General features: G+C 36.9%; 1 protein-coding gene across 2 annotated transcripts; it reads left to right on the top strand.

Annotated features, from left to right (window-relative positions):
- The first annotated feature begins 23,231 nt into the window (after nucleotides 1-23,231).
- ubl (Ubiquitin-like protein 5) lies at nucleotides 23,232-65,078 on the top strand. 2 transcript variants are annotated; one of them, XM_090371412.1, is made up of 5 exons: nucleotides 23,232-23,346; nucleotides 36,755-36,841; nucleotides 44,699-44,782; nucleotides 55,304-55,341; nucleotides 64,839-65,077. In XM_090371412.1, the coding sequence occupies exons 2-5, from the start codon at nucleotides 36,786-36,788 to the stop codon at nucleotides 64,880-64,882; spliced, it is 222 nt and encodes a 73-aa protein (XP_090227538.1). In that variant the 5' UTR covers nucleotides 23,232-23,346; nucleotides 36,755-36,785; the 3' UTR covers nucleotides 64,883-65,077. The 2 variants fall into 2 exon arrangements, with proteins under 2 accessions (XP_090227538.1, XP_090227539.1); XM_090371413.1 differs by having other exon boundaries at nucleotides 23,243-23,281; nucleotides 64,839-65,078.
- Nucleotides 65,079-72,089: the final 7,011 nt, after the last annotated feature.

Below are 72,089 nucleotides of genomic sequence, written 5' to 3'. Positions count from 1 at the left end.
AAGTGAAAATATGCATAATCACCCATTAAAATAAAGTTTCAACTAATTTCTCCAGCGAAATGACGAAATTTTAAAGATCTGGATTCCTCTTACTATGTGTGGCCGTCCCTTGACAGTCGTCACCATTCCAGGTCTGACATGCTCGTTTCAAAGAACCTTTTATTGATACTATATTTAATAATTTGTCTGCCCACCATTGACTTTAATTACGCACTGTATCCTAGTTAGTAGACTCCGAACCAATTTTTGATAACAGAGCAATATTTTGTTCATTCCCTCTTCAACACAATACTAAATTCAGCTGCTGAGTGCGAGAGTTGTCTTGGCTCGAACCCAACGTTCTAGTTCGTTCTAAAGGTGTTCAGTAGGGTTAAGATCGATTATCTGGCATGCTGTGCGTGTACAAGGCTTTTTCAGGCGCATATCTTCAAACCAAGTCGCTACGGGCTGTGCAGTATGACATGGTGCATTGTCATGTTGAAATAGAAATGGGCTTTACAGAATTGGGCAGAATTTTCCGGAATGTAAGTGTACAAAAGTGTCATATTAGGGTCACCCAATAACTAACTTATTCGCTCATGTGTATTATGTTCATAAATTTGCGTATGTTTTTTTTAGTCGATTTGCCTGTTTTTTTGTGTTTTTTTTCTGGAAGAAAAACCCGAATTTCCGGGGGAAAATGTTAAAGTACAGTATGGCGTTCGTTGTTCCAGAAATGACCAATGGGCTAAGCTCAACTATGCGAAACAACTCCAGATGATGACAGCACCTCTGACAAACTTTACACTTGGAACTACACACTCAATTTCTCAACTCATCTGCCATACCCAAACACTACCCAAACACGCTAATCAGATCGGAAAAGTGTACCGTGATCTGTTACTCCATAGCTTTCCAGTTACCAATTACGATGGGTTGTGTAAAATGGGATGCACTGCAGCTTCCCACTTATCCTCCTTGTTTACTAATATCAGTTCCTGCGGCAGTATTCGATAAGGATTAAACGGGATTCATTCTTTTGTGGCTCTTTCCGTCAATTTCTGAAGTCTAGACGAACGGGTTCTCAACTGTAATAGGACCGTGACGTTTCCATTTGGTGATTATGTAACCACTTGATCTAGGGTGTTGCAGTTTTGCTGCAATAGCACGAACCGATTGAATGCTAATATGGCATCCTATGAGGGACTAGCCCCTCCCTATTGAAAGTTGCTAAGTTCAACGTGTCATCCAATCTATTGTATTTCGTTGATCTGCTTACTTCTGGCTTGAATTTAGTTTCTTTTATACGTATTCTTGACACGTGGGTTGCAGGCTTCATTTTGTGCAAATCCTCGGGGCGTCCGTATACTTTTGGCAATATAGTTTATCTCTTTCTGTGATGCTAGCGATGAAAGTGCGTCAAGAATCTAATTAGAAAAAAGGTATCATGGCCCGTGGTCAATTAACATCCTAACGGCACCAGTTCAAACAGGCTGTTTTGTGCATAGGATTCTATGTTCAAAGGAACATAGAATCTGGTCATTGCACATAAATATCCCCCTCCCGCCTGTCATGATGAAAGTATGAAAGCTTGCTGGGTATATGAGGGCTTATATCCAGCAAGCTTTGAAGCAAGTTCCTCTACTGTGAAAGTATTTATAATGCTTGCCTTTAGGGCCAGATAATAATCATCTTGGATGGGTATGCAAGGATAGAATTTTTTTTGGTCGCATAGTCTGTTTACAACTCTGAGTCGCATTTGGCCACCTGTCCACTTCGACTATGTCCTTCCACCATTCACCCAATTACTCTCCACTCAAAGAATCATAAAAATGGTCAATAATGCTGTTAATATACACGGGTAATCCAATTATTTTGCCAAAATATCAAAGAATAGTTAAGAGGAAAGGGGGGGGAAACTATATGGATTTGATAGCTCATATAGTAGCCCAAAAGACTTCAAATTTCCTTTTTCTGACGAAGAAATATTGATAATACTTAGGTGAGTTAATATAACGAATAATTCTGTGACTAGTTATGAAATTTTCATTAAACTTAATGAAAAAAAGTTTATTTATAATGTATTTTGAAATGCTTTTCTGTTAAAATATACTATTATGATTATGCACAGTCTATATAGCAATACTGTATAAGATTATTTAATTAAGTACGAAAATTTCAGTTTAATCTTACACTAAGTTTAATAAATTGGAGCTTTGCTTTGAATGATTAACGAATTTCAGACATTCTTTAGTAATATTATGCTGTACCAAGCAAATTAGTAATATGTTTGAAGAGGCGAATGAATTTCTTAGTTTCACAAGTAAATATTAGCAATTTACCATCACGCAAGACTAATTACTGGTAGAGGGCGCTTGAAACATTCATTTCGATACAACCAACAAGCCCCGAAACTTATTTGGTTTAGTTAAGACGGCAAGCTTCTGTTGTAATTAATTATTTGGTGAAAGAAAGAAAAAATAATAAAAATATGATGTGTAGTCTCTTAAAGAGCATAAATGGCCCGCCTCAAATGAAAATATTTAACTTCCTACAGATGTCGCTGACCACGCCAACTCTTTATTGTTATGGCTTGCTCATTGGAGTCTTGTACGTTGCCATGAACTAAGTACTCGACTATAAATACGTAATTTCTCCGGTCCATTTAAAATGCCTTTTGTCCACATTTAAAGCATAACAACGTCCAGAATATTTCTCCTCGGAGAAATGTCTTACTGCAGAAACATCAACAGATATTCATAATAATTGCTGGAAAATTCTGAATCTCAAGATGAGAATGTTAATCATGAAATTATTCCGCGAACATTAATACCTGCCCTTTCGTTTTGCTCCATTTAACCGAGATTGCATCTGCCGTAAACACATAATGTCTTTAGCACTTGTGTAAGGCGCATTCTAATTACTAAGGGGATGATGCAGCCATTCTGTTCCCCCCTCCAACCCTCCCCACATCTTCGCTCTCTGACGATAATAGTTAGGGGCTAATGTAAACCCGCTTTTATGGAAGTTAAGGGGGCTACAATAAGCTAGTCGATAAACTTTTCTGAAGAACTTCAGCAAAATGATTACTGTGGATTTGCTTTGCTGCTACTTTTCAACTAATTCCGCTGTAAGCCTGTGTGCGTGCACGCGCTCTCGCTTTGTAGCTTGTCTTAAGTTCGCTTATTGAAAGCCTAAAACATAAATAAATAAATAATAATTATGATAATTTCATAGGCTATTTGCTAAATAAATTCATCCATAATTGTTTGTATACGGCACCATTAGAAATTTAATTCGTTTTTTTTTTTTTTTTCATGTTAATTGCATTGCCATTCGTCTGCTATGAAGCTCGTTTGTTAAGACGTAGATATCAGACGAAAATATTTCGTCTGCTATGAAGCTGTGGTATTTCGTCTGCTATGTTAACTTCATGTAGATATTAGTGCAAATCAGACGAAAACAAACAGAGCTTAAATCTCTCTCTCGGTCTATTCTATCTTCTTCTAAAAGCTAAGCTGATCACCTGTTGGTATGATGTGCTACTTGCAGCCTCCCTAGGGATGAGCAATCGTGGATAGAGGAGAGCGACACACACAAACGCCGCCGTAAATGATTCATTTACTGTCGTGCCGCGTCCCTCCTGCACCGTGATCTCGGAATGCACACGGCAGCAGCCCTTTGATGAGATGTCTTGTAAGGGGCGGATTTCCCCTCCAAGTAGGCAATGATTACGCTTTCTCAACGAACTGTCGTCCGCTCTGTGTGCTGTTTGCAATTGATCGATCTCGGTGCGTTAGTGAAACGGATGCGTTGACCACCGCACAGCGTGTACCGGTGATTAGCTAGCTCGTAAAAGAAGGGGAAAGAAAGAAAAAGTTGAGTGTTACCAAAGTCACAAAAATAATACCACCGACTCCTCCCAAACGTCGTACTTTACCGGTAAATAGTAAGAAGAATCAACGCCAGGCGGAGCCACAAGACTCGACTGTAAGTTATTTCGTCCGTTACAAATTATGCATTAATAGCATTAATGAATCATGTTTCTTTAATGATCCATAAAATAAATCAAACGCTGAAAATATTTCAGTAGCACGCTGTAGATGATTTTCCAAAATGGAGGAATAAAGTAGTAAATTATGAAATATTAATTACTTAATCCTTTATAGACTTTTTCAAATTAACACTACTTTTATCAGAAAGTATGATAAAGAAATATCTAACGTATAAAACAGGTGAATTTGTTAATTAAATAAAATTAAAAAACTAATTCAAATAAATAAATAAAGAATCGACCCTAGGTGGAGCTGCTAAACCGAAAATTTTTCGTCTGATACAAATTAGCATTTAATGGTGTTAATTAAATCAATCTTTCGTGACTTGTAAAATTAACTTGGAAATATTTCAGTGTAGCTGTAATTTCTTTTGAAGTTAATACTAAAAAAAAAATTTTTAATATAAATGTTCTTGTTTTAGGCATATTCTAATGACGTCATATTCGAACTATTACCATAGCAACACAGTTGCCAATTACAAAAAGTTTCTTGATGCCAATAGACAGGAGAGGAGCAGGAGAGGGGGTTATGCTTTTATTTAAGAAGCACATAAAATCTAAGGCAATGCATCCAGTTGACGTTGGTGGGCTCAGTGTTGAGTCAGTTTCGTGTGACAAAAGCACTGGAAAAACAAAAATGAGAGTAGGAGTATGTTTTAGGTGTAATGATTGTGATGAGTACAACGAACAACTATGCAGAGAAATAAAGAGAGCCAGTAAATCAGAATGTCATAATGGAGGATTTTAACTTCAGAGACTTCTAGATGAGCAGAAAACTTATTGCATCATCATTATGGGGGGACTTCAATGTTAAGTTTGGAAAGAGACAAAACAGCACAGAAATGGAAACTATAGGAAATTTTGTAATTGGTGAAAGAAATAAAAGGGTGAAAGACTTGTGGAATTTACAGAATCTCGAAAAAACTGACTCGAGTAAATAATATGAAGGTCTTTGAGATAACAGAAGAGGAGAAAACCAGTACGTACTGGAACTTAAGAACAAGTTTGAGCTTCTGCAGACCGTTCAGGACCAAGATATCGACGAGGAATACAACTTTCTGAAAGTGATAAAGCCCAAGAAATCTATAGGTAAAAAGAAATCTAAAGAAGAAAAATTAGTCAAGAAACACTTGTCATGATGAACCAAAGACAACAAATGAAGAGCAAGATAAACACTGACAATGATAAAATTGAGTATACTGAGTTATGCAAAGCCATTAGAAAGACTCAGACAAGACATAAGAAGATTTAACACAAGAAAAGTAGAACAAGCATTAAGGGAAAACAAAGGACTTAAATCAGCAGCCATGAGCAGCAATACAGAAAGATAAATGATACTGAAACTGAAGAATAGCGATGGTGTACTTATAAATAGCAGAGAAGACATAATTCAAATAGCAGAAGACTACTATAGAGAATTGTACAAGGGGCGAGGGAATGATGGCAGCAATGGGGAAGATGGATATCAAATTAGTAACACATATGACATATCGGATATCCTTCCTAATGAAGTAGAACATGCGTTAAAGAAAATGAAGAATCAGAAAGCCCCGTAGAAGATGAAGTTACTGTAGAGTTGTTAAAATTGGGAGGAAGAGACATAACGCAGAAATTGGCAAGACCTCTTCACAAAATGCACTAGAAAAGGCGTGACGCCTAAGGAGTGGAATAATGCAATCATAGCTTTGCTGCATAAGAAAGGAGATAAATCAGAAACTGGAAATTATAGACCATTTAGCTTGTTGTCTCACATCTACAAGTTGTTCACAAGGATCATTACTAACAGATTAAAAAGAATACTTGATGAGAATCAACCGAAAGAGCACGCTGGCTTTAGGACAGGATTCTTAACTATGGACCACCTTTACGTAGTAGCACAGCTAATGGAGAAAGCAAATGAATATAAAACACCATTATGCCTGGCATTTGTGGATTATGAAAAGGCATTTGACTCCAACATAAGGCAGTGTTTCGGCCACTTGAAAGACAAGGCACAGACATCTCATACATAATGATTTTGAAGAAAATATATGTGAACGCTACCTCCTTTATTAGACTAGACAGAGAAAGCAACGAATTTAAAATTGAGAAGGGTGTTCGACAAGGAGACGCAATATCTCCGAAGTTGTTTACTGCTGCCCTTGAAGCTTTCAGAAGATATTGGACTGGTCGCAAAAGGAGTCAATGTGAATGGAGATACCTAAACCATTTACAATTTACAGATGACACTGTAATCATAAGCCATGATTCCGAAGAATTAGAGGATTGAAAAGGTGGATTGATGTACTTATCTTGGACAAGTCAATAGCTGTAATACTGATAATTGGCTGGAAGTCAAGTGAAGAATAAATTTCGGATGGATAACATTCAGGGAATATAGTCACATACTAAGGAACAATATCCTAATTTGTCTGAAACGAAAAATAATGAACCAATGTATACGCCCCACCAAGACATGGAAGTGAAACTTGGGCACTCACCAAAAGAGTGTAAGAGAAACTGAAAACTACGCAGCGAAAAATGGAACGAATTATATTAGGAATCCGGCTGTTGGATAAGAAGAGAAACATGGATTAGGCAGCAAACACAAGTAAAGGACATTCTTATCAAACAGAACTGAAATGGACTTGGGCAAGACCACTACTAATACTAATATACCAAACGTGCGGAATGCAAATGTAACTTGTCACATGGTATGATCAGAAATTCCTTGCTATCAGAAATACTGTATCGTGCTGTACTGTAAATACTGTGCACTCTCGTAGGGTTATTTAGTCAAACTGGTCATCTTTCAGTTTTCAGAAAGGTGTTATTGTTGGGGTGTACCATTGGATATGACCACAGATATAATCAGTGGAATTCAGATCCGGAAGATATTCGTAAAAGTGAGGATATTCTCCTTCCGAAAAATATCCACACTTTTAAGGAATTCTTCGACCTGCTGAGCCTTATGCGAAACAACAATATCGTCCACAAAAATAAAATAAGTCTCTGGCATCTCTGAAATGCCTCGCTTTTGAGCTGAAGGATTTCGTCCATGTATCTTTGATTAGTCAAGATGGCGTGCAGATAGATGCAGACCTTCATCATGACACCTGACTATGAGACCACTGTCATGATCAGATTTCCGCCTGATATTTGCATGTTCTGGAACTTAAAGTGATTATCTGACGTAAAATTTGGATTTTTCATTTTACGAGAGGTTGGCAAGAAAGATTGAAACTAATATTATTACACAAGATGTAGGATGATTATTAATTAAAACTACATACATTTAGCCTCTCAGACATCTAATCTGTAATGTATATTTTTTATCTCTATAGATACGCAGTAATTTCTGAAAAACAGGATCAAACTCAAACAAGGACAACATATATGGAAAAATTAATGAACGAATAGAAAGCCAGTGTGAAATTCTGTGTTCTATTGAGCAGAATGCTAATAGAAGCTTTAGAACTCAAGAAAAAAACCTATGCGGAATCAGCTGCACTCAAATGTAGCTTATTCCCCATACATTTTAGTATTTAGATGGCACAAGCGGTTCAGAGATGGACCAGCACAGAACATGACCCTATCCCAGGACATTCATCAATATCTCTAACTGATGTGATTATTGGTGCAGCTCCTACTATCATCTCTAAGACACGAATTATAGTCATAAAAGTTGCATAGATCTCGGGAATTAGTTATAGGAGTGTACAAAGCACTTTGAAAGAACATTTAGGAATGATACGTGTTTGTTGACTTTGGTTTACTTCGACTTCTTACACCTGAACAAATGTAGCTTAGAGTTGACATCTGTGTTCACCTCAGAAACACCAATCAACATCAGAATAATTATTTTTATGCAGCATGATCACCCTTTATTCATCCAGAATGACCCTACATTCATCTCCAACTCCAAACAAAATAGGAGTAGGCTACGATGTCTGCTGGAAAGCCTATGATAATCACCTTTTTGATATGAATGATATTGCTTCCACTCATGACTGTGGAAAAAAGTACTCCGTCTTGAAAATATTACAGTGAAGGTGTAAAGTCACAAGGTCAGGAAACAGAAAAACTCATAAGGAGCAAGTCGACTGTCCCCTTGTGACTTTTTTTTATTTATATTTCCCAAGCTCAAGGTCGAACTAAAAGGTCGCCTATGGGACACTGAGCTGGTAAACTACACTCAAACAATGGCTTCTCTGAAGTACTTAAAGAAAATTAGGAATTCATGTAAAAATTTTGATAGATAGTCACGCATTATTTTAGAACCAGAATGTGACTTTACTATGAATCCAAAGGAAGTTTCAGAGATTTAAAGATTTCGACTAATATTTATTAGATTTTTCTACAGAAGCATGTCAAAAAAACTTTAAAATAAGATGGCCCTTAATGACGGACTTTATTGATCTGTTTTTAAATTTTGACTGCCCAGATGGGTAATCCAATATTTATCCTCTCCTTCTATGACTAATAAAATCGATTGAGAAAACATGGGTACAATTACTTTGAGCACTGCATGCTTTAAGATAGGCTTAGAGTCGGCTAATCGCGAATGTTACCGGGAGATACATATACAGCTCCATTATGGATATTCCCCCAAGAGATTAAGACCCTTTCTCAATTATAGCCAACGTTCTTAGCAAGATATAATTATATTTATTCTGTCGGCTAATGAACACTAATTAGTTGTTTAATCTGTTAGCTCTAAGTATCATTCATGTTTGGGGAAAACAAGACGAAAAAAAAAAAGAAAAGTTGGTAGAGAGAATTCCTTTGAAGTAGGTCGTTTAAAAATTAAGCATCAAGCTCTAATGCTTCGTGAAAGATTTAATTAGCTCTTTGTTATGCTTTAATTAAGATTTTCTCTAGCTTGTTAGGAATATCTTATAATACATCTTGAGGAAATTACTATCAGATATAAGACTCCACCACGGACAATGGCTTTCCCGTTTTAAGATGCACCATCCAACAACCAAGCTCATATGTAGGCGAAACAAAGAAATCTATTGTTAATTCTTAACGTGATTTGATTAAAATCGACTGAAAGGAAAGTGGCCCTAAGTAACAGATGTATTAAAAACAGATTAGAATTATTTATGTTGTAAACAAGACAATAATATATGCAAAAGATTAGGGATTAGCTGTCATTTTACGTCGAATTTTCTGTCTTACAGGAATCAAAATTCCTTTAATGGGATTGTGGTGAATTTAAAAGTTCGAAAATCTTCTTTTTGTCTATCTGAAAACGTTAGATGGAACATTATTGACGAACAAAACAGAAGTACTTTTACTAACGTTCACATAAATTCCTTAAGGGATGCTTTGTTATATGGCAAACGTCCCGCGCATTATGAGAAGAGTACAGTTAGCAAGACTTTTTTTAATTGATGACTTTTATGTCTGTACTACTCAGTACATCATTTAGAATGGAATCTTTGGTTGCAGTTTAAGATATGTCAATATTATTCCCAATCATTGCCCATCGAAGTAATATTCTTTTATAGAACTGCCTAGTTTTGTTTTGTTTAAAAATATGTACTTCCTATCTTCAAGGATCCGAATAATTTACTCCTAACGTGTAAATAAAACTTATATAGTAGTTTACTGAATGAATTTTAATGGCCTTTTTCCTCTAGGTTAAGTTAGCTGGTCCCAGGTGCAGCAGTGGAGGGTTTACAAAGTTCAATAACCTACTGAAATTTATTAACGTGTGGTATTAATATTGCAGTTAAATGATAAGCTCCTTTAAAACTCCTTATCAAATCATTCAAATGTGAACTTTGATTAAAATTTAAGAAGTTAACCGGCTTTCTCATGTAATACGGTAATCTTACCAATTATAGATTTCAAAAATTCTGCCCCAGTGGCAATTCTAGCATAAACCTTCAAGTTGTATCTTTGCTGCTGCCATCTACTGACAAAATTATGAATTACATTTGCACTAATTTTGCGTCATACTCAAAATATACTTCCTTAGTTATTAGTTAATTTATCAATTTCTTTCTTTGATTTAAAAATTCATTTAATTTAAAATTATTTTTTTTAATTTTTTAACATTTGAATAGCACAAATGTTGGTCTTCACTAAGATTGTTTAACGAGAAAAGAAGTGAGGGTCAGCTTTCCTCAGTGGGCCAGCCCTATAAGGGGCATCAGGGTCTTAAACTGAAATGTTGTAATAGAGTTTTAGGGGCCTCATCAACTAAGGTCATATTGCTCCTTGTATATTGTCTGTAAATTGCGTGTATTCTGAGGTGAATTTGTTTCCTTTTTCTGTGATTAACTGAAGTTAATATTTATTATTTTTTGTTTGTTTATTGTACTGGACGGCCCCTTCTAAATTCTGACGATCCACCGTATATTAACCGCATCATAAAAAAAAAAACTATCATACATGACATCATATAGTATTTTAAATACAGATTTGCAATATCGTACAGAGAACGAGGTTTAGAATGAAGCTTTATACATGAAAATTTATCCACTGAGAATCGAGTTGTTACATGTGGATGGACGGACGGACATGGTGAAGGCAATAGGCCTTATGGATATATGCTGACTCGCCTGAAAAATACCTACCTTATTTGTCCATTTCCTCTAATGCTTGTCTACTCATTTAAATTTATTTAAAGGAGTAGAATAATACGGGGACCTTGTGTAAAAAATGCAAGTACCTCTATTTTTTTACACACTGCCCACATAACAGATTGTCCATTGATAATGCAGACTGAAGAGCAATAAATTTTTTTAAACATTATAAAATTAATAATTGATAATTACTTTTACATGGTAATGCATTTATAAAGAATTTATATATAGAATACATAGTTTTATATAGAATACTTTTGCATATGTATATATACTTCAACAATTTACATAAAAATTAAATCAATATATATATATATATATTTTTTTTTTTATTTTTTTTTTTTTTGCGTCTTCTTTGTTGGTGGTCTATAAGACTTACTTGATATAAGTTCCAGATTTGTGAAGCAAACTCAAGCTTTGAAAGAACAAGCTCTATATTATTAAATAAGAAATCTGGGATCAATGGATTGAAAAATGTTTCTTCTGATGATTCCCACTGTCTTGATATCCGTTGGGATAATGAATCCATGTTTTTTTTTTTCACCCACAGTTCTGTATAGGAAAAGATGAAACATTTAAGTGGATTTACTTCTAAGTTATTTGATTCTGCCCGAGACAAGATGTCTATGGAATCTTGAATGGCAATAGTATCTTTTAATTCGTCTAGGGACATGAAGAACTTTACCTCATCAGCAAATATAAGAATATGGACCCTCTGATTGATGTTTACTTTGGCGAGATTCTTCACAAAAATAGTAACTAGAAGGGTTCCAGTGATGAACCTTGAGAAACCACCTAAGGATGATGAGAACTCGAAAGAGCCTTGTATAGCAATCGCGTGTCTCCTTTCGTTAATATAGCTCATTATCCAGGATACCATAATGTATTCATTTGATGCTCAGAATTTATCAACGTTAAACCTCAATTGCCACTTTTCAGTCAATTTACCTAATTTATCCAGTTCTTTTTGGAGTAGCATACTCTGGTTACTGTCGTTAACCATGCTGCCAGCCTTCGTATCATCAAAAAAACTTAGATATTAAACTTGATATGTTTTCAAGTAAGGGCCCAGCACTGAACCCTAAGGGAGGCCACTAATAAAGTTTACATTTAAACCAAGAAGAGCAGTGCCCACTGATAACCACCCTCTTTCTTCTGCTACCCAACCAGCTCTTTATTCATAACAGTAACTTGTCCTTAATTCCCTACTGCTCCAATTTGTACAGCAGTTTTTCATGTGCAACTGTATCAAAGCTTTGCCAAAATCAAAGTATATGAAGTCAAAATTATTTTTTTCATCCAGTTCCTTTTTTATTTGTCATAGTAACCAATCAGATTAGTCAAACAAGATCACTCCATTAACAAATCTCCTATAATGATGCTGCTTCTTTAACCACTGACTCCATTATTTTCTCCGGAACAGAGGTCTCACTTAGAGATCTGTAATTACCCATTTCGCTTTTTGGGAACAGGAAAGACATTTGGGGGATCATCCTTGAATCTAAGGATGCTCTCATAATTATGGTTGATGGTTTGTTTACCTCTTTTTGCTACTTCTTTTAATATAATTGGATAGATTCCATCTGTTTTCAGGTGCTTTTGGTTTTTTTTAGCTTTAGAAATTTTCTTCCTCTCAGTTATTATTAATTCATTTAGCTCCTATTTGCAATAAATTCAAATTCCTAGAAGCAGCAATCCAGTCAATAAGGCCGACCGGGCTAGCCGAGTGGGTAAAGTACCTGCCTGGCAACCCAAAGGTCGCGGGTTCGATTCCCGCCTCGGGCTTGGATCAAAGTAGCTGCAAAAACTTTGGGAGGTGCAATATGGCCACAGAAGCCGATGCGCCAACAACTACCAAATCAAAAAAAAAAAAAAAAAAAAAAAAACAGTCAATAAGAGGGTTACGCATGAGAAGGCAAAGTACTTGAAATCAAGTAGCAAAGAAATCTTTGCGTACGTTAACACTTGTGGTTCTGAACTACTCGGGTAGTAGTTCTTCCTAATAATTGGATCTGCTGCTGCTCAGGAGCGGTGTTTCTCGAGGCTCCTCTCTGGATCTCTTGTTGTGTACATAGTATTGGTAGGGTTGTAGGAGCATTAGCGGCTAAGGCCATGTTGCTCCGTATATACCGTCTGTAAATTGCATGTGTTGTGATATACGGAGCAACATGGCCTTAGTCGCTTAGTCGTTTTTTTTTCTCCTTAGACGGAGAAAAAAACCGTCCTGCTCTCACCTGAGACCGTTTAACCCTGAGGGATGGTTGAGTGGGAGAAGACAGAGAGGGGTAATCAATGTACACTGCTCTTCGTAGACTAATGTTATTAGTGGAGTCACCCAAGGTTCGGTGTTGGGGCAATTGTTGTTTTGTATATTTATCAATGATATTGATGAAGGTATATCAGGCTTAATGTCCAAGTTTGCAAATGATACAAAGGTTGGAATGGGTGTTAATGACAGTATACTACTGCAATAGGGTCTGGAAAAGTTGAGCAGATGGGCTAAGAGGTGGCAACTGAAGTTTAAAAAAGTACTGGATATGGATAGCAGTAACCCAAGAGAAACGTACCAAATGTGTGGTACTACACTCAGGGTAGTGGAGAATGAAAAAGACCTGGGGGTAATTGTGCAGTCAGATATGAATTTTTTGGAGCAGTGCAGACAGGCTGCCAGAGCAGGTCATGGGATATTGTCAATGATATACAGGAATTTTGCTAGCAGAGATAAGGAGATGATTATCCCTTTATATAAGACAATGTTCAGGCCACACTTGGAGTACTTCGTACAGGTCTAAAAACCTGTTTTTTGCAAGGATGTAGAGTTGCTAGAACTACAACTGTACATCATTCCTAAAGGATGTAGAGTTGCCGTTCTAGCAACTCTACACACCTTTAGAGCAACAAGAAGAAGAAGCACAACAAGATTGGTGAGGGGAACAAAGGGAGTGCTCTTACCAAGAAGGACACTGCAAATTGTAGTGTCTGGAGACTAGACACCTCTGAGTTTATCTGATTGACGTATATAAGGCCTTGAATGGTTTGAACAAACTCAATGCTGATGGGATTCTTCCTCTTGCTCAGATTACGAACCTGAGTGAGCATAAACTCAATTGAGCAAAGACAGTTGTCGAATAGATGTGCGGAAATTCTTCGGGTAAAATGGAAAGTGTTTTTTTTTTTTTTTCTTTTGGTTGATGCTGTATAAGCTTGCTTTCTTGCATCATATGCCTCTACTAATGTTAATGCTAACTCAGCCACGTTGTGAAAAAAGCCTATAAAAATTCCTTATGTCGTCAATGAAACTCGAACTCGTCTTTTCCACCTGGTATGGGGAGGAAGATGATTCTACCAACCTTGCTACCAAACGAGGGTCTGTTGCTCTTCGCCGTTTCTATAAACATCTTAAATAGTTCCATTACTAATGACACTAATTTATACATAGGTTTAGTAGTTAGCTGGGTTTCTAGACTCCTAGGTATGTTGAAGTGCTCTTTCAAAGATTTCACTAACACTAGCTCCGCAGTTTAAGTTTACCAAATGGCGGTGTTGCCAACCTTTGGATGTGCGTACCATGTTTGCTCTTCAAGCGCTGCTGAATTAATTAAACATACTGAAAGATGCGAAAATATTAGATAAATATTGCTGTTTCAGAAAATATTTTAACTACAGCGAAAAAATGTATAAAGGATGCTGTCTGTGTTTTAAGTTTGTTTAAGAAGTTGCAATCTTATCAAGATGGATATTCAAAATTTACTGGCCGCAGTAAATTTTGACTGTCCACCTCGACACTTGAGAACCAGAGTTATCTCTAAACCAGTCTATGCCAGTACATATCACTTGTACCACTAATATTTTAAAAGCCACGATAGCCTTCAGCTGGACCGATTTTGATCTCGTCCGCCATAAAGATGTTTTTACCAAACAAGTAAAAAAAAGGGGAATTTGTATTAATTAATATTTTAGATAAATATATTTCATATGGAATCTGTTTTATATCTCTAATTTTATTATTATTATTTCACTATTTATTTGTAAAAGATTATTTTTTAACTACTTTTAAAACTTTTATGCTGTTTTTTTTATTGGTTCATATTTCCTTTTTATATGGTGTCCACAAACCTCTTTTAAAAACTAAAATAGCATTGTCTGAATAGAGTATATGATAAACCTGAAATCTCCAGGTGATAGAGGATAACTGAAAGTTTTGTTCACCACTGAAAAATGTGTGAACTGCAGTAGATGATAGCGTAGTTTAAAAATTGTAATAATACTGGAATTTACAAACTGGAAGAAGTCGCACAGACCTTTCTCCTTTGGAGAAGCTACCATCATAGGCATCGTGTATATGGACGTGTTACACAATTTCCTTATGCCCTAGCTCCAGGATGACAATGATGATGACTTCATTTTCCAACAAGACGGAACTACACCTCATTATCATAAAAAAGAAATCCTGTATGCAGGGTTTCGTGTAAATTGGATTGAAAGAGGACCCATTTCCTGCCCCACGATCTTCTGACTCCTTTAGAATTTACTTTGTGGGGATTAATGAAAAGTGTATATCCACCTGCGCTAGGAACCATTATGGAATTTAAAGCATTTTGGATGCTATCGTCTGCGTTGACAAGGATATGTTGTGTGGAATATGGAACGAACAGGATTATAGGCGGGACAACAACAGAGTAACTGACATCAGTCTCAAGTGCACCTTCTCGTGGGGTGAGCTGGGCATGTTCGTCCTGGCTAAAGTGGTACACACTATTTGTCCTTACTGAGCTCCCAACTCGGTAAGGGTTTACATATCTCGGGCCTAATCTAAAAAATAAAGGGGAATTTCCTGGCTCGCGTAGTCTGGAGAATCTGCAACCACCGCTAGAGGCTGGTGTTGTTTCAACCATAACTGTTAATTTTAGGGGAGTGTGGTATCAGACTTCTGCCACACTGCTCAGATCTTTAGGGCTTACAGCATCAGTTATAAAAATATTTTTTTAAGGGCACTTCAAGGAACTCATAGTTGCTTCGCTCTTCATCAGCGTATGACTACGGTCGGATAACCTTTTCATACAACATCTGTTATCTAGCATTTGTACGGCTACTAGGTGCCATAAACCTGGGAATTGGAAAAATAAATATGTTCAGATGGAATATCTGTAATTAAAACTTGTAGTTATCCTCTATCACCTGAACGTCAGATCATCATTACATTATATTGCCCTATATACACTGCCCTTCCATTAATATCCGGACACCTGCCTTTAGACAAAAATAAAGAGCATTTATTGTGTCGTTTAGTATTTTGTGCTGAAACCTATTGCTTTTATGACGGCCTTCAATCATCGCGGCATACTCTCAACCAGCTTTTTATAAATGTCAGGTGATATGTTCCTCCACTCGACCTTTAACGCAGCCACCAGTTCGGCCTTGTTCTTTGGGCCATCTCGACGTGCACGTACCCGACGATCCAGTACATCCCAATTGTGCTCGATGGGGTTCAGATCAGCACTCCGGGCTGGCCAATCCAACTTTTCCACACCGATATCCTCAAAGCACTCTGCACAACCCGAGCACTATGGCATGGCGCGTTGCCTTGATGACACAGCCTTCTCCGAAGCATTGCCATAATGTTGGAAATGCATAATTGTCTAGGATGTGTTCCTGGTATTCATGGTTTTGTCAATAACGACCAATGGGCTCAAGCCAAACAATGAGAGGAGCCCCCATACCATGACACTGTCTCCACCAAACTTCATTGTTGGGAGTATACAATCAGGAAGGAACTGTTCCCCTGGTATTCACTACACCCAGGAACGGGAATCAGACTGGTAGAGTGCGAACCTCGACTCGTCTGTCGATAGGCTGTTTTCCACTTCTCTACAGGCCAGGATTCGTGCTCCTTACATACCATGTTAATCAGCGTCTAGCATTTGTTGAGGTGATCAGTTCTGTTGGAACTGTTGAGGTAATTCTATTGAACGTGTCATCTTGCGTGCCCACTTTTGCAATTTGTCTATTCGAAGCCCAGTGTGCATATTTATAGCAGGTTCTGTGACGTGTTGCGTGCATAGGACCTGTTTGCCCATCCTTGGAGGGGTGTCCAGATATTAATGATAGGACAGTGTATAATGTACAGTAAGATAGTACTACATAAAGTATTCACAAGGTTATGTCTGTACGGCTCTTTTCTAATTATTAAAAAAAAAAATTAAAAGAACACTTAGGGAAAAAGGAATGAAATTAAGGTAAGCATGAGATGGAAAACCAGCGTAATGTTTCAAAGCATTTTTACGTTGACAGAAGTTTCGTATCGTAACTAGAAAACCCAGCCTACAACTCAAACATACAGTATAAGCTTATTTGCTTATATGTAACTTTTTTTTAGAGGCACTAAGGCCATATTTCTCCGGATAATACTGTATATGAATTGTGTTTGTTCTTTTGTCGATTTTCTGTTTTACTGGACAAAAAAAAAAAACACGAGTTTCCGGGAGAAAAGACCATATTACCCTCGCCTGAGACCGGCTAACTCTGCCACGTTGTGAAAAGGCCCATAAAATTTCCTCTCGTCAATGATTCAAACCCAAGTAGTAGGTGCAAAACGTGCTGGACAAAGCACTTCTGAAAAGCCAGTTCTCCCGAACTTTTCACGCACCACAGTTTCAATGGTGTATCGAGAATGGTGCAACGAACAGAAAACATCCTCTCAACGGCACTCATGTGGAAGAAAATCGCTTATTGATGAGAGAGGTCAGAGGAGGATGGCTAGAATTGTGCAAAAAAACAGACGGGCCACAATGTCGCACATCACGTCAGAATGGTTCCAGGAATATGACAATGACTTTTCTTTGCTGCAGTGGCCCGCTCAGTACATGGATCTCAATCCTGTTGAACATCTTTGGGATGAGCTGGAAAAGGCTGTTCGCTGCGGGTTTACACCTCTGTCAAATCTCAAGGAACTGCGAGACACACTCATGTCTGCATGGTACTCCATTCCTGCACAACGTTTTCAGCATCAATGCCTAGACGAATTCAGGCTGTTTTGAGGGCTAAAGGAGGCTCAACACGCTACTGGGTAGGTGTACCTAATAGAGTGGCAGCACAGTATATATACACTGGTGTGCAAAACTTAAGGGCCACTCAGGTTTTCACCTGTAGCTTCTCATAGGAGTGGTCTGGATATGGGAAAAGTATACCAAAGGAACCTCGTGAGGTACAGAAATGATGAGGGAAACAACATCGAAGAACAACGGAAACAAAACGGTACATGGGAGCGCTGGCTCCCATGATACAAATGCATTACTGTCAAAGATGGAACAAAGGGAAGAGGTGGCTCTCGGTAGGAGATATGTCCACCCCTAATGTCGATGCAGGCTTTGCACCGGCTGTCCATACTTAGAACAATGTTATCGACAAGTTCTTGCGGTAAAATTGTCCATCCCTCTGTCAGCGCCATCTTCAGCTGGTAAACATTTTCTGATGGGTGTGGACGCTAGGCGTCTCCTCAGAGCGTCCCATATGTGTTCGATGGGATTTAGATCGGCAGGGAATGGGCAGGCCAATCCATACGAACAATGTCCTCACTTTCCAAAGGCATATCAACAGCTGCAGTGCGATGGGGTGTGGCGTTATCATCCATAAACACGAACTCAGGGCCAATGGCACCTCGGAACAGACGCACATGGGGAAGGGTTACCTCAGTACCGCCTTCCAGTATCTGGAATTGTATACGTCCATCCAAGATAACGCCTACCCAGACCAGAACATCTCGACCGCCATATCGATCCCTTTCAGTGATGTTTACGGGATGATACCGTGTGCCAACATCTCACTAGATTAGCTGACATCCAGAATCGCTGCTGAGACTGAATCTACTCTCATCAGTAAAGAGTACCTTGCCCCATTGCGCTGCTGTCCAGTCCTTGTGTTCTATGCTCCGCTGTAAACGGTGTCTCCGATGGGCAGGTGTTAAAGGGACCCAGCGTACTGGCCGTCGGGCAAACAATTTACCTTTGTGGAATTGCCCGGCCACAGTAAACCGCGATATCCTGCGTCCTGTGCAGCTGGTTTGCAATGGATCCTGCTATCTGGTGTCGGTTTCTCTTGGCCTGTAGGTGTAAATAGCGGTCATCATTGTGCGTTGTTTTTCGTGGACGACCACCACTGGTCCTTCGAACAGCTGTACCTGTCGTTCTGAAGGACAACCACGCACGTGAGACGGGCGTGGTTATCCTATGGGCAATACGAACTCTGCAGCCACACTCCTCGCACTTCGACTTTACTCGAACTTCCCAATTATTCGACCCTGGTAAAGTCATCCAGACGTTGTCTACTGGCCATTTTGTTGTCTGTATCACTGTATGCAACCAATCGAACGTCTGTAACAATCGTGCTCACCATTCGATAATTTGGACATAACTGCTGAACTGCTGCATTTATCTGTTTATGTGAGCCTTCTCATCACGATTCAAATTTTTGCATATGCACGATCTTTCTACTGAACGGCCACAGTTATGCAAATCGCCACAGGCTGTTTCGTTTGATTTTGTGGTTCTAACCTTTAGAAATAGTGTTGGTCCTTAAGTTTTGTCAGTGTATAAAGTGTATTTTAGATTTGGGAAACACCAAAATATCGGTGAAAATGATGTCTCCTTTATCAACTTAAAGCTATCACAACTGAAATGATAAATTTAGAATAAAAATAAAATAGCGTCTGCATGATGACGTATCGATGGAAGTAAATTTTATATAAAAGAGAAAAAAAATACCTGGGGAAAAAGCAGAAGAAGCAATTCGACTGCCAACGTCTATCTCTTTAGGAGACGCCGCAGAACATTCCAGCAGACTAAGGGAGATAGTTAAACGTATACTATGCAAATATACGAGGTGTGCCAATAAAGTTTCCGGCCTGGGGCTGTTGCAGTCATTGCCTATGAGTGAAAATAAACAGAAGTGGTATGTTGTGGTTTAAACTTTCCCCAACAGATGGTGCTACAGAGATTGTCCAGTAGGCTGACAGGTTGCAAGTAACAACCAGTTTCATTAGTAGTGTTAACGCTCTGTGTCAGGGTTTTGCAATGGAGCAACGAAGGAATATCAAATTTTGCTTTAAACTCAAAAATCTGCAACAGAAACGGATAATTTGTTAAAACTTTATAGTGATGAAACTTTGTAAGTCGTACTAGTGTGAATGGTATAAGCGGTTCAAAAACGGATGAGGATGTTCGTGATGACCCAAGAAGTGGACACCCGTCAATCTATTGAAATAAGGGCAGAGTTGCAAAGGTTCACGGAATTAGCATTAGTAGAGGCAAATGATGCAAGAAAGTAAGCTTATACAGCCAAAAAAAAAAAAAAAAACATCCCTACCCATTTCACCTATCCATCTGCTCCAACAGATTATCTAGTTCTTCCTTTAATTTATTCAGGCTATTCACTTCCACAACATCATATCGAAGTTTGTTACTGCAATCAACCACCCGTTGTCTACATCCTACATTCAAAATACCTCAATCAGATCGCCTCGCAGGTGCATACAAAAAAAAACAACCAAATTATGATATTAGGGTCCCCCGGAAATGATTACATCTAGCCATATATTTATTTTGTCTGTAAATTGCCTGTGTTCTCTGGCCGATTTGCCTGTTTGCTGAACAAAAACCCCAGATTCTGGGGGAAAAAACCTTTCTATTTACGTCCGAGTCCGACTAACTTAGCCACGGAGTGAAAAAAGCCCACTAAAGTTCCTCGCGTCATCAATGGGATTCGAACCCACCCGAATAATTAAATTCATCTGCCGTGCTGTGTCTTTTGTCTGTTAATTGTGTGTGTTCTGGTTGATTTGTCTGTTTGCTGGACGAAAAACCCCAGTTTTTCGTCCAGCAAACAGACGAAAAACCCCAGTTTTTCCTTGGACGAAAAACTCTTACTATCTATGCCTGAGACCAACTAACTCATCCACAGAGTGAAAAAAGCCCATTAAAGTTCCTCGCGTCATCGACAGGATTCCAACACGGGCCTTTTCCACCCGGTGTGGTGAGGACGGTGACGATACCACTGTGCTACCCACTCAGACTGGTGCATAGTCTACAGACGCTGCAAATTGCATAACTGAAGCCTTGATAAGAGCCTTAGTTCACCTCATCAATCTCGTTGCCCCTCTCTGTACCCTCGCAGCAGCTTTAATTATGGCAAGATATCTTCGTTTGACCCCCAGAATTATTGTTGACGAGTTGGATATGAATAAAGAAACAATTTGTCAAATTCTGCATGAAAATTTAGGGAAAAGGAAGGTCCTTGTAAAATTTATGGTGCACAGCTCATGGGTGAGCAGAAGCAACAAAGAGGGCCATCCTGCGAAGAATTCATTCAGACTTGTCATATCGATCCTAATTTCCTCGACTGTGTTGGGTATTTCAGTATGCTTTGAATATTTCTGATCCAAAACGTCAGAGCAGGCAATGGACTTCAAAGTCATCGCGAAGGCCCAAAAGGTTTCGTTTATAGAAGCCCAAGGTTAAGACGATGCTTATCAAGTTTTTCGAGAGAGGGCGTGATTCTTAAGGAATTTGTATCTGAAAGGGAGGAAGTCAAAGCTGCATTCTACTTACGGGTGCTTCAAAGGCTAGTGAGGCACATTTCCCAGGTGAGGCCGCAATTTCTAGAGAAAGGCAGCTGGTTCTTATTGCATGACAATGCACATTCCGCACCTGTTATGAAACAATTTCTGATGAAACGTGGCGTTGTACTGATCAACCATCTATCCTACTCTTTTGATCTAGCACCAGCGGACTTCTTCCTCTTTCCTAAGGTGAAAAGTGTCCTCAAAGGAAAGATATTTTGGGACGTTGAGGACAAAGAAAAACCTACCCACCTAACTGAATATCATCGCTTGGACGTCTTCACTGACTTTTCAGAAACTTTTAGAATGATGCATTCAATCAGGTGGTAAATAAAATGAATAAAAAGTACTTTAAATAAAAATAAAACCATTTTTGAGCTCCTTCACTTCATGTTCTTTTTATTTCAGCAGTCTGGGAACTTTATTGCCACACCACGTAAGTAATCACATAGTGTGATTAGAAGTCCCTTGGTATGATATACTGTACCCTTTCCTGTGGTTTTTTATGTGTCTGGCCAAACTCGGGGTCGGTGATCTTTCCGATTTTTCAAAAAAGGTGTTATCGTTGAAGTACATTTAGCAGCAGCCACAATTGAGAAAACAAAGGAAGTCACTTTTGTGCGAAAGCATCTATCTCAAAAGCTTACCAGTGGAAGATGAAAGGAGAATGCATCTCTGAAAGGAAGAAATTCGGCAGAAAGTCAGTGCTCCAAGAACGAAACCTGAGGAACATGAGTTGTGCGTCAGTGTACAGCAAATGACCCATAATTTCAATTCAGGAAAAAATGAAGTGAGTTAGACAAGGAACGACCCATTTCCAATCAAACTATACAGCGAGAATTGAAGAATCTGGGACTTCATAGCTATGTATCATAGCTTGCCAAGAGCCGTCTCTTGGCACGCAATTGCCCAAGTGTTTGCTGCTCCCTAGTTGCTTTAAAAATTTTGTCTCTAAGTCGCTGATGCTCCTAAAACGCTATAAACAACCAAACACAAAGATACAATACATATTTATATGTGGAATGTCTGGAACGGTGTTTTTTTTTTTTTTTTTTCCCTTGTACATTTAGTTTGGGCAGTCATGGGTATGGAATTTTTCCGATACCTAATAGTATAGCAAAAGCTCCAGTAAATGCTTTATTTCGCCCGTTGGGACAAAAATTACTCTATACCATGACACTTAGTTGTGAGTTGTGGGCTACCTCATGATGTAGATGAGCACTGGGTAGGCTTTCCAGGCGATCACCTTCCTGGTGTTAAGTGGCCAGAAATAACTAAACACACACAAAAAAAAAAAAAAAAAAAAACACACTACACAAACATAACATGACACACGTACTATATCTGGCTGTTATGTTATGAATGCAGACTGCCCTGTATGTACCATTCAAGCGGGATCTGAAAACACCACCACTCGAGTGGCTCAAGTTTTTACGGTGAGTATAGTATGGCGTATGTTCTGTTGGTGCAGACTGGGTCCACTCATAGCGTTACAATGTCCCGTTACCTCTACTGAATATCTTTGTCGTGTCCGACCAGTTTCACCTTGCAATCTTTCAATTTTACCCGGATTGTGATGGATTCTTTCAAGACGACAGCGCAACTGTCCACTGAGCAAATATATCTGAACATGCCCTAGGTTTCCAACGTGTACCTTGCCGCTGAATTTTCCCGACCTGAATCCAGTTGAGATTTTCTAGGATATGTGATAGAGGATAATTCGGCTTCGTAGGTCCCAGCTAATCACAATACAACAGCTGACAAATTTCCTGATGGAAGAATGGTGAAATCTGGAGCTTGATTTCGTCAGACATGTAGTGGAATTCATGCTACGACGTGTACGATTTGTAATTGTGGAACTACTAGATACTGAATAAATGTTTCCAATTTTTTTACGATGAGTGTATGTATATATGCAGGTACAGTATTACATTTATTTATTTTTCTGTTTCTCTTTTTTTTTTAATGCGGTCGTATATTCCAGACGTTTGAGGTCGTTCTTCTCCAACGTGTATTGACAACAAGTTTTCACGTTTCGTTAGGAATTCTAGTAAAAAGGTTTTGAGTATTATTTTTAACATTCTGAAATAGATTTTAATAAGATTTAGAGCTGTGTATGTTTTGTAAGTTTCCATATTCATTTTTTTAAGTTATAGTGGATATATACTTTTTTGTAGTATTGGATTTTCGCAAGAAACGAATCTTTTCTTTGAATTGGTATACATTTTGTATTTCTCCCCACCAGTGTAAATTTTCAGTCATCGTTATTTTAAAATTATATTTGTTTTGTGGAAACAAATGGATTTAGCTAATTGTAGTTTTTTAAGATTTTATTTATAAGCGGATAGTGTTTGTTTAAGATTGTTTCTGCAAGGGTATTACTAGTTTCAGGGAAAACTATACCAAATTGTAAGTTTGTCACCCACGTTGCAGAAACATTGCACTGAGATAATTTTTTTTCGTTTGAATAAATCCATATATTCTAATTAATTGTTGATGGTGTTAAGTGTACATGAACATGCAAATCCATATTGAAAAATAGTATTATCTGTGTGCGCGTGTTTAAAGGCTGAAAAACGATATAACTCTTAGGAGAAAACTGCAAATTACCCTGCTTGTGACTGGCTAACTACAGTCCTGAAGGGATGTTTAACCCCTTCTCAATCATCTCTAATCAGAATATGAATGCATGCATAGTGTGTACTAGACTTTTTTAATGCATTTTGTTTTAAATTATACAAAATTAATTCCCATTTTTTCGTTGAATTGAAAATAGAATTTTATTATTTATTATATACATAATCTCTCACTTTTTGCTGTTTGAAATTCCTTGTGCTGTATACTTTTTTTCACCTGGCAATCCCTCCCCTTTCAGGGAGGACAATTTCAGGAAGGCATATGCGATTTTTTTTTGTTTGTATGCTTCCGCTTATTCCAAAAAAAGATAAGTCACTCACTCATATATCATGTATTATATGCCAAACAAATAGTTAACCTGACATAAAGTTGAAATACAAACAGAAAATGCTGCATTGTCATTTGGATATTGGTGGGGAATGGTACATGGAGGATATGATTTTATCTCAAATAAAAATAACAGTGAAAAAAAGCCATACTCCCCCCCCCCACCTCAGATGTATTGCAACTGATGAAAAATTAAGAGGTTCCTATAGTTGTTGACAGGAATGATTTTTTTTTTTTTTTTTTTGATTTGGTAGTTTTTGGCGCATCGGCTTCTGTGGCCATATTGCACCTCCCAAGGTTTTTGCAGTACTTTGATCGAAGCCCGAGGCGGGAATCGAACCCGCGACCTTTGGGTTGCCGGGCAGGTACTTTACCCACTCGGCTAGCCCGGTCGGCAACAGGAATGAAACTCAAATGTATCCAAATGAGTGACAAGTGGGAGGCCCATTATTGTCACAGAGGGTGCATTCTAGGTAGTTTGATATCGGTCAAACAAACAATATAAAGTGGTGACACTAATATTCTTTTTAAAATATATATATGAAGTGTAAGAAAATGAAGTGTATAACCAAAGGAATAAACATAGGGGGAGTACAGGTGCAATTCATACATTTTGCAGACGATATAGCAGAAAATAAAGAAGAGTTGAAAAACACAATAGAAGTAATGGAACAAATTTCCTTAGAATACGGGTTCAAAATTAACACAAAAAAGACAAAAATAATGGTTGCCAGCAAAGAAAGTCAAAGAAAAATAGACAAGATAGAAATAGATAATGAGGAAATTGAACAAATAAATTCATTTGTATATCTAGGAAGCAACATACAAGAGGATGGCAAAAGTCATCTAGAAATAAAAAGAACGGCAATGGCGAAAGAAGCACTTAGGAAAAAGAAATCATTTATTGCAAGAAAGATAAACAAAGAAAAGAAGAGGAGATTTGTGAAAACCTATATATGGAGTATACTGCTAAATTGGAAATGAAATATGGTCAATGACAGCAACAGATTGGAGGAGAATTGAAGTATTTGAGATGTTTTGCTGTAGAACATTGATGTAAATCAACTGGAGAGACAAAAAGATGAATGAAGAAGTCTTCAGAGTAGAAGAGGGACAAAGAGCAATCAAGAAAACCATAATAAAGGGGAAGATGCAGTTCCTAAAACATCTCTGGAGACACAATGATTATTTAGTAAACATACCAGGACAACTTGAAAGGAAAAGAAGCAGATGATGACCAAGGACCACACCACTTGATGATGTGCTTAGACTCTCAAGAATGAACCTACAGGGAAGCAAAACAAAAAGCCCAAATTCGGGTTGAGTGGAGAAAAAAGATCCCTATGGCGACAGGGCTTGGCCCTTAGAATTATGATTATGAAATATGAATGTCATGTCCTTTGCAGATAATGTGCCTAGTCATATCCTCAACCCCAAAATTAAGAGAGCTATAACCACTTCAAGTTTCCTTAAAAGTAACCCAAAACTAGTCCCATGTTAGTCTATGGGACTTCACCAAAATGTAAATGTGAATTCTAAGTAATAAAACACTAATACGTCCACAGTATATGATCACATATAAATATTTAATGGCTTCTCCCTAAAGGTGGCTAACCCAAACCAGTAAATATCCAAGGCAACAAGGTATCAAGTCTCCATTTTGTGTAATGTTATTTCAACGGGAATGGTCTATATATGTGAGGGTATGGTCTATATATGTGTTGCTATTAGAGACAAAATTTTCAAACACCAATATCTTGTATGTCTCTTCAGCACTTGCAATAAAATTTATCGCAAGTGCTGTAACTTATGACTCACCGATGTTATCTCTATCCATGTCATATATTTAATAAATGTAACAACTCTTTAAACCACACTTATACATCAAAAAAGGGGAGCACAATTCCATAAGCACTTAACACAACCATCACTACGCCACCTATATCACATACTGTAATTCCATGAATCCAAAGTCACGAAACACTTTTCTTCTCACAACATATTCACGGAACACTTATGAAACACGTTTAGCGAGAGCCAAAGAACTGTTGCTAATATTTTATTACATATGGCGCACTGTGCATCAGGAGCATCTTTATTTCGAACACATGTAAAGCCAAAATTCAAATAATTATCATTATACTTTCGTTTTGATCTTTTATTAGTTCTTATTAGATCTATATTAGATTGCTTCTACAGGGATGGGATACACTTAAATAGAAAGGGTGCAAGAATATTTGCTGATGCTATCGAGGCAGTGTTAGGTGGGTCGGAAAACTGATAGCTTGGGGGGAGACAAAGACCAATAGATTGGCAGTAGCCACTGGCAGAGGTGAAAGAGATTCTTGCACTGCTTCTATTAGAATGAGCAGAAGCCTGAAAAACAAGATGCTTGATATTTCAGAGACTGCTGGGAGCCATTGCGGTACAAGTAAACACATGGGTTGTGTTAGGGTAGCTAAGAATAGAAACAGGTGCAGGTATACTTGCATGTACACCAATGCTAGGATTTAGTAAACAAATTTGATGAATTTGAGGTATTGCTCAAAACATCAAAGGCAGATATTGTTGGGATATCAGAGACGTGGTGTCACACAGATATAAGGGATGCAGAACTGGAATTTGGGGAGTACAACGTCTACAGAAAGGATAGACAGGATAGGAAGGGGGGAGGGGTTATGCTATTAGTTAAGAAACACATAAAAACCAAGGAAGTGAAGCCAGTCCACATCGCTGGACAGTGCAGTGTTGAGTCAGTTGGTGTGACATAAGCATTGGGAGATCAAAATTGAGAGTAGGAGTGTGCTATAGGCCTAATGACTCTGATGAGTATAATAAGAAACTGTACAGAGAAATAGAGTGGGCTAGTAAATCAGAGAGTCTTATAATGGGAGATTTTAATTTCCCAGATATTGACTGGAATTTGGGGGCTGGTCACTCACACACTAGCAGGGCTTTTGTGGATTTATTGGATGATTGTTTTCTACATCAGCATGTTCGGGAGGCAACTAGAGGGAGTAATACTCTTGATTTGATTATCAGCAGTGATTCTTCATGCATTAAGAATCTGCAGATAAATGAACCACTAGGTGGCAGTGATCACAGTGTGCTGAAGTGGGATTTACTCAAAGAGGTAACTACCATTAGGGCTAAAGGGAAGGGTTATTGCTTCCATAAAGGCGACTACGATGGACTGAGACGGTATTTAAATTCTATACAGTGGGACCAACTAATGATGTTACCAACAGAAAATTCAAAATGGGAAGCATTCAAAGAACTTATCTTGGAAGCTACTAGGCTTTACATACCAACTAAGAAATATTGTTCAAGGTTTAGGCCAAAATGGATGTCAGATGAACTAATGAGGCATATGGCAGAGAAGAAAAATGCATGGGATACTTACAAATTAACACGACACAGAAGCCTATGATAGATACAAGTTGATATGCAACCAAGTTACAAAGGAGGTTAGGCAGGCGAAGGCAGATTATCAGAAATCCTTGGCAAGGGATGCAAAGAAAAACAGCAAAGAGTTCTTTACTTATGTAAACTCTAGAAGGAAGGGGATGAATCAGATTGGTCCACTTGATATTGATGGGTCAACTGTTGATCCTGCTCAGGTAGCTAACAAACTAAATGAATATTTTGCATCGACATTCACACATGAGGAGTTATTCAGCGAGGGGGAATGCAAGAGGTGTATTCAACTGTAGCAGTAAGCTACAGAATCTTGAAATAATGGAGTAAAGTGGAGGAGAAATTGTTGAAGATAAACACAAGAAAGGCACCCGGGGTGGATGGGATCTATCCAGTTATATTAAAGGAGGCAGCAAAGGAAGTAAGCAAACCCTTAGCCATAATTATGAGCGCTTCCCTGGACTCAGGGGAGGTACCCATGGACTGGAAATGTGCAAATGTGACCCCAATTCACAAAGGAGGATCAAAGGCTGACACAAGTAATTATAGACCGGTGAGCTTAACTTCTGTTCCAGGAAAATTAATGGAGGCACTGGTTAAAGAAGCACTGCAGGATCATTTAGACAAGACTTCAGTTATAACTCGGACACAGCATGGTTTTGTTAAGGGGAAGTCTTGCCTGACCAATTTTATTGGATACTATGATGCAGTCACAAAAGAACTGGATGCAGGGAATAGCTTTGATATTATATTCTTGGATCTTAGAAAGGCTTTTGATACTGTTGCACATGGAAGACTGCTACACAAATTGGAGCAGTGTGACATTGGAGGCAAATTGCTGCTATGGATAAAGGGGTGTTTGAGGGGGAGAAGACAGAGAGTGGTAATCAATGACACTGCTCATCGTGGACTAATGTTATTAGTGGGAGTCCCTCAGGGCTCAGTGTTGGGTTCATTATTGTTTTCTGTATTTATAAATGATATTGATGATGGTATATCAAGCTTAATGTCCAAGTTTGCAGACGATACAAAGGTTGGCAGGGTTGTCAAGGACACTACTGACACTATGCTGCTGCAACAGGATCTGGAAAGGTTGAGCAGATGGGCTGAGAGGTGGCAAATGAAGTTTAACATTGACAAATGTAAAGTACTACACATGGGAAACAGCAACCCCAGAGCAACGTATCAACTCTGTAGTACTACACTGACAGTGGTAGAGAATGAAAGGGACTTCGGGGTGGTTGTGCAGGCAGATATGAAGTTCTCTGAGCAGTGCAGACGGGCTGCAAGAGTAGCTCATGGAGTATTGTCAATGATATACAGGAATTTTTCCAGCAGGGATAAGGAGGTGATTATTCCCTTGTATAAGGCAATGGTCAGGCCACACCTAGAGTACTGTATACAGGTCTGGAGGCCTCATTTCAAGAAGGATGTAGAGCTGCTGGAATGAGTACAGAGAAGGGCAACAAGATTAGTGAATGGAACAAAGGGGTGCTCTTACGAAGAAAGGCTTAAGTTTTGCAAATTACAGTGTCTGGAGACTAGGCACCAGCGAGGTGATCTGATAGAGGTGTATAAGGCCTTGAATGGTTTGAGCATGCTCAGTGCTGATGGGATTCTTCCTCTCGCTCAGAATAATCGCCTGAAAGGGCATAAATTCAAATTGAGGAAAGACAGATGTAGGATAGACATGCGGAAATTTGCCTTTAGCCAGCGGGTGGTTGGTTGGTGGAACAGACTTCCATCCCTTGTCGTGGAGGTTGATAGCCTAAATAAGTTTAAGGCTCAGCTGGACAGGTATTTTGAACGAACAGAGGGGTGAAGTGGGTTTTTTTTTTTTTTTTTTTGGCTGATGCTGCATAAGCTTGCTTTCTTGCATCAAATGCCTCTACTAATGCTAATGCTAGTTGGTTCCTTTTTTTTCACTTCGGATTTCTGGGAAACAAAAGGCTGCAATTGTTCATCCTCCATTTGAAGCATGACAATGTTGTGTTCGTTTTTGTCGAGTAAGTTGCACTACTAGAAGTACTTTGCTTCTCGTTTTAAAGTTCCTTTTTTCCAACCAAAAATCTATGGTCACATATTTTAGTAATAATATTTTGAAATACTAATAATTATCAAAAAAAATTTATACAAGGAATTGAGTTTAGTTATGATATTGGTTCGCTTCCTCCTCTCCTTCAACCTGCATACTCCAGGCTAAATCGTATACGAATGGCATATTAAATCACTATATTGCTACTTTTTCGTAGGTGTCATTACCTCTACGCATATTTCTCTATGCAAAGTCCGCCAGAATAAAGTGTTCCACGGGTTATTTGATTATTAGTCTATGCCAGTATATTAATAACTGAAAAAAATTGTTAAATATAATGATACAAAAGTGGTGTACGTTACAAATATGCAAATTTTATTTATTTAATTTTTTTAATTGTCAATTACGATTTTTCGCAGAACACTAGTTTTCCGCGGAATACAGTTTGAGAAACGCTGCTGTAACATATGCAACATTGCTCATTTGAGCACCAAAAAAAGTCAACTGTAGCTGATGTGGTGAAAAAGATAGAAGAGTTCCCAAAGAAAGTGGCTCACAGAGCAACACCACTGGAAATATTACATTTTATCTCCATATTTCCACATTCCTTAGGAAACAACAGAGAATAGGTTTTCATGGTAGAGCACACTGCTCACAACTCCACATCATGTCCCCATGTGCCAGATGACATTTCTAGTGGTGTCTAGCCCATCATTCATGGGACCATGGAACATTGAAGCAGGTTCTATGGAGCAGTAAGTCATATTAAACAATATTAAGATTAGACAATTGAGTGTGGGTGTGGAAAATACCTGTGGAATGGCATGTACTGCTGTTATGCAAGCCAATCATTTATTTTGGTGGAACTCCAGATCTTGGGTACCCTCTGTACTTCAGAAAAAAGGCAGTAAGAAGGCAGTGATTGGCAGGTGTCACCCACTGCTTCCCCCTCCCCCTGCCCTCCTCGCCCGCATATGACACGGCAGCAAAGTCACGTGACATCAGAATGCGTCACAGCATAAATAAAGAAAAATAGAAATGGTTTCATTTATTTTGGTTCCAATACAGAACCAAAATAAATACAAATTTTTAAAAACAACTTCATTTTTTGCTTGAACCTTTTGTCACTAAACAAAAATGACAACTTTAATACAAAGAAACTCACCTCATGGTTTTTTGCTCTAATCCCTCCCGAAGTCATGTAAAAACATAACCTTTTTTTTTTTTTTTTTTTTCACTAAACAAAAATGACTAATTCAGTACAAAGAAAACTCACCTCATCAGTCTTCGTATGCCAGCCAGTATACTTCACAAATTCCAGTGATAAAAGCATTAGTAATCCAATACTAATACTGGGTAAAATGGAAGTCTTAACGATGTATAGGAGGACTTCTTTACTCCAATTTTCAATAACCCAAAAATGCAAATTTATTTTTAAAAAAAAGTGCGTTTTTTGCTTGAATCTAATCCCTCCTGAAGTTGTGTAAAAACCTAACCTTTTTTTCACTAAACAACAATGGCAACTTCAATACAAAGAAAACTCACCTCGTGAGTCCTGGCCATGGCCAACAACCATTTTTTTCTTGAATCCCTCCCAAAATCACAACAAAGAAAAATATTCAACAGCAACACAATAACGATAGCAAACAACACGTTAAGCAAAAGAATAACACCACACAGCAGCACAGAAAAATATCCAACACCACCATCACAATGGCGACAGCTAACAAGAATGACACGTGCAAATAATAATTTCACATTTTCCCTCCAGATCAGATGGAAATCTACATTGGCAGAATCACCCAATCACAGACTAGACTAGACTATACAATCACTCCATTCTACGACCATGCTCACGACGTGTAGACAAGGGGTATCCAAATACTGGATTTCAGCCTTTATTTTTAGTTTTGACACTACATGTTAGTCTTTGTGACAGTGATCCGTCACAATCACAAAGCTAGAGGTTAAAAACTATCAGAAACTATTAAATGCAGAGTTGTAAACTGGCATTGTGAGCAATTATGTGGTGCCCACACTGTGGTACCTTTGGAAGTTCTTTGGTTGTCACTCTAATACTTGATATTTCCCACACAGCAAGCAGTGGGAAAATGAAGTCCAACAACTTACCTGACTTGGCTAAAGTCTAGATTTAAATCTAATCAAACTTCTTTGGATCTGGAATTTTGGATCAGGATATGGAGAATATGTCCCTCTCCTACAGATGAACTGACAAAAAAAATTACACTGAAGGAGGAATAGAACAAATTGCTGCTTCCTCCTGCAAGGAACTAGTTGAAAGTGTTCTGGTACAGAATGAAGTTGTCACTGGGGGGATGAAGGTGAGCATATACATTATTAATCTGTTCATTAGAACTTGTGTTTTTTTTAGATGTGGTGGTGATGTGCATATAATAAAATGTGATTTTTTTGGGGAGGGAAGTGGGGTTGAGAATATCTATTTTGGTATACATTCACTACTTGGTTGTTATCTTAAAAGACCTTAAACCTGGAGAAGGCATAAGGTATCTCAGTTTCAGTTTTTATCAGTCTGAAAACAATGATTAAACAGTCACAATTCTTAAAATAATTACTCGGACATTTCCTTCGCTTGCAAACAGCATGTGGGGATTGTTTAGATCCCACTCCCATTCTCCTCTCCCTTTTTTAAGGTGCAAGAGTATTCTGTTCACATAGCCATAACTTACAGTATTATACTACCTTTCAAATATTTTTTCTTTCCTTGCTAGACTAATTGAACACTTGATAGTTGATTTTTATAGTATAGATTTTTAGGGGTGCTATATGTTATGCCCCCTCTCATTGTGTCAGTGGAGCAGGAAATATTCATTTATTATTAACAAATGAACATTATTTTAGAACAGTGGGGTAAAATTCTAACAAAAATTAAAGTGAAATTTAGGTGAGAACTTTAGATGCTTAATCAGTTAACGTTTACAGATGATTTCTCTTTCTTTGGTTTTCTTGAAAAAAACTAATGTTTATCCTTGGTTTGTCTATAAAAAATTAGAACTCAGGTGAAAAGAGCAATAATCATCTTATGCACCTGTGTGTTTACAAAAAACCTGTCAGTAGGCTGGTATACTTTGAATTTTACACAACACCAATGTGATCCTAACTCAGCATCAGATCAATTAGCCATACTTTTAAGATTGTCACCTGTCATGGAATTCCATAATTTTCCTAAGAGTAATCCATTATAGATATGCCTCCAGCTTTGTGTCTAGTAATAACTGTTATTAGAGGAATTGTTTTTTATAATATACTATGATAATAAACTTGAGGATTAAATATTGTTTTTTAATCGATAAATAAAACAGGTTTCGTTATTTACATGCATTAACCTTGTGTGAAGTGCATTACTGAAACTTAAACTTCACTACTCAAATTACACATAACTCAGTATTTATAAGCAAAAACAATAAGTAATTTAATTTACAAAAGGAATTTCGATTAAATAAATCAGCATAGACATTTAAATAATTTGACAGTTGTTTGCATCTTTGCATTCAGTTTTCAGTCTTTAAGAAAGTGGCAGATATTTTTGTTCCTCTGATAAGAGGCCAAGTTCCAGTCATAAAGGCTTGGATTATCCACAATTTGCTGGATTGCTTTATACAGATAGCTTCATCAGAAAAGGTGAATTTGTTAGGGAACTGCTGTGATAGCTATTTTGAGAGGAATTTTGATCTCTCATCAGTGATGGGTGGCCTCTATTGTCCAAGTCTTGATTGCCAAAACTGCCTCTAATACTGGTGATACCAAAGCATCCCACCCCAAGGTGGAAATTGAATATAGATATTATTATTATTATTATTAGCCATATGGTGCAAGGAAGCGAGAGGAATCGCCAAGAAAGAGAAGAATGATGATATGGACACAGTTGTCAAATTATTTCAATGCCCTGCATTGAAATACAACCTTTACTATTTTTTATGTAGTACAAACACTGCCCAGTATTATGGATTAAATGCACATGCCTTTGCTGTGATTTTAATTGGAAGTTTTTCTTGAATACTCCCACTTGGCTTCTCACATAAACATTATTTATAGATAAGCATATATTTCTAATAGAAGCAGTCTGTTGTCTAATGAGAAACCAGTTCCCACAATGTTTCCTTGAGTTTTATACAAATAGACCAATTTTTTTGGTGATTCTATTTTTGTGTAGCAAGAAATGAGTCTCTCTCTCTCTCTAACCCTGCCCTACATAAATGAAAAACCATGGGTGGGGGAAAATGAAAGAGGAAAATAGCAACGTATCCCATTTCCTTCTTCCCTATTTCAGGTTTATACTGTTGCATAACTAGGATATGGAGAATATGACTCAAGTCACTGTGGATGATAGCATCAGTTTTCTCACATAAACAGACAGAACCATGATTGAGTCGTTAAAAGAACCATAAAAACTATATAGTTACATAAGTTTAAAAACAATTAAATTAAAATACAATAAAAACAATTTAAAAGTAAATACAGATTCTAGAGTTTTCAAAGCCAGTCATATGATATATGTTATATGCTCTATAAAAATATACATCACAGCTAGCTACTGAAGTGTCAACACAACTTCCTTCATATTCTTTCATCAAATATGAGTCGTTTAACTTCCTCCAACATCACTTGTAGGCGATGCTGGAGGGAGTTAAATAATTCATATTTGAATTTACAATTTTTTTTTAAATATTAAGATTGTTATTATCTAAATCAGGTAACGAATATGTTACTTTTTTTCCTCTCTTTCAAACACCACCTTTATATGGTCTACAAATACAAATTATATGCCAGTGTTTTATTTTATTTATTTTTTTTTTAATTATACGTCTAGTACACCATAATTGTAAAGTTGTCAGTCTGAACATGAACTGCCATGTAGACATTTTGCATATTAACAAACCAGTTTGACCATAGATGCCAAAAATCCTATCTACATTGTTGCTTGTGAACAACCCTAGCTCACATAAAAAATAACCATTAAAAACTGAGATTTTTGAACTTATTATTAAACCATGTTTTAAAAACTGTTCTTTTTAACTTATAAAAGTTTTCCTCTCACATCAGTAAGTTTGTAAATTTGCTCATATCCAGCCCCTAAAAAGGGTGACAAATCCCTCCCAAACAATTATCGTCCCATTGCAATTACTTCTACACTTTCTAAAGTAATGGAGAAATCAATTAACCACCAACTCTTAAACTACCTAGAAACCTTCCGTCTGATCAACGATCGCCAGTATGGATTCCGTCAGTGTCGATCCACTGGTGATATTCTGTCTTATGTTACCCATTTATGGACTAATTCAATGGAAAGGTTCGGTGAAACACAAGTAGTTGTTCATGACATCTCAAAGGCTTTCGATCGTGTTTGGCATAAAGGGCTTCTAAACAAGCTTCCATCTTATGGTTTGCCAACCAATTGTTTTTAGTAATTGGTTATCCAGTTTTCTCTCTGATCGCTCACTGAGGGTGATGGTAGATGGCTCTCTGTCTTTTAACTTCCCCACTAATGTCAGTGGCCCCCAAGGTTCAGTTCTTTCCCCCACTCTTTTCCTCTTGTATATTAATAACCTTCTTCCATTGACTGGAAATCCTATCCATAGTTTTGCCAATGATAGCACATTGCATTCCTCTTTCCATTTTGAGAAACCTTGCCCTGCTCAATCAGCTTCAACTTCTTGAAAATCTGTTACCAATTCCTTAAATGCTGATCTTCAAGTAATTCTCCAGTGGGGCAAAGACAACTTAGTTGATTTTAACCCTTCTAAAACTCAGTCTTGTCTTATATCTCACAAAAAGGATTCTTCTTCTATGCTTATCTTTAGAGACACTCCAATTTCTAGGCAAAATGATATATCTCTTTTGGGGATTACCCTGACTACTAATCTCTCTTGGCACAAGCACATTACAAATATTGCTTCCTCTGCATCTAAAAAACTTGGTTTTCTCTTTCGCTCTCGACGTTACTTTTCTTCCAAACTGCTGCTCACTCTGTATAAATCAGAAATCCGCCCTTCCGTGGAATATTGCTCCCACATCTGGGGTGGTGCCCTCAAAACCTCTCTCAGACTTCTTGATTCCATTCAGAAGAGGGCAATTAGGTTAATTAATGATTTATCTCTAACAGAGTCTCTCCACTCGCTGTCTCATCGACGTACTGTTTCTGCTGCATGCCTCTTCTACAGATACTTCCATGGGCACTGTTCTTCCGAATTGGCTTCTATAATTCCCGCTCTCTCTCTTTCAAAACAGTCCAAATACATGCCACCACCAGCCAACATCCATTTACTGTCCAACTTCAAACTCACAGAACCAACTTTTCATCTTCCTTGTTTATTCATTCAACTGCCGTTTTCTGGAACAACCTTCCTTCATACGTATTTCCTGAAAATTACAGTCTACAGAAGTTCAAGTCCAATGTGAACAAATATCTTCTTTCGTCTTCTCAACCTCCAACCCAAGCACAGTACTAAGTACTATAGGTTCTGATACCTCTTGTGTTTGGGGTTTACATAAAAAAAAAAAAAAAAGTAAATACTGTACTCTTAACTATATTTGATACATGTTACGGGGGAGACTTGTGATTAGAGGAGTTGCAACATCGATATCACTTGGCTTTATTCTAATCTTTGTTGTTAATTACTTGAAGCTTTTAAAGGCTTAAGAAAAATTTGCAGATGATGCCATTTAGTAAAAATAATTCATTAAAAAACTGCCTTAATGACTATGAAACTGAACATCTTTATTAAATGGCATACAGATATGAGCGAGACTATATTAGATGTCATTTGATAACCGTGTAGAGTTGCATTCATTAGTAGTGATTATTTTAAGTCTCAAAATGATTGGAATAGATTATTTCAAGATTTATACTTTAATTGGGTGATCAGTGGCAACCGTTATTGCTAATTTTCAGAGAAATTAATGTAAATGTATATATTTTACATTAGTTTATACACCGGTATTTAAATTGTGAGTTATTTCATGTGCTGATTTTCTAAGTATGCATATAAACGGTCCTATTGTTTGTTGATGATAATTTCAGAAACAGAATATAAAAATGTAATAAAGTGATAATGTGATTTTTTTTTTTTTTTTAGATTGGGTTTAACAAGAAGCATATACAGAGCCATGATTGAAGTTACATGTAATGATCGTCTTGGTAAGAAGGTCAGAGTGAAATGCAAGTATCCTTTTGGTTGTGCAGTAGCACTACCATTAAAAATAAGAATAATAATTGTTCTAATGCATTGAGAAAAAGAGACATAACAAGTTTGGAATAAAATTGATACATTACTGCTTGTTTTGTTCTGACCAATACAGTAAAGCAGGGGAGTACTCAGTTGTTAATAAGAAAGAGATTATGACATAACTTAAAGTGATATCCTTCTCTTTTCATGAAAGCAGTACCTACTTTTTATTATAAATTTAATCAACTTCCCCCATTGTATTAGCCCTAAGGTGGGATTCCAATAGTGAATCCAGAGATATACTGGCGCATTATAGCCTTAGTCGCTAATGCGCCAATAAAACCCAAACAACAACAACAACCAGAGATATAGCCTACTTCTGTTTCATTTTAGTAAATTATTGGTGCTAGATATTGCAAAACCTGTAATCTCATAAATAAATTGCTAAGTAAACTAAGTTGAATCAAAAACACACATATGGTAAAAAAAAAGTTTGCTATTCTTTGGTCTTTATGGTCCTGAGATGATGCACATGGTATGGGTATACACATTGTAAGATCAAGTTTGTACACTGCCACAATAAAGGGTGGTCCATTGTTCAGTTCAGCTGATATATTGGCTAGGATAAAAAGTTACAATCTTTTATTGTAACTTTTTATCAATATGTAAAATATTGATAAAAAATGTATTTTACACATTACATCCAGATAACATAATGAAATGTTTTGAATGATTCATGACTACTCATATACTACATAATTTGTTCATGAGATGTAACAGAGGACTTTTAGTTTTTTAAAATCAAAGTAATTGTTTTCAGGTTTCAACAGTCAAAAAATTTTCTATCAAATGGCTTGGATGTTCATGATTTACTTCTTATTTATTTTATTTTATTTTTTGATTTTATGCAGTATGTTCTTATTGGTAAAATCATAGCAGTAGGCAACTTCAATTCCTCCTAAAGGGGAGAGTGTGATCAACATTTTTGTTCACTGTCTGTAAATTTATGAATAAACATTTTATGTATAAATTGTTTTCCCTTAAAAAGGAAAAAATATTATTTTTTTCACAGATTTAATTTTCAAAAGTACCAGCAGAAATTTCTTCACAAGTTAAATTTTTTTTCATTTCTTCAAAAAAAAAAAATTCACTTTTATTTTATTATAAAATTTTCACTTTTATGTTTATAAAGATGGTAGGATCTTCATATCCTGATCAATTGTTGGAACATTTTGTAATTAAATTTTGCTAAAAAATAATTGTTTATACTTCAGGGATTTTTCTTTAAATTGATGACATTGATATTAGCAAAAAAAAAAAAAAAAAAATTCCCATCCTCAGTTTAATCTAAAAACGTTATTGCTATACTTCTAAAATCAGCATAAATTGACTTTATTTGAAGGAAAAACAGACAACTTGTATTTGATGTTTGCTCTTCAGTATAACCTGTCTAACTGTGAAAGTTTGCTGTATGGGAGCAGTTTGTATTGCATCCCCTCATGCTGCAGCCATTCTGTTATTTTTTCTTTAAATAAAATTTTCACTCTAAAAGTCAGTATACCTTCATTTCAAAAGTACACCGATGATGATTGTAGAGTAAACCAAGGATGGGGAACAACTTTCCCATTGAGAAAAAAGCAGTTCATTCAACAGAATTTAAATTAGAAATCTTCAAATCTACAATAAGTAGTAATAATTAGCTCAGTTTTGATCTCAAATTCAAAAATTTTTACCAAAATACAACAAAAAAGGTCCAGACAATAAATAACTTGAACCAAAAATAAGTAAAACAGACACCAATGCCTTTTAATGACACCTGGTAGCTCCTACCATTGTTTGGTGTATAATGGCCTTTAGCTGCCATTGCGCAGTAAAACCTCCAACTACTACAACAACAATCCTAATGCCTTTTAATTGAAATACCCTGTATATATGTAGCTAGATGAGGAGGGGCTGGCTATGATCCTGGTTGACATATCAAATGTTCACTCAGATATTGCAAGAGCCCATTACACCCTCAAAAAATGCACAGTCTGTTTATGAATTCCTCTGGCTTCATTAGCACTAAACACAAATTTATTTATATATATTTAATACACATAAAGCCTATATTTTACAAATAAAATGTAAGGGTACTTTAAAAACTGTTTCCTGCTGTCACAAAAAGGATGTCAGAAGGATTTTGATGAATCTTGATGCTAAGAAAGCTCCAGGTCCTGATGGTATTTCTCCACTTGTTCCCAAAACCTGCGCTCCTGAACTTACTCCTGTTCTTTGCTGCCTTTTTTCACTTTCTTATTCCAAAGGCGCATTTCCTTCTGCTTGGAAATTTGCTCATATCCAGCCAGTTCCTAAAAAGGTGACAAATCCCTCCATACCAATTATCGTCCCATTGCAATTACTTCTACTCTTTCTAAATTAATGGATAAATCAATTAACCACCAACTCTTAAACTATCTAGAAACCTTTTCCTCTCATCAGCGATCGCCATTATGGATTCCATCAGTGTCGATCGACTGGTGATATTCTGGCCCATTTATGGACAAATTCAACGGAAAAGTTTGGTGAGACACAAGGGTTGCTCTTGACATCTCAAAGGCTTTTGATTGTGTTTGGCATAACAGTCTTCTAAATAAGCTTCCATGGTGATATTCTGGCCCATTTATGGACAAATTCAACGGAAAAGTTTGGTGAGACACAAGGGTTGCTCTTGACATCTCAAAGGCTTTCGATGTTTGGCATAACAGTCTTCTAAACAAGCTTCCATCTTATGGTTTGCCAACTGTTTTTTGTAATTGATTATACTGTTTTCTCTCTGACTGCTCACTGAGGGTAATGGTAGGTGGCTCTCTGTGTTCTACCTTCTCCACAAATACTGGTGTCCCCTCAAGGTTCAGTTCTTTCCCCCCACTCTTTTTCTCTTGTATATTATTGACCTTCTTTCATTGACTGGAAATCCTATCCATAGTTTTGCCAATGATAGCACATTGCATTCCATTTTCTAGTTTGAGAAACCTTGCCCTGCTCAATCAGTTTTGACTTCTCGAATATCCACTACCAATTCCTTAAATGCCAGTTTCCAGGTAATTCTTCAGTGGGGCAAAGACAACTTAGTTGATTTAAATCCTTCTAAAACTCAGTCCTGTGTTATATCTCGCAAAAAGGATTCTTCTGCTCCTATGCTTATCTTTGGTGACACTCTGATTTCTAGGCAAGATGATAAATCTCTTTTGGGGATTACCCTGACTTCTAATCTCTCTTGGCACAAGCACATTACAAATATTTCTTCCTGCACCTAAAAAACTTGGTTTTCTCTTTCGCTCTCGACGTTACTTTTCTTCCAAACTGCTGCTCACTCTGTATAAATCAGAAATCCGCCCTTCCGTGGAATATTGCTCCCACATCTGGGGTAGTGCCCTCAAAACCTCTCTCAGGATTCTAGATTCCATTTAGAAGAGGGCAGTTAGGTTAATTAATGATTCATCTCTAACAGTGTCTCTCCACTCTCTGTCTCAGGCAGTGTCTCTCCACTCTCTGTCTACAGAAGTTCAAGTCTAATGTCAACAAATATCTTCTTTTATACAAAAGATTCTCATCTTCCAACCCATGCACCGTACTAAGTACTATAGGTTTTAATGTGTTTGGGGTTTTCACAAAAAAAAAAAAAAAAGAGAGATAGAGAGATAAGCACATATATGCTTGAATAGTTACAAATAAAATGCCTCAGGATCTTTTTTACACAGTTTATCTCTCCTTGTTTTACAGAATTGAAATTTTAATAACCTCCTACATGTATTATCTGAGCCTCCTAAACATATGACTTTTGTATAGTCAGTTTTCAATATGGGTGGGCTCTGTGAATCAACTTTCCTCAAAATTTTGAAGTAATTTTGAATTATCCAATAATCTGGCATATGAGTAGGCCATTCAGTGCATTGCAGGCCCCCCTCTTCATTTAAATATTGATGTGTGGAATGGTGATTCCAAATCAGGTTTAATAAAAAGTCTCTGAATTCAGTGTTTGAAGTAATTAGCAATGTTCGTGCATAAAGTTGTTGAAACAGTTTGACAAAATTCGTTAACTCATGTTTTTTGTCTCCTGCTGTCGTGAGGAAGTTATGTTCCCGCCATTGACAGCAACTTGGTCTTACTGCTCACTTTAGATGTGACATCCGTTACTTTTTTTTTTTTTTTATGAGAACCCCAAACACAAGACGTATTAGATCCTCTAGTACTTAGTACCATGCATAGACTGAAAGTTGAGAAAATGAAAAAAAAAAAGTTGTTGACATTAGACTTGAATTTCTGTAGATTGTAATTTTCAGGAAATGTATGAAGAACGGTTGTTCCAGAAAACAAGTTGAATATAAAAATGAGGAAGAAGAAAAGTTGCACAGTTAAAGGATGTTGTCTTTTACTTTTATTGTCCAATTATGGGTTTGCAGTTGGACAGTGAAAGGATGTTGACTGGTTGCAGCACGTGTTTGGACTGCTTTGGAAGATAGAGCAAGAATTATATAAGCAATTCAGAAGAACAGTGTCCATCAAAGTATTATAGAAAAGGCATAAAGCAGAAAAAGAACATCTATGAGCCAGAGAGTGGAGAGGCTCTTTTAGAGATAAGTCATTAATTAACCTAACTGCCCTGTTTTGAATGGAATCTAGAAGCCTGAAAGAGGTTTTGGGGGCACTGCCCCAGATGTGGGAACAATATTCCATGGTAGGGCAGATTTGCAATTTGCACAGAGTGAACAGCTGTTTGAAAGAAAAGTAATGCTAAGAGTGAAAGAGAAAACTCAGTTTTTTAGATGCAGATGAAGCAATATTTGTAATGTGCTTATGCCAAGAAAGGTTAGAAGTTAGGGTAATCTCCAATAGAGATATATGATCTCGCCTAGAAACCAGAGTGCCATTGAAGGTAAGCATAGGAGCAGAAGAATCCTTTTTATAACATATAAGACAGGGCTGAGTTTTAGAAGGATTGTAATCAACTAAGTTATCTTTGCCCCACTGGAAAATTACCTGGAGATCAGCATTTAAGGAATTGGTAGTGGATATTTGAGAAGTTGAAGCTGTTTGTGCTGGGCAAGGTTTCACAAACTGTAAAGTGGAATGCAATGTGCTATTATCAGCAAAACTATGGATAGGATTTCTAGTCAATGGAAGAAGGTTATTAATATACAAGAGGAAAAAAGTGAGAGAAAGAACCATGGGGAACACTAGCATTAGTGGAGAAGTTAGAAGACAGAGAGCTGTCTACCATCATCCACAGTGAGTGGTCCGAGAGAAAACTGGATTCCCAATTACAAAAAATGGTTAGCAAACCATAAAATGGAAGTTTATTTAGAAATCCTTTAAGCCAAACATGATCAAAAGCCTTTGAAATGTTAAGAGCAACTGCTTGAGTTTCCCGAACTTTTCCATTGAATTTGTATATAGATTGGTAACATGAGCCAGAATAGCACCAGTGGATTGACACTGATGGAATCCATACTGGCAGTCGTTGATCAGATGGAATGGGATGATAATTAGATGGGAGGGATCTGTCACTCTTTTTAGGAACTGGCTAGATATGAGTAAATTTCAAAGCAGAAGGGAAAATACCTTTGGAATAAGAAAATGAAAAAAGGCAACATAGAACAGGAGTAAGTTCAGGAGCACAGGTTTTGAGAATATATGGAGAAATACCATCAGGACCTTGAGCTTTCTTAGCATCAAGATTGTTTAAAATCCTTTTAACAGAAGGCCACAGGAGGCATTAAATGCAGTGTACTGGGAATGGTGGGAGGTGGTTTGCTAAGATCATCTAGAGTTTGGAAGAAAAGTATTTAGCTAGCAGGTCAGCTTTATCTTTGGCTGAAGTGGCAATGGAACCATCTGGTTTTGACAGAGGTGGGAATAGAGATGGGCAAAAGTTGTGGCCAATAGCTTTGGCAAGAGACCAGAATGCTCAACTGCCATTTGGACATGAAGCAAGTTTTCTACTCTTAGCCTGTTCAAAATCTAGTTTAGGCTAATTAATAACTGCTTTACAATTGTTGCAAGCTTTAGTGTAGGAAGAAAATATACCTGGAGATTTGGATACAAGCCAATTGCAGTATGCAACATTCTTATGTTGAATAGCTTTTAGCATATTTATTGGAAAACCAAGATTTAGATAAAGGACAAGATTTTAAGGTGGAGTGTGAAATAAAAGAATTCATCCCTACAAGAATAATTTCACTGACAATATCCACAAATTCCTTGGTTGGATTACTATTTCAAATCTGATGTCAAAATGGTGACATCAGGTTTGAAACAGCAATCCAACCATGAAATTTGTGGTGGTTACTATCCCTGAAAATAGTGTCATGTTGAACTTCTGTTAACTTAAAGGCTCTTAAGGCATTGATTTTATTATTGTTTGCTATGTGCAAGGTTTTAGTTTCATTTGGTCTTTTTTACATTCAAATAACATCCTGTTATTTGTCCATTCCCTGTAGGAGGAGAACAAAATTACGTCTCTGTACTTTTTTTTACAGCTATTTTTATTATTTTATACAGTAAAATAATAAAAACACAAAATATATATAAAATAGCTAGATAAATAGGATACATTTCACACCAAAAGTTTTGGGTTTCTTGAAGATTTTGTAAGTCTTTTAGATAAATGTCAACTGGTACTACCATTGTTGGTGCTGGATTATCAGACTTCTACTGTATAAATTTTTAACTTATAATATTGAATTGTATATGCCAGTTAAGTTTTACTTGTTGTTAGTGACTGTAACTGTACAGTTTTACACCATATGAGCCCAAAAAATATTTCCTCTTTTTTGGGCTCATATGGTGAAGAAAGGAACCTGAAAATGTTATATCCACCAGTGGTTATAAAGAGTATTTCTCATATTAAGTTCTTATCAAGTAACTCAGAGCACTGTATAAATATACCATATTTATTTATTTATTGTGTTAGTATCTGGTTTACTCACTTGATGCTAAATTTGTAATCACTTTTCTCAGAGTTATTTTAGTTTCAGGTGATTTCTACAATTTTTTATGAATAATTTGTCCTCCATGACAGTATATTGTTTCACCACTTCTCACTGGTTTAGTGAGGTCCGGGCTTGAGTCCCATCAATGAGCAATTTCTAAAAGTCTCTTCAGTTGAGACTATAATTAGCCAATCTTGGCTGAGGAAGTCAGATTCTCTTTAATTATATTGAATTTTAATTTTGTTAATTTACAGAAACAATTTTAAGTTTCATATTTCCACTCTTGCTGGTTAGTAAAAATATATACAAACATCCTAAGAAATTTAGATCTATGAGGAATGGGTTCAAATTAGTATAATGACGATGATGTATAAAAAGGGGCTATCAACATAAAGTTTTGTGGATAAAATTAACTGAAAATACATGTTTTCTCCCAATAGAATTATTTAACAAAATTAATATCATTTGAATGTGCAGGAAGCTAGTATTTGTAGCTTAAAAATTTAGCAGTATTGACTGTCCAGTTACTGAAACTGTCACAAAGAGAATTTTTTTATTATAATCACATTATACCTTTGTATATTGCTAGCTGCTTTTTATAGGTAAAGTAGCTTTTTGTAGGTGCACAAAAAACCATATGTTCCCTAAGTAGTCATACATACTTTCATTCTTTTTTTTTTTTCCCCAAACTTTTAAAGCTTTTTTTTTTTTCCCCAAACTTTTGAAGGGCAACATTTTATTAAACAATAGTCAATACATTTTTGCACAGTTACAAATAAATAATGTGTCACAGTATACTGTATTGTTATTTTCTTTTAAAGTCCCAGTATTTTTAATTTTAAAATTTTGCAAGTTACAAATAGCACCTTGACTCTTCTAGTCCAGATGATACTATTGGTGACCTCAAAAGGTTAATTGCAGCTCAAACTGGCACACGGTGGGAGAAAATTGTTCTAAAAAAATGGTAAGTTATAATTTTTAGTAACTGAATGCATTTTATTTCGAAATTCGTGTTTTCCATATAATTAAAGATCTGTTACTTATTAAGATGTTAGTAATCCTTTTCATATGAGTTCAGTAGTTGTATGTTACCAGCTGATAGTAAAGAAATGATTCTCATTATCTGTTCAAAATAATATATTGCAAGGACAGATGAAAGTTGTAGCTGAAATTTTTTTGTAGGCAAACAACTACTCGTAGCTATGTAACATTTTGTTATGTACTTTTTAATGTCTCTGCTTCTGATTGATTACTTTTAGCATAGTAGACAATGATTAATATTGCATGAATGGATACTGTGTTTAAAATGACCTGTTAGATTCCTTCATTCTGATCAGGGCTATGAAAGTATGAAATAGTGGGCTGCATTCAAAACTAAATGGTGTGATTTCGAAAAACAAACCATATTCAAGAATGTCTCTGCTTCTGATTGATTACTTTTAGCATAGTAGACAATGATTAATATTGCATGAATGGATACTGTGTTTAAAATGACCTGTTAGTTTCCTTCATTCTGATCAGGACTATGAAAGTATGAAATAGTGGGTACTGCATTCAAAACTAAATGGTGTGATGCCGAAAAACAAACCATATTCAAGAAAGTATCGCCAAACATCATGCTACCTGACAATAAAACATGGTCTAACTGGTTCAAATGCTTATTCTGTTACCGCCATTGTAAATTTGGAAGTGGTTGTTGTTGTTATGTTGTTATTTGGTTTTTAGGAGCATTAGCAACTAAGGCCATATTGCTCCGGGATATGCGGTGGTCATTCTCTGACCTTTCCGCATCCTAGGTATTTGGTGGTGACGGCTCGAACCCCGGTCTAATAATCAAGAAGCGTGTGCTATGCACTGCTGCTCCTTCCCACCTGGCTACGGAGGCGCCTAATTTTGGAAGTGGTGAAATGTGAACATAATGCAGAGTGAACATAATTCAGCAGTGACTTAAGCTATAGGAATATGTGCATGGTTATAGATACTGCATTTGACAGAAATGAAAGCTTATCAAATAAAAACGCTGGTGTTGAGTTGCTGCAGCATCATGGAGCAGGGGACAATGCAGTTTTACATATCATCATGCTGGGTGTTGAATTAAGAGTGCAACACCTTTTAGTGGAAATAAAAAGGCAGGCTTTGTAATGATGGCATTGTAAATTGCCATACTTAAGGAAAATGAAGACTGCACCATCAGTTTCTCTTCTTGAAAGCTGTTGTCTATCAGAGAAGATATAGTGTTTTGCATTTTTGCTTAAAGGGAAACAGAAACTTATCAGAATCATTTTGATTCTGATGAGTTTCTGTATAATTGGCTGTAACATTCATCACATATTCCAAGTACTTTATCTGCATTTCAGTAATACTATGCCACTCAAGTAACATGACAGAACCATTTCTTTGCCAAAGAACATTACATAACACAGGACACCTCATCAGTCAACGTGAGCATTAACACTAATTTGCATTTATCTCTGTTAAAACCTTGTTTGCTATTTTTCTGTTCACCTGCTCAGTTTATATAGATCTTGAAATAACATACCATCATTAATGTTCTTTCAAAGGTAGCACAGTTGGTAGAATTTCTCTCCTTCTCACTCCAGGTGGAAAGGACCTGAGTTTGAATCCCATCAATCATGTAAGGAATTTTTAAGGGACTTTTTCACAATGTGGCTGAGTTAGTCGGCATCAGGTGAGGGCAGTATGGTTTTTTTGTCCAGCAAACAGCAATTCAACCACAGAACACATGCAATTTACAAACATATTATATACAGCACAGCAGAAGTTGCTGATAAATTGCCTAAGTTGCTAATGCACCTAAAACTCTACAACCTGATTAATTTTATTAATCACCCTGCCCACTTTTTTATCATCAGATGTCATGCTATGTTATTTGCAAATCAGAATCTGTACAATTTAATCCCCCCCCCCCCTTCTTTATATGTTCTTGCTGTCTCTGCTGCCATTCCCATCACTTCCTATACGATTATGTCTACACATATGTATTGAATATATGGGGAGAGAAAACATCATCTAACCATTTTCCTTGCCTTACACCTCTACCTGTTTCCATTTTCCTTGTATCATCTCACCTGTTTTCAACATTATAAGGTTCCTTCTATCTCACCAGTCAGTTCTTATATCCTCCACTGTCTCCATCAGCTCTTTCCACTTTACCTTATCAAATGCTTTTTCCAAATCCATAAAACAAACTTCTTGTTTGTCTTTATATTCTTTCCATTAAAATTCTCATTCTTAACATTCCTCTTCCTTTTCTGGAGCCTGTGATATTTCCCTCCTTTCATATCCCTCTTTTTCCCCCCTCAGTCTTCTGCTTTATCCTTGACTTTCCTGTATGCAATATCAATTCAGTCAAGCAAAAATCAGTATCTGAAATGCTCACTTATGATTTCATTCTTTTTCTTTTCTGTTGGAATCTAACCATTTTCCTTTCTCATATGCATATGTATGTATATTTTTATTAGTTCCCTGATTCTTGCATTTCTCGTTGTTTCAATTGGTAAAGATTATCATTAGATGATTCAATTTAGCTTCATTCATCCTATATTTGTCTACAGTTTCAACCTTCTCTTGTCCACCTCTCCCCCATAAATCTTCTGTATATTAGCCATATGGTGCAAGGAAGTTCCAGGCTTTTACAGCACCAGTCAGAAAATATATATAAATAAAATAAACTACATATGTGTTGTTTCCTTCCTCACTTAGGTGGCTATCCATCTGACCTCTGAATTTCCCCAAGCTGTCAACCTCAACTATCTATGGAGCTAACTCATTGTGAACCACTCTCTGGCTAAAGGAAAACTCCCTACAGTCCAGTCTAAACCTCTAGATAAATTGAATTATGGCCCCTAGTTCTGGTATCATTTATAATGTGAAAATTTCACTTTCATTCATTTTACTATTCCCTCTCAGAATGTTATAGACCTCTTTCAGGTACCTGGTTAACAAGCTCTGTAGCCCACAATTTTAGTCATTCCTAATGTGAGAACTTTTTTACAGCTCTCCTAGGCATATTGTGTGAGCCCATTTCAAGAAGCTTGATCTCTTTATTTCAGGTGCTGTCTCCATACTTGGACACATTATTCCAAATGGCATCTTACACTAGCCTTATACAACAGGATTATGACCTCCCTATCTCTACAAGCAAATGTTCAATAAATCATTGCTAACACACTGTGGTCTCTCCTTGCTGCCCGTCTGCACTGCACTCTGTAGTGCAGATAGGTAGCAATGTGGGACCTTTTCATTCAACTTCCACCAAGTGTATATTTTGAGGTTACTGTTCTCCATGCATTTTACCATAAAAGCATGGCTTCCATTTTTCTGACCATCCCTGAAGCCCATTTAAGTCATCTGAAGAAGTGTTGCTTGGTGCTGATCATTAATTACTCTACCAAACGTGGCAGCATCTGCAAATTTGACATCACCCTCTATACCTTTATTGATGATGTTTAAGAAAATCAAAAACAAGAATGGTCTCAGCACATTGATCCTTAGGGAATCCACTTATTACATTAGCCCAATTTGAAGAGTAATCATTAATCACAACTGTGTGCCTCCAGTTGCATCCTGCACCCTGTGATCTCTCTAAGATCTTACTTGTGATCCCAACGTGTTCCAGCTTATACAATGATGTCTCATATGGGACCAAGTCAAAAATGCTTTACTAAAACTGAAATAAACAACATTGAAATTATTTCCTACATCCAGCTCACGAGTGACTCTGTCATAGTAGCTAATCAGGTTGATTAACATGTGATTTTCCCCGTTCAGAAATGTGCTGTATTTCATTTCTACCTAAATGACCTTGCACTGCACTCACTCATGAGTAGTGACTCTGTATTGTACTTGAAAGAGGGTAGTCAGGTTAGTTAAGTCACTAAGTACAGAATAGTTTAGGGCTGAAGCCTCAAGTTACATAGGGAGTTAACTAGTGTACAAGTTAGTAAAATTGCATCATTTCTGTACATAGCCAACTACTTAAGTAGTTATAAATTGGCATCATAAGCATATCTCATATTGTGAATACCTTCACAACAAGTTACCATGACATTGCACTACCTCGACATAAGAGAAGAGTATTGTTACTTGTTCTCAGCAGATACCACTAGTATCCACTGGGAATAATAACAATAGTCTTCACAATATATAATAACAAAGGTATATACAGGGTGATTCACTACCAGTGCGACAAACTTGCAGGAGGTGTAGGGGGCACAAAGACTAATCGGAATCACATAGCATTGCAGGGTCCGAAATGTCTTCGTCATGTGGTAGAGGACGTTGAACGAGAGATCGCGTGAACAGTGATCTCGCTGGAAGTCAGCATTTGCGAACCGGTTCCCGATGCAGTAGGATGGACGAGTATTCAAACGTTGAACTGGCCGACATGCACCTTGCGTATGGAGCTGTGGACTGTAACGGACCCGCCGCTCTGCGCTTGTACCAGGAACGTTTCCCGCACAGGCATGCTCCTCATCATACGATTTTCGCACGTGTGCACAGAAGGTTACGTGAGACTGGTTGTTTCACGAGAGGTACCATGAATCGAGAGCGAACAATGAGGAGAATGTCCTCCGTCTTGCAGAAGGCAATCCGAGTACGAGTACTCGAGCGATAGGCCAACGATTGGGTATTTCCCATCCACTGTATGGAGGATACTGTCAACAAACCAAATGAGTTCATACCATCTGCAATGCATCCAATCATTGGAGCCTGCGGATTATCCACTCCAGAGGACTTTTGCTACTTGGTTTCTTCAACAGAAACGGTTCGCAAATGATGACTTCCAGTGGGATCACTGTTCACGCGACCTCCCGTTCAACATCCTCTACCGCATGACGAAGGCATTTTGGACCCTGCAATGCTATGTGATTATGATTCGTCTTTGTGCCCCCTACACCTGCAAGTTTGTCGCACTGGTAGTGAATCGCCCTGTATATTTAAATAATGGCTTAAAAAGTTAGAATGTAATAGCATGAAATAAAAAATAGATATTAAGCTATCATTAGAGGCAGCAAAACGCACATCCTCCACATGATGCCCAGTACATAACAGATAATTCATATAAAAATAAAAATTAATTAATACATAAGCCAATAGCATGGCAAAACTGTAGAGCGAAAATTAACATAAAAATTAAATCAACAGGGAAGGGGGAAAGTAAAGGTAACAAGACAGAAGCTGTAGCCGCCCAAATAATTTAGAGTTCAGTCCAATTAATAAAAGCATTTTAAATTTAAAATAATGCCAATTACATAATAATTTAGCGGCACCCCCCCCCCTTGTAAGGTACTGAGAGACGTGAAATATCACCAAAAAGGGACTAAAACGAACTACTAAAAGAAAAACAAAATAATAGACTGACCATTATGCCCTATATCTACGGAGGACCACGAGGCCAATAATGGTCATGGAATCGGTGCCGCTAAATTATTATGTAATTGCCGTTATTTTAAATTTAAAATGGTTTTAATTGGACTGAACTCTAAATTATTTGGGGACTTTCGGCTATAGCTTCTGTCTTGTTACCTTTACTTTTCCTCTCCCTGTTGATTTAATTTTTATGTTAATTTTCACTCTACAGTTTTGCCATGCTACTGGCTTATGTATTAATTTATTTTTATTTTTATATGAATTATATGTTATATATATATAATATATATATATAATAACAAAGGTACAATATTAGATATACTTAATGATGCAATTGCGCTAACGTATGCTAGTTAACTCCCTACGTAATCTGAGGCTAATTACTCCACACCATCAGGTGGCTCTCATATTGTGGGGTTATACTTCGCAACTGGTTTGTCATCATTGCAACACGAGGGTACCTGCTCACCCACTGATGAGCCAGTAAGCTCCAAAACGGTGAATTTTTGGTGATAGTATCCACTGAGAATAAGTAACAGTACTCTTCTCTTATGATGAAGCGTTACTTATTCAAGGTATGCAATATCATGGTAACTCGTGAAGGTATTCACAATATGAGGTATACTTAATGATGTCAATTTATAACTACTTAAGTAGTTGGCTATGTACAGAAATGATGCAGTTGCACTAACTTGTATGCTAGTTAGGCCTCTAAGTCAGTGCTTCTCAACCTTTTATCATTCAAGGACCACTTCAAGCATTCTTTACTTACTGCGGACCGCTGGGTAGGTTTTCTTTACATCTATGAAAAAACTAGTATTGTGCTGATGTTTCGAAAATCCTGTTTTTAGCCATTTATCCATGTTGTTCATTATGCTATACTAAGTACAGGGCTGATATTAAATTTCTAAAATAAATAATTCCAATCTCAAACAAAATAACACTTATTTTATTTTAAATATAATTAAAAATATACTAAAAAAACTCACCCAACATATACAATCAAATAATCACTACAAATTTTAACAATTATTCTTGCACACTGGTTTTGTGAAAACGTAAAAAATACTTTACGAATACGCAAAAACAAATCTAATATATATTACATGCTCGGAAGCAGGTGACCAACTGTGACAGATGAAAGCTTGTGTCTTACCAGCTGTGAGCTGCTGACACACAATGTCTTACATTGTAAGCCTTACATTCCAATGAGGAGGTATCCCTTACATTGTAAGGGATACCTCTTGATTTGCGACAACAAAAATGTTTGATTGCCAATTTTAATTTTATTTGTGATCTCTTCTTGATTATCCTTTCTTATAGTAGTAGTAGTAGTAGTAGTGGCACTTGATGCAAGAAAGCAAGTGTAGGAGCTTATGCAGCATCAGCCAAAAAAAAAAAAAAAAAAAAAAAAAATCACACCATACCCTCCAATTGCCTGTCCAGTTCCTCCTTAAATTTATTTAACCTATCAACTTCCACGACAGATGGAAGTTTGTTCCAGCAATTAACCACCCGCTGGCTAAAGGCAAATTTCCGCACATCTATTCTACATCTATCCTTTCTTAATTTGAACTTATGTCCCCGTAGGTTCGTATTCTGAACAAGTGGGAGGATCCCATCAGAATTCAGCGTGCTCAACCCATTCAAGGCCTTATAGACCTCAATCAGATCACCGCGCAGGTGCCTAGTCTCCAGCCACTGCAATTTGCAGAACTTAAGCCTCTCTTGGTAAGAGGATCCCTTCATTCCCCTCACCAATCGTGTTGCTCTTCTCTGTACACGCTCAAGCAAATCTACATCCTTCCTAAAATGAGGCCTCCAGACCTGTACGCAGTACTCAAGGCGTGGCCTGACCATTGCCTTATACAGAGGGACAATCACCTCCTTTTCCCTGCTAGCAAAATTCCTATATATCATTGACAAAACCCCATGACCTGCCCTAGCAGCCTGTCTACATTGCTCGGAAAACTTCATATCCGACTGCACAATTACTCCCAGGTCTTTTTCATTTTCTACCACCTTAAGTGTAGTACCACACAGTTGGTACGTTTCTCTGGGGTTACTTCTACCCATATGCAGTACTTTGCATTTGTCAAGGTTAAACTTCAGTTGCCACTTCTTAGCCCATCTGCCCATTATGTTCTCTGAAACAGTCTTTCTTCATGTGCGTTTTCCTGAATGTTACAATCTACAGCAATTCAAGTCTAACAAGTACCCTTTGTCTTCTCGGCCTCCAATGCATGCATGGTACACACTAAGTAGGTTCTCTGTGTTACACATTATAGGTTCTAATGCCTTTCATGTATAGGGTTTACATACAAAAAAAAAAAAAAATTGTCTGCATGATTTTCCCTACCACTTGAAGTCAAACTGTTTAGTCCATCTATTCAATATAACATCTTTATCTCTTAATATTAATCTTCCCACATCCATCCTTAGTTGCATATTCTGCCTTGGACCATTCTTAGACATTATTCAGAAACCTCACCCTTTCAAGCATGTAATCATATCTTTGTTTCTTTTCCATTTTTTCTTTTATTTCCCTCTATGCTTCCTTAGTCATTCCTCTCTCACTTCATCTGTCCTTCTTCTGAACTTTTTATTTTACTTTGTACATTTCCCTTTTCTGTCTCCTTTGTTGACATTCATCCTTCTTTCATCTGCTTTCCTTATTACTTCTGTCATTACCTAGGTTTTTATCTCTCTAGTTCCTTTCTGTTACTTTTTCGGTGCCTTCAGTAACATTATTCCTTATTTTAATCCAGTTTGTGAGGGTGCATAAGTACATGTGCCTTGAACTAGAGTTCAAGCCCATGACTGCTAAATATAGTGCTGTTTCTTGTATTCTCTCTATCTTATGAACTCCTCTGACCATGTGGTCATCCCAGAATATAAACAGAAAATTTAATTATATGTACATGAAGGTGGTTCCAAATATTTATAGAATGACTATGAAAAAATGCCACTTTCAAAAAAAGTCTTATTTCGAAAGTAGTCCATGCTTCCCTCTGAATTGTAATGCACTTTTCCCAACAGTGCCCTTTTATACCGTATATGCCACAAAAAAGTCAGTCCTCTGCAATCTAGTCTCTCACTAGGAGCCAGGTTGTATCATTAGCATTAGTAAGGCATACAATGCAAGAAAGCAAGCCAAAAACATCAGCCAAAAAAAAAAAACTCCCATTTCACCCATCTATTCACTCCAAATGCTTGTCCAGCTTGGCCTTAAATTTATTTAAGCTATCAACTTCCACAACAAGAGATGGAAGTCTGTTCTAGCAATTAACTACCTGCTGGCTAAAGGCAAATTACCGCACATCTATTTTAGAACTGTTTTTCCTCAGTTTGAATCTATGACCCGAGGGGGCACAGATTCAAATCCCATCAGCATTGAGCTTGCTCATCCCGTTCAAGACCTTATACACCTTAATCAGATCACCTCGCATGTGCCTAGTCTTCAGATGCTGCAATTTGCAGAACTTAAGCCTATCTTGGTAAGAGCACCCCTTTGTTCCCCTCACCAATCTTGTTGCCCTTCTTTGCACTCGTTCTACCAACTCTACATCCTTCTTAAAATGAGGCCTCCAGACCTGTACACAATATTCAAGGTGTGGCCTGCCATTGCCTTGTACAACGGAATAATCACCTCCTTGTTCCTGCTAGCAAAATTCCTATATATTATTGACAAGACACCATGACCTGCTCTGGTAGCCCATCTGCACTGCTCAGTGAACTTCATCTCTGACTGCACAGTTACCCCCAGGTCTTTTTCACTCCCCTTCCCTGAGTGTAGTACCACACAGTTGATATGTTTCTCTGGGGTTGCTTCTACCCATATGCAGTACTTTGCATTTGTCAATGTTAAACTTCAGTTGCCACTTCTCAGCCCATGTGCCCAAATTATCTAGATCCTGTTGCAGTAACACACTGCCATTACTGTTATTAACAACCCTGTCACACCCTTTGTCCTTTGTATTATCTGCAAACTTCAACATTAAGTCTGATATACCTTCATCAATATCATTGATAAATATACAAAACAACAATGGGCCCAACACCAAACCCTGGGGGACTCCACGAATAACATTAGTCCACATGTATCATGTTACATCCTATAATAAATAAATATGACTATATCCAGCTTTCCTCTAGTATAAAGGATGCATTTTGAAAATGTGTTGTGTTGTGAAAATCTAATAATGTTGTGGTGGGGTGTGAGTGGCTACATTTCGTGCTTCTTCATCACTTTGGAAACATGAACTTCTGGATTAAATGAAGAGAAATATAATGTGAACAATGTAGTAGAGGGTTAATGATTTTTGTTTTGGTTTCAAATTATATTGAATCATTTCTTTTGAGTCTAGACCAAAGTAGCAGTAATCCGTTCTATATCATGTGTTTTAAGTACATTAGCATATATACTAGAACTCAGCTCATATTTAGCCCTTTTGTTGAACTTTCCCAAATTTCAATTAAATACTGGATCAATAGGAATCCAGCAATTATGTCTTTTTTTTCGTACATATCACATATGATATCCATAAACTGTATATTGCAGCTGAAACATTGGTTATTATGTTTGTTGCAATATGCTGGTTGGTGGAATTAATGGGCAGTGTGGCAGATGCACAATGAAATGTTCTTGATTTTCACATAAAAGCCATTGCTTTTTTGCTAATATGCCTGAAATGCAATGCTCTACATACATTAACTTGTTTAATAATGCTGATGACCTTATCTTTAAGAAAAGAAAAATCATCACTGTTTCTTTCCTGACCTGCAATCTGGAAACTCACATTAGACCAATTTGTATAAATGGTCTAAACATCTAAACCATAATCCATGTTATATGAATTTTTTTTTGTCAATAAACAAACCATGCTGTAGTGAATCAGTGTTATAAAAATGCATGCTACAGAAAGGGTTGATGTATTCATTTAATAAATCCAGTGACTCCTAGCAAAGTATTAATACTTCCATTAGATGTTGGTTTAAAATTCAATATGTAAGGGTCTGGAAGTTTTTCCAATTAATTTTGAAGATGCATTTTGTTATTATAATTTCATAATATGTACCAAATTTCTTACAGGTATACCATTTTCAAAGACCACATAAAACTAGAAGACTGTATCCTTTTCTTTCTCATGGGATATTTTTCATATATGACATTTGATATATTCATTTCATGACCTTTATAACATTTCATTAAGGGAAGGGTTTTTGCTTTTGTAAGACTACAGTGGTGTCAGAGATATTTTAATTCTATACAGTTGGACCAACTGATTGTGGTTACCAAAAACCAATTCTAAATGGGAAGCATTCCAGGAAGTAATCTTGGAAGCTACTATGTTTTTGTTCAATAAAGAATTACTGTTCTAGGTTTAGACCCAAATCGATATCAGATGAACTAATGATACTCGTGGCAGAAAAGTGCATATAAATTATCAGATGACACAGAAGCCTATGGTAGATATAAGCTAGTCTGTAATTAAGTCAAAAAGGAGGTTAGGCAAACGAAGGCAGATTATGAGACATCTTTGGCAAAGGATGCAAAGAAAAACAGCAAAGGGTTCTTTACTTATGTAAACTCTAGAAGGGGATGAATCAGATTGGTACACTTGATATCATTGGTTTTACTGTAGATGATCATTCTCAGATAGCTACCAAACTAAATGGATATTTTGCATTTACATTCACACATTAGGAGTTATTCAAAGAGGAGAGGGCCAGATGTTTATCAAACTCTAACAGGGAGTTAAATTATTTTGTAATAACAGAGCAAAGTGGAGAAGAAATTGTTGAAGTTAACATAAGAAAGGCACCTGGGGTGGATGGGATCTATCCAGTTATATTAAAGGAGGTGGCAAAGGAAGTAATCAAGCCCTTAGAAATAATTATGAGAGCATCCTTGGACTCAGGGAAGTTCCCACGGACTGGAGATGTGCAAATGTATCTCCAATTCACAAAGGGGGATTAAAGGGTGACACGAGTACACAAATAATTACAGACCTATTAGTTTGACTTCTGTTCCAGGGAAAATAATGGAGTTACTGGTTAAAGAAGCATTGCAGGATCATCCAGACAAGACAGCAGTAATAACTCAGACATAACATGAGTTTGTTAAGGGGAAGTCTTGTCTGACCAATTTGATTGGATACTATGACGTGGTCACAAAGGAACTGGATGCAAAAAATAATTTTGATATCATATACTTGGATTTCAGGAAAGCTTTTGATACTGTTGTACAAGGAAGACTGCTAAACCTAATTGAAGCAGTGTGGCATTAAGGGCAAGTTGCTACAATGGATAAAAGGATGGTTGATTGGAAGAAGACAGAGAGTGGTAATCAATGGACACAGCTCTTTGTGGACTAATGTTTTTAGTGGTGTTCCCCCAGGGTTCAGTGTTGGGCCCATTGTTGTTTTGTATACAGCCACACCCCAGCTTATGTAATACTCAACTTATGGAAATTCGACTTTACATAAGTTTTTGCCAGCCAGTGCAAACTTAAAAAAATCATAGAAACGTATTTTGCATCCCATAGGAATAAATGGAGGTATTGTGAAAACATCACAATGTGAACCCAATAACACATTGGTGTTTTTTTTTTCGTAATTTGTTCCAAGACTTCGGAAGTTGAAATTTTCTCTATATAACTAAGCTATTTACTCTCTAAAAGGTCATTTTTATAATTGAAATTGCACTACACTTTCATCGTTATCGTATGTTCCGTTATAAGAATCAGTTTTGAACGCCTTTGTGATATTTTTCTAAAACACATTTCTAAAGGTCACTACCATAAAACAATATGCACTTTCCAGTTTATTGGGCTTTTCTGTTAGTGCATCTAATTATAAACAGGTAGTAAACCTGATCTTATTGCAGTTGCGATAATCCCGATAACTGGAATTCTGTGGGTTTTTACATTACGGTATTATGGTGAAATGGGTTTCCCTTCACTGAAATATTCAGTCATATAAAAAACAAATAAATTTTCAGAACCTTCTCTTCATTTCTATTTACTTGTTACAATGGTGAAGGGAAAGGAACGAACGGAAAGTGCAAGTTCTGGCAGTGCTAGGAAACGAAACAAAATTGATTTAGAAATGATGATTAATTAAGAAGTACAAAGCAGGACAAAGTTTGTCCTCTATTGCATGGAATTAGGTCTCTCTCCTTCGACAGTGAATACTATTTTAAGGGAGAGTGCGTGTATAAAAGAACATGTTAAAGGATCAATGCATTTAAGATCACGAGTGATCACAAAACAGCCTTCAGGTGCTATATCGAAGATGGAAAAGCTATTAATAGTATGGATGGAAAATCAGATTCAGAAGCAAGTACCCCTGAGTCCAATGGCCATTCAAGCAAAAGCAAGAAGTATTTATGAAGATATTAAGGATAAGTACGGCGAACCCCAAGCCAAGTTCGTTGTAAGCAATGGGTGGTTTAATGGGTTCAGGCATCGCACTGGTTTCCAGAACATTAAAGTATGCAGTGAAGTTGCCAGTGCCGATTCTGCAGCTGCAGAAAAATTTTGTGTTGTGTTGGAAAAAACCCCTTCTAAATCTCCACAGCCCTCAACTTCTGCAGCATCGTTAACAGCGTGAGAGTTAATTCTGGAAATGATACTCAAAAGGTAAAACTTGCTGACATTATGTTATGCCTGTCTGCCCTCTCTTTTTTTAATTTTATAATTTTGAAAATTTTGTACACTTTTGTAACTTTTCCTGCACATGACAAAAAAAAAATGGAATAAATAATTCTATTTACATGGTTGTCGAACATTTTTCGTTTCAATCAAATTTGCAAGTGCTGCATAAGTATTTAGGGAAATTCCGACTTACATAGAGTTCCGCAGAACGCAACCCTTACATAAGTCAGGGAGTGGCTGTACTTATCAGTGATATTAATGAAGGTATATCAGGTTTAATGTCAAAGTTCACAGATGATACAAAGGTTGGCAGGGTTGTTAATAACAGTAATGACAGTATGCTGCTGACAAGATCTGGAAAAGATGAGCTGAGAAGTGGCAACTGAAGTTTAACATTGACAAATGCAAAGTACTGCATATGGGTAGAAGTAATCTCAGAGTAACATACCAACTGGGTGATGTTACACTCAGGGTCGTGGAGAATGAAAGAGACTTGGGGGGTAATTGTGCAGTCAGATATTAAGTTTTCTGAGCAGTGCAGACAGGCTGCCAGAGTAGGTCATGGGGTTTTGTCAATGATATACAGAAATTTTGCGAGCAGGGATAAGGAGGTGATTATTCCCTTGTATAAGGCAATGGTCAGGCCACACCTTGAGTACTGTGTACCGGTCTGGAAGCCTCATTTTAGGAAGGATGTAGAGTTGCTAAAACAAGTACAGAGAAGGGCAACAAGACTGGTAAGAAATGGTTGCTCTTACGAAGAAAGGCTTAAGTTCTGCAAATTTCAGCGTCTGGAGACTAGTCACCTGCAATGTGATCTGATTGAGGTGTATAAAGTCTTGAATGGATCGAGCAGGCTCATTGCTGATAGGATTCTTCGTCTTGCTCAGATTACAAACTTGAGGGGGCATAGATTCAAACTGAGGAAAGACGTATAATATATATATGCGGAAGTTTGCCTTTAGCCAGCGAGTAGTTGATTGCTGGAACAAACTTCCATCTGTTGTTGTGGAAGTTGATGGCTTAAATAAATTCAAGGCAGAACTAGACAAGGTGAAATGAGAATGTTTTTTTGCTGATGCTCTATAAGCTTGCTTTCTTGCATCATATGCCTCTACTAATGCTAATTTCTGTTGAAAGTCTTAAGTAATTTCTATCACTTGGATTTGTATATTAACTAATTAACATTACTTAACATTTATCAAGCAAAATGATCGTGTAATATTAATTCTCTCCTGTGAGTTGAATAGATACTTTGTATTGATCATCACCCTTTTAGAGTGGAAGATGTTCTGCTAATATACTTAGGCACTTAGGATATATAACATTATACAGGAGAGTTGGTGTGAAGGCACAGAAGTACACGTTTGAGTGACCATGGCCCAAATGACTACTAATTACTATCTTGCAAACTGATGACCTTAGAGTATAAATAGAATATTTATTCTATTTATACTCTAAGGTCATCAAAGTATAAATTTACCATTCTTCAGAGTATAAATAGAATATTTATTTTTATTTATTTATGAAAAAAGTTTAGCTTGAAAGTAGTTAAGGCCCCAGGTGCTGATGATTTTTATGACTCCATACTGAAAGAAAACTGCAAAAGAATGCACTAGACCTTTAGAATCAATTATGAAGTCATTGTTAAATTCAGGGGTAATACAGGGGTATTTGTCCAATCCAAGACCCCTTGATTGGACAAATACCAGTGTTTAACCAGTGGTTGGGAGGGGATAAGGATTAGATGAGTAACTATAGAGCAATTAGTTTAACCTCAGTGGCAGAGAAGGTAAAAAAAAGCACAAGGTAATTTGGTTAAAGAGATGCATTACATTGCAAGCTCATTTTGAGTATTATATTCAAGATGAGCTTGCAGTGTAATGTAATGTATTATGATCCATTCTGGATATTATATCCAGTGGCTCATAACTCAGCTTTGTAAAGTCTTGTTTGACTCTCCTGATAAATTATTATGATATGGTTTCGTAGAAATGTCTACATTATATGCTTTGATTTTAACAAAGTATTTGACACAGTTCCATGTGGCTATTGTACTAGACTGGAGTTTCTTGGGTCACAGGCAAGATTCCGAGGAGGATTGAAAGATGGCTGAAGGACAGAAGGCAGATGGTCAATCTAAAAGGCCATTCTTCAGAGTTAGACAGGGTTACAAGTACAGTCCTTCAAGGTTTGGTGCCAGGACCACTCTTAATTCTGATCTTTTAGAATGATAGCTTCAATAGAATAAAGGGTATAGCATTAAAATTTGCATATTCTGTTGGCCAGTAGTCATCATTAACCACATAAAACATCTAAGAACCCTCTCAGAAAAAGCTTGCCGTCATTTAGGTAGATACTGTTGACAACTAAGTGGAGGGTGGGCAATGTCTTACTTTGTTTCACTTAATTTTTTGAGTCTTAATAAAATCCAAATTCAACTATGAAGCACTGGCATATACTCACTAGCATAGCTCAGCAATGCTCTGTGCTCTTCACTTGCTTGACCTCATTCATCATGACGCCTTAGGATAGGGTGACTAGATATTCTCATTTACCAAAATTTTAAACATACCAGTTTACATTATTCCGTTTGTGGCAGTTTATTTTCTAAATCTCAAATCACTGTAGGTCTACCCAATATGACTTTATAAAAGGCATTTGCATTTCTAGTGCTGGAAAAACTACTGATGCATGTGAATTTGCAATGAGCTGATTCTAAGAAAATAAGAATGGCAGCTGGGCATATATTTTCCTTTCTTCTCCTCTCTCTATAAATACATTTAGTGGTATAGATTTTGAGTGCACCAACTATACGATCATGCAGAGTAACCCCTTCTGTGAACTGAAAGGCAGAATTCCACTTGGATCCAATCTACGTTGTGTAGTCACACAATCAACCTTGCAATCTCCATTGACCTTGCTCAGAGATGTGGTTATTTTCATTAATACAGTTTTAAACTTTGATATTTTGAGAACTTATTCATTTGAAGATGTACTGTATAATAAGTTATTGACACATTAAAAAATTTGCTGGTTAAGCTTATACCAAGCAATCGAGTATTAAAAAATTAGAAGTCAGAGTAATCCCTAATAGAAATATGTGATCTGGTCTGGAAATCTGAGTGTTGTCAAAGATAATCATAGCAGCAGAAGAATCCCTATTGTGAAATATAAGAAAAGACCGAATTTTGAAAGGATTTAAATTAACTGTTGTTTCCCCATTGGAGAATTACCTGCAGATCAGTCTTTAAAGAATTGGTAGTGGATATTTGAGAAGTTAAAGCTATTTGTTCAGGGAAAGGTTTTTTGAAACTGTAAGGTGGAATGCAATGTGCTATCATCAGCAAAACTATGGATAGGATTTCTGGTCAGTAGAAGACAGTCATTAATACATAAGAGGAGAAGATAGTATATAGTGTTAATTGTAATGTGGTTCCAGTTTCCCCCAACTTCACATCAAGCAGTGTGATGAATACAAAACTCTGTAAAGGTCAGATTTATTTAGGTTAGTGAGTATTCATGTAGTATTAGTGTGGGGTTATGTTAGTCATGTTGTCCATCCTGCCTCTTAGCCTAAAGGCCTTTGTTTTCACACAAAAACCTCTAGTTTACTGTCCAGCACCACGACGAGGCGGGCCAGGCAGTAGGGAGTGTAAAGCATTGGCGGGGCAAACCCTCTGGCAGCCAAGGCAACAGACAAGGAGAACCCAGTAAAAAAAAAAAAAAGTAAAAGTTAGATGATAGTGGGGAGATAAGAAACAGGAGGAGAAAGCAGTAAAAAAAAATAGAGGGGGCATTAGTGAAGAATTACATTTTGCCTGAGTGAGATGAGGGACTGAAGGGGACCCCAGGTCAGGATGCCCATCCTGCTCTGGAGTTGGGATATGATAGGTGGCAAGGGGGAGGGTCACCCAGGTTGCAGGAAAGGGGATGGGGGAGTGAGAGATCAACCAACCTAGGTGGTAGGAATAAAAGAACATAGGGAAAGAATCTCTATGTAGGAGTGCCTGCATAGGGGCTCTATCCCACACCCTGCTGACTAAATAGCCACAGCATGGTGCTTGCTTGGATGGGCAGGGGGCCATATGCCATCCTATCCAGGGTTGGGTGGGAGAGAGACATTTACTTCATAAACTGCATTCTCACTCTACTTGCATTCTATTTTTATCCTTTTTTCTTACATTTTATAATAATTTTTACCTTTTTTATATATATATATATTTTTTTTCTGTTAGGTTATTTTTTTTTTTATAAATAAGTAAGAATATTAAAGATTAAAACTAGGGTTAGTATGTGCTTAACTGTAACATGATAATATAAAACAGAGTTATGATGCTCAGTATGTTCTACGTTGTATTTCAATATTTGTAGAAGAATAAGAGAAATTACCTCAATATGATATGTAGAACACTTCCTTATGACACACTCTCTAGAAATTAAAATGAATCATGGGATTGAGTCTAAGTGGCTTAATATGAGTGTATACATTTGATGCCTTTTCTACCCCGTATCACATACTACTGGAGGTATTTAGACGATGTTCTCGTTATTACTGATAGTGGCACTATTCAAGACATTTTACATTCATTTAATAATATTCATCCTAGATTTTTAATTACTGTTCCATATGTTGAACAGTGGCACAAACAACTTAACAGGTTCTTTAAAGATAGTGAATATAAAATTGTGGCCAGACCAATATGGAAATTACACGCCATACTGAACAATCACTCATCCTTTCTTCTTTCACAACACAAATAAATGACCTGGTATACAACATTTCTTGCAGTGATTGCAATTCATCTTATCAGGGATCGACTCGATTCCCACTGGATGTGAGAGTAAAACAGCACACATCCTCCACATGTGGGCAACAAGATTAGTGAGGGGAATGAAGGGATCCTCTTATCAAGAGAGGCTTAAGTGATTTTTTTTTTTTTTTTTTTTTGGCTGATGCTGCATAAGCTCATACATTTGCTTTCTTGCATCACATGGCACTACTACTATTACTACTACATCCTCAGTCCATACTTCTCATTCAGCAGCAACAGAATTAGCCTTTCATGCCATTAACAAAAAACTTACATTTTTACTCAATGAGGTCAAACTACTTAGTGTCCAATGTAATTATACTAGACTATTAATTGCAGAAACCATTGAAATTAAATTACATGAGAATTCTGTTAACGTTTGCTGTTCATATCTACATCTAAACTCTGATTCGTAGTCTTTTACACACATGCGGGAAGACAAATAATCTCTCTGTTTTAAGATTCAGACTCACACATACCCATAATTTCCATTCCTGTTATCAAGACATATGGTTGAAAAGCCCTGTCAGCTTCAGGAAGGAAAGTCGTTTTTCAAAATTTACATTAAACTTTTTAAATTACTTTTTGTTTTTATTTGATTGATTTTATTACTGTAATCATTGTGCTTTAAATTTATATTCGTTTTAATTTCTGGAGAGAGTCATGGAGTGTTTTACATATCATGATTGAGGCAGATTTCTCTTATTCTTCTACAAGTACTTAATGTAACATTTATGGCTTGTGTTCTTTCTCTCACACACTTGCATCTCATTCATTCTGAATGAGAACTGAACCTTGGGGTTCAGTTCTCATTGAGGAACAATAGATCAAATTGAGGAAGGATGGTTGCAGAATAGATGTGCAGAAGTTTTGCCTTTATCCAGTGGGTGGTTGATTGCTGGAACAAACTTACATCTGCTGTGGAAGTGAATAGCTTAAATAAATTCTAGGAAGAACTAGATAAACTATTGGAGGGAATAGAAAGGTGAAATGGGAAAGTTTTTTTTTTTTTTTTTTTTTTTTGCTGATGCTGTATAAGAACTTTTGGAGCAATTTTGAAGACAAAACATCTAAGCAAAGTGAGATCTGGTCAGCCAAAAACAACCATGGTCATTTGCAGTGCAGAAAAAATACATTTTAAATATGTTTGTTTGAAATTTATAATACAGCTTCCAATTGATAAATTGCCTTGTATCGTTTGTTAGTAGATGCAATACATGCTGAAGGAAGATGGTATATTTTTTTTTTCTTTGAATAATAGGAAAACTGCTTGGCACACTGCATAAAAAAAAAAAAAGTTATAAACTTCCAAAAACCAGCATGAAATTGAAAAAAAGAAAGCACAAAATAAAATAAATCTGGATTAAAAAAAAAAAAAACTATTGTGATTATTAATAACAAATTTTGGATTTGTGAGCTAGATAACTAGGGGGCCCTTGTGGGTAGCACAGTTGGTAGAATCTTCCCTACACTGGGTGGAAAAGAGTTTGAGCCTGTCGATGATGTGAGGAATTTTTATGGGCCTATTTGGGCCAACTGCTGAATTAGGTTGGCATGGTTTTTTCTCCCAGATTCTTGGAGAAAATCACACAATTTATTCAGATAGTATACAGAGAGCAGTATGGCTTTAGTCGCTAATGCACGTAAAACCTGACGACGACAACATATTCGTAATTATGTACAAATTTTATTGGTTATTTGTTGTTATTTTTTACATTTTTATTTTGGTATTTTAGGATCATATAAATCTTTACTTAGGAAATAGTAGTAGTAGTAATGGCAAATGATGCAAGAAAGCAAGCCTATATAACATCATCCGGGGGGGGGAAAAAAAAAAAAAAAACCTACACAGTTCACCCATCCATATACCCTCCAAGAATTTGTCTAGGTCTTCCTTGAATTTATTCAACTCCACAACAATAGATGGAAGTCTGTTCCAACAATCAACCACCCCCTGCTGACTGAAGGCAAACTTCCGCACACATATCCTCTAAGAAAAAAGATCTTAAATCTGAAAATATTGTTGTGCAGTGTAATCTTAGAAAGAATTCCAACAACAATTTTTAAATGCATGTTGAATAAATATGTTTCAATATTTATTTTTTCCACTTACTGGCATTTGTATTGTATATCTTTTTTCTTGACTCAAAAGTTAGATGAAATTCATGATGGAATGAATCTTGAACTTTACTATCAGTGACACATCATTACCCTTGTTATCATCATCGTTAATGCTGTTGCCGAGTTACCATGCTCTGAGCAGATTGTGAAAATATAACACCTATTTATGAGCAATTGAGAGTAAATTGACACTTAGCTGTCATGGGTACAAAATGAAATTTTATTACCATTTTGTAATAAATCTACTTACTGTTTTCAATATCTTTATCCTTCATTTAAATATTATTTCCAGACTCATTAAATGTGTAAAGAATGTAAAAATGTGAAACTTTGTATGAATAAAATTTTATATACAAAAATATTTATTTTTGTATATTTTATTTAATTATCGATAAAATCTTGTCTATTCTTGTATATATAATAACTAATCTGTCAGAAGTTGACATAAAGTGTTAGACTTACCACCATTCCAGAGTAGTTGTTTGATTAAGCAAATTTCCTAAAAAAATAAATAAATAAAAAAAGGGAAATTTGTATCAGGTGAGGTATCTGCTTTTATAGAATAGACACTATTATGCAGATGCCTCATGGTCTTAGTTGCATACACACTAATTCTAAACAGTGTTCATGTGTGTGTGTGTACACACTCACACACACACAAATGAACAAACATGGAAATAGTTATTACTTTCAAAAAATATAATCTTGACAATACTTACAGCTATAAAAATTGACAATTTATAAATAAAAACTGAGTGTATTATGCAACAAATGTGCTTTTTACATCATTTTCAGTTTTGGAGTTCTTGGGATAGTTTTGATATCTGGCATGAAATACAGCCACTCCCCATCTTACATAATTTCGACTTTACGTAAATTTTTTCTGGCCAGTGCAAACTTAAGAAAAAATAATAATCATGGAAACATATTTTGTATCCTGTAGGAAATAAATGGAAAACCCGACTAGGGTGGCAGAAATATGTAGATGGTGTAACTCCATAAGCCAAGTGTCTTAAAAAAGTACATACAACATTCATTGTACTTATATTGTAATTCATCTCTGTTTTAAATGAAATGCTGAATATATTCTCTTTTGGCAATGAAATGCTTAATTATATATTCTTTGAAATTAGTGAGGCATCTTGACTACTAACATTGCCAGTACTGCTACCACGGGTGGTCAGCACTGCTAGCCGCTGTAGTTCCACACCCTTCTAGGCCTTAATCAATGTTCTACCAATGTCATTATGCCATCTTGCGCTTCTCATATTATTTTTGATTATGAGGTGTTTGTACTGGCACTTGTCTTAATCTTTTTATTGTACATTTTGAAGCACACTTGTAATTTTTCCTGCATGTGAGAAAAAATTGAATAAATAATTCTATTTACATGTTCATCGAACATTTCTTTTTTGCTTCAATCAAATTCAGCATGCATAATTGCGAGTGCTGCACCCGACTTGTGTAAAGTTCCGCAGAACACAACTACTTAACTCAGGGAGTGGCTATACATTTTTTTGAACTTTCAGGCCAAAATTAAAAGTACATTTATTTTAATTAGTAGGTCTGATTTATTTGGTGACAACTTCATCTGTCAGTTGGAACAATTTGCATCCTGTAGAAAACAAGAAAAACTTTATAATTCTTTCCTCAGTAAGCATAAGTAGGAATACCAAATAATCCAGGCTATAAAAGGATGACTATTAACACAAATACAAAAAAAAATTATCATTCTCCATCCAGCTGTTTTATACTTTCTGTCTTTTTTGAGGAGCTAGGCAGACCAGAAAATCCAAATGATCTTGTTTAATTTATACTGCTTATTTATACAAGTCAGGCAATTGCACTTTTAATACTAGGTAAATTGTACACATGATAAGTACAAAAGGGTGTAGAACAAAAAATATGTTTATCTCAAATAGTGGAAATCAAGATATCACTTGTTCAAAGGAACTAAATCAAATCACCATGTCGTACAAATCAAAATTTGAAAAATCTCGAACAATGATGAAAATCAAATGGCAAAACTGATATGCAAGCAGACCAAAAAAAGTGCCAGCTTTAAATACTTCAAAGTCTGAAGATGAAAGAATACACAAAGTTTTGATGCTTTGAAAACTTTATTGACCATTAATGTATGTTGCACATCCCCCCCCCCCCCAGAGTTCAGACCCACTAACAAAACCATAAGTAGGAATGCCAAATAATCTATGTTATGTAATTCAGACATTATGCCATCTGGGTTTTCTGGTCTGCCTGGCTTGCTGAAGAGAACATAATGTCTAAAACAACTATGAGGAGTGACAATATTTTTTCTACATGCAGTTTCATTATCAGGTTTCAGACTTCACATAAAGCCAACGGATATTAATAGTCAAAGTTTTCAAAGCATCGGCACTTTGCACATTCTTTCATCTATAGTCATGAGGATCCTCTGACAAGTTATTCAGTTTTTTGCTTGTCACTCATGAAGTGATCTGGGATCAAGTCCTGCTAGAGACTGGAGGAATTGTTAAAGTCCTCATCAATCTGAACGTTAGCTATTTCCAGGCTGCAGAACAAGCAAACTGACCTGTGAAGACAAAACACTATCAATTGGTGTAACATTCACTGGTACACTGCAATCAAAGTAGTCAATATACAAAAATTCCAGTGTAACTGGCCAATCAACCAACATTCCCTGTGGTCACATAATTATTGTTTTTATATTTTAAACTAAGCTTAGGTTGCAACTGATGCATCGTGGCTTGAGTTGCATATATATACTAATCCAAAGCAACAGTACAAGTTAGTTATGTTATTTTACAGTATCTTAAGAAAATACAGTACAAGTCATATGTATAGCTTATGATTAACATTATTTAAGTTACCATCAATTTAATGATGTTAATGTGAAACTATGGTAATAATGGACAAATATGTGCCAATATTTTATTTTATGAAAACTCCAAACGTGAAAGGTATTACAACCTACAGTAAAGCTGAAATAAGATACTGGTTGACATTAGACTTCAGTTTCTGTGGATTATAATTTTCAGGAAATGTGTGCAGGGAGAGGTCCAAAAAATCAATCAACCAACATTCCCTGTTTCCACTAATGATATTAAGAGTAGGAGACCAGCAGAATTACTTAACAGGTACAGGTCACTGTTGAAAAAAAGCCGTGAATTGGGTTTGAATTTGAAAGTGTGCAATTCTGCCCAGACACGATACTTCTATCCTGTCTGGGCAGAATTGCAGACACTTTCATCTCCTTTCAGAGTATATGATGAGAGCCTTGTCGATCAATTCAGCCCTGGAAAGATTGTGCAAGGCTCAAGGGGTAGAATTTTTTTCAGCCTGGTCTGTACTTGTTAACAGAAGGGACTTCTTCTACAGGAATGAGATACACTTAAATAGAAAGGATGCAAGAATATTTGCTGAAGCTATCGAGGCAGTGTTAGGTGGGTCAGAAAACTGCTAGCTTGGGGGGGATACAAGGATTAATAGATTAACAGTAGCCACTGGCAGAGGTGAATGATTCTTGCACTGCTTCTATTGGAATGAGCAGAAGCCTGGAAAACAAGATGCTGGGAGTCATTGCAGTACAAGTAAACACATGGGTTGTGTTAGGGTAGCTAAGAAAAAGAACAGGTGCATGTATACTTGCGTGTACATGCACACAGATATAAGGAATGCAGAACTGGAATTTGGGGAGTACAAGGTCTACAGAAAGGATAGGAAGGGAGGAGGGGTTATGCTATTAGTTAAGAAACAAAATCCAAGGAAGTGAAGCCAGTCGATATCGCCGGACAGTGTAGTGTCGAGTCAGTTTGGTGTGACATAAGCATTGGGAGATCAAAATTGAGAGTAGGAGTGTGTTGTAGGTCTAATGAGTATAATAAAAAAAAAACTGTACAGGGAAATAGAGTGGGCCAGTAAATCAGAGAGTCTTATAATGGGGAATTTTAATCTTGTAATAACAGAGTAAAGTGGAGGAGAAATTGTTGAAGATAAACACAAGAAAGGCACCTGGGGTGGATGGGATCTATCCAGTTATGTTAAAGGAGGCAGCAAAGGAAGTAAGCAAACCCTTAGCCATAATTATGAGAGCTTCCTTGGACTCGGGGGAGGTACCCATAGACTGGAGATGTGCAAATGTGACCCCAATTCACAAAGGAGGATCAAAGGCTGACACAAGTAATTATAGACCTGTGAGTTTAACTTCTGTTCCAGGAAAATTAATGGAGTCACTGGTTAAAGAAGCACTGCAGAATCATCTAGAAAAGACTTCAGTTATAGCTTGGACACAGCATGGTTTTGTTAAGGGGAAGTCTTGCGTGACCAATTTGATTGGATACTATGATGCAGTCACAAAAGAACTGGATGCAGGGAATAACTTTGACATTATATACTTGGATCTTAGAAAGGCTTTTGATACTGTTGCACATCGAAGACTGCTGCACAAATTAGAGCAGGGTGGCATTGGAGGCAAGTTGCTGCTATGGATAGAGGGGTGGTTGAGGGGGAGAAGACAGAGTGGTAATCAATGGACACTGCTCATCGTGGACTAATGTTATCAGTGGAGTCCCTCAGGGTTCAATGTTGGGTCCATTATTGTTTTCTGTATTTATAAACAATATTGATGATGGTATATCAAGCTTAATGTCCAAGTTTGCAGACAATACAAAGGTTGGCAGGGTTGTTAAGGACACTACTGACGGTATGCTGCTACAACAGGATCTGGAAAGGTTGGTGGTGACGGGCTCGAACCCCGCTAATCAAGAAGCGTGTGCTACTCACTGCTGCTCCTTCCCATCTTGCTACGGAGGCGCCATTGTATAAGGCAATAGTCAGGCCACACCTTGAGTACTGTATACAGGTCTGGAGGCCTCATTTCAAGAAGGATATAGAGCTGCTGGAACAAGTACAGAGAAGGGCAACAAGGTTAGTGAATGGAACAAAGGGTTGCTCTTACGAAGAAAGGCTTAAGTTTTGAAAATTACAGTGTCTGGAGACTACGCATCGGCGAGGTGATCTGATAGAGGTGTATAAAGCCTTGAGTGGTTTGAGCATGCTCAATGCTGATGGGATTCCGCCTCTTCCTCAGAATAATCTTCTGAGAGGGCATAAATTCAAATTGAGGAAAGACAGATGTAGGATAGATGTCCGGAAATTTGCCTTTAGCCAGCGGGTAGTTGGTTGGTGGAACAGACTTCCATCCCTTGTCGTGGAAGTTGATAGCCTAAATAAATTTAAGGCTCAGCTGGGCAGGTATTTCGAACGAACGGAGGGGTGAAGTGGAAGTTTTTTTTTTTTTTTTTTTTTTTCTGGCTGATGCTGCATAAGCTTGCTTTCTTGCATCATATGCCTCTATTAATACTAATGCTAGCTAAAGTCCTGCTAGAGACTGGAGGAATTGTTAAAGTCCTCTTCAACTGGACTTTAGCTGTTTCCAGGCTGCAGAACAAGCAAATTGACCTGTAAAGACAATACGCTGTCAATTGGTGTAACGTTCACTGGCACTACAATCAAAGTAGTCAATATACAAAAATTCCAGTATAACTGGCCAATCAACCAACTTTCCCTGTGGTCACATAATTATTGTTATTATATTTTAAACTAAGCTTGAGAACACAAGCAGTGTTCTCAAGTTTAGTTTAAAATATAAACTTTTAAACTAAGCTTAGGTTGCAACTGATGCATCATGGCTTGAGTTGCATTTATACTAATCCAAAGCAACAGTAAAAGTTAGTTATGTTATTTTACAGTATCTTAAGAAAATACAGTACAAGTCATGTGTATAGCTTATGATTAACATTATTTAAGTTACCATCAATTTAATGATGTTAAATGTGAAACTATGGTAATAATGGACAAATATGTGCCAATTGTTTATTATTTAATGAAAACTCCAAACGTGAAAGGTATTACAACCTACAGTAAAGCTGAAATAAGATACTGGTTGACATTAGACTTCAGTTTCTGTAGATTATAATTTTCAGGAAATGTGTGCAGAGAGAGGTCCAAAAAAGGAAAGTTTTCTGGACCTCTGAACGAATAAATAAATGAAAAAGTTGATTCTGTGGCTTTGCCGTGTACACAGGATGTTGATTGGTTGCAGCAAGTGTTAACACTTGTTTGGAAGAGAGAAGGAATTATACGCTGCTCACCAAAATTAAACACAAAAAAAACTGCGAGGTAACTCGTGCACCTTGTGATAAAGCAGGACAAAAGTTGGTATGGTGGTGTACCATAGAATAACAAATAAATCAGGAGACAGTGAGAAACGTCGAACATGTATAAGGGACATTTATAGGGGTATAAGAATTACCAAAAAGGTCACATTACAGAAAGAAGTCTATACAAGATGCTTGAAAATATGGTCACGATGCAGTATGCCGTGTGATTACACCAACGGCTGAATAGGCCTGACAGCAGTGAAACCTGCTCAATATAAGGGTGTATAAGGTTCACAGCAAAAAATCCCATTCTTCCACCAGTGCAGACTTTAGCTCACCAAGTGACTGAGAAGTTGGCTGTTGGCATACAATGCGATGCCCAAAGGCATCCCACACATGTTCAATTGGATTTAAGTATGGTGATTGGGCTGGCCATGGCAGTCATTTGATACAGTATTTTGTTTCAACTGCACTCCTAAAATGTCACTTGTAGTGTTCGAGGATCTGTTATCAGTACCTCTGCACAGTTAACCCTATCAAAAACATGGTGTGGCGGCTGATCATTATTCTGCCCTACACGAGCACCTGTACTGTAAGTGTCCCTTTCTCTGATGGAGAGATGGTACCATATTCCTCGTCTCCAGATGAAATAATATCTGGAATCTGTACACTAAAACGAAACTCATCTTATGTACAGTGGCTTCAGAATGTTAGTTCAACTCCTCCCAGGTACTTTGTGATGATACAAAAACTGTAAAATGGCCAGAAATGTGTGTAATGTGTTTGTACAGTGTATGTTGTGGTAGTGCTGTACCAGTGGGTGCCAGCAAATCTTGTACCTACGACTGCTCAAACCGGGGTACCAGCAAAAAATAGAATTAATAATAGTAAGAATGATAATAAATGAAAAAAAAAAATAAAAATAAGAAAAAAAATATATATATATATAGAAAAAGGGAAAAATAAATAGAGAAAAAACAAAATAGAATAAATTTTATTATTATTATTAGCCATATGGTGCAAGGAAGCCTGAGGCTTATGCTGAACCAGGCAATAAAAAAAAAAAAAATTTCTGAATTGCCCAGAGAGAGAGAGAGAAAAGTAGAAGGGAATCACCAAGAAAGA

Source organism: Mastigoproctus giganteus, chromosome 4 (genome assembly GCF_048544385.1).
Source record: "Mastigoproctus giganteus isolate SK-2022 chromosome 4, ASM4854438v1, whole genome shotgun sequence".
Classification (NCBI taxonomy): Eukaryota; Metazoa; Arthropoda; class Arachnida; order Uropygi; family Thelyphonidae; genus Mastigoproctus; species Mastigoproctus giganteus.
The sequence above is the reverse complement of the archived record's forward strand: the minus strand, read 5'-3'. Positions and strand labels throughout refer to the sequence as shown.

Coding starts and splice junctions, on each gene's coding strand:
- ubl (XM_090371413.1), top strand. CDS start 36,786: ATGATTGAAGTTACATGTAATGATCGTCTTGGTAAGAAGGTCAGAGTG. Junction 36,842..44,698: donor AAGGTCAGAGTGAAATGCAA/GTATCCTTTTGG, acceptor TGACTCTTCTAG/TCCAGATGATACTATTGGTG. Junction 55,342..64,838: donor CCACATAAAACTAGAAGACT/GTATCCTTTTCT, acceptor CTCAAAAGTTAG/ATGAAATTCATGATGGAATG.